Genomic DNA, 72,089 nt, shown 5'->3' on the forward strand with positions numbered 1-72,089 from the left:
TTCAGGTATTTTCTGGCTGAAATTGAGGGACCTGAGCAAAAATCTAATTCAGAGGCTAAAAAAGGACTGCAGATGTTGTTGGATTCTGACCTCCCTGCACTCAAAGTGGATTTTCTGGAGCTATAGAAGCCCAATTGGCGCGCTCTGAATTGCGTTGGAAAGTAGACATCCTGGGCTTTCCAGCAATATATAATAGTTCATACTTTGCCCGAGATTTGATGGCCCAAACCGGCGTTCCAAGTCAGCTTAAGAATTCTGGCGTCAAAACGCCAAAACTGGCACAAAAGCTGGAGTTAAACGCCCAAACTAGCACAAAAGCTGGCGTTTAACTCCAAGAAAAGTCTCTACACATGGAAGCTTCAATGCTCAGCCCAAGCACACACTAAGTGGGCCCGGAAGAAGATTTCTGCATTAATTACTTATTTCTATAAACCCTAGGCTACTAGTTCTCTATAAATAGGACCTTTTACTATTGTATTTTCATCTTTGATAAGTCTTATGCTATCTTAGACGCTTTTGGAGGCTGGCCTTGCGGCCATGCCTAGACCTTGTTCTTATGTATTTTCAACGGTGGAGTTTCTACACACCATAGATTAAGGTGTGGAGCTCTGCTGTTCTTCATGAATTAATGCAAAGTACTATTGTTTTTCTATTCAACTCAAGTCTATTTCTTCTCCAAGATATTCATTCGCACCCAAGAACATGATGAATGTGATGATTATGTGACACTCATCACCATTCTCACCTATGAACGCGTGCCTGACAACCACTTCCATTCTACATGCAAACAAGCTTGAATGTGTATCTCTTGGGTTTCTAATCTAAGATTAGAACCTTCGTGGTATAGGCTAGAATTATTGGCGGCCATTCCTGAGATCCGGAACGTCTAAACCTTGTCTGTGGTATTCTGAGTAGGATCTGGGAAGGGATGACTGTAACGATCTTCAAACTCGCGAGTGTTGGGCGTGTGACAGACGCAAAAGGATCAATGGATCCTATTCCAACATGATCGAGAACCGACAGATGATTAGCCGTGCGGTGAGAGCGCGCGTAGAACATTTTCACTGAGAGGATGGGAAGTAGCCATTGACAACGGTGATGCCCAACATAAAGCTTGCCATGGAAAGGAGTATGAATGATTGGAAGAAGGCAATAGGAAAGCAGAGGTTCAGGAGGAACAAAGCATCTTCATACGCTTATCTGAAATTCCTACCAATGAATTACATAAGTATCTCTATCTCTATCTTTATTTTATGTTTTATTTATCTTTAATTATCAATCCTCCATAACCATTTGAATCTGCCTGACTGAGATTTACAAGATGACCATAGCTTGCTTCAAGCCGACAGTCTCCGTGGGATCGACCCTTACTCATGTAAGGTATTACTTGGACGACCCAGTGCACTTGCTGGTTAGTTGTGCGGAATTGTGACAATGTGTGATTCACGTTTGAGAGCTCCAAGTCTTTGGCACCATTGTTGATGATCACAATTTTGTGCACCAAGTTTTTGGCGTCGTTGCCGGGGATTGTTCGAGTTTGGACAACTGACGGTTCATCTTGTTGCTTAGATTAGGTACTTTTCTTTTTATTTTTCAGAATTTTTAAGAATGAATTCTAGAGTTTCAAGGTGATATTCTTATCATCACAAAAGCTGATTGATTCTCATCAATTTAGCTGTTGAATGTAATGTTCTGCTGAAGCTTGGCTAACCGTGTCTAATATTTTTAGACTGAAGCTTTAGACTAACATTGCATGATTCCTGGAATTCTTATTAAAAGTTTTGAATCTCTTTATTCTCTTTTCCATATGATTTTCAAAAAATCGCAAAAAATTTTATAAAACCATAAAAATCAAAAATATTTTATGTTTCTTGTTTGAGTCTAGTATCAATTTTTAAGTATGGTGTCAATTGCATGACTTTCTTCTTCTTGCATTTTTCGAATATATGCATATTGTTCTTCATTGATCTTCAAGTTGTTCTTAATGATTTCATTGCTCTGATCTTTAAATTCTCTTGTTTTGTGTGTTTTATTGTTTCTCATATGCATTCTCAATTTGTTAGTGTCTCTTATATGAAAATTTTTAAGTTGGTGTCCTGCATGCATTGTTTGTTTGATTTGAGTTTCCTAAGATTAGTTGTATTTTTATTGTTTCTCATCATTGAAAAATTCAAAAAAAATTTCAAAACTATGTCTTTTCAAGTCAATAATACAGAGAATTGAAGATTCAGAACATTCAGCAGAGGAATCAAACAGAAAAAGCTAGGCGTTCAAAACGCCCAATGAAGAAGGAAAACTGGCGTTTAAACGCCAGCCAGGGTACCTGGCTGGGCGTTTAACGCCCAAAAAGGTAGGATTTTGGGCGTTAAACGCCAGAATGGATGCCATTCTGGGCGTTTAACGCTAGAAGGACACTAGAGGGAAGATTTTGTTTTTAATTAAAATCTTTTTCAAATTTTCATAATTTTTCAAAATCAAATCTTTTTCAAATCATATCTTTTCAATCATATCTCTTCAAAATCAATTTCTTTCCATTTTTTTATTATTTTCAAAAATCTTTGCTACTATTAATGATTTACTTCAAAATTTTCAAGTTGTTACTTGCCTATTAAGAAAGGATCAAATTTTAAATTTTAAGAATCATATCTTTTAATTTCTTGATAGTCAAGTAATCAACTTTAATTTTAAAACTTTCTCTTTTTAATTTGATTTTCAACCATATCTTCTCAATCATATCTTTTCAATCACATCTTTTTCAAAATTAACTCTCAATCATATCTTTTTGATTTCTAATTTCAAAATTTTTTTCAAAAATTACTTAATTTCTTTCCCAATCTTAATTTTCGAAAATCTCAATCAAATTTTCAAATTTCTTTTTTATTATTTCAAAATCTTTTTAATTTATTTTCGAAAATTCTTCCCCCTTCTCACATCTTTCTATTTAAGGGACTAACACTCCTCCTTAAGGTGCAATTTGAACTCTATCCCTCTTGATAAGTTCGAATTCTCTTCTATCTACCTCCTCCTTCTATTCTTCATTTCCTCTGACACCTCAAGGAATCTCTATACTGTGACATAGAGGATTTCCTACTTTCTTGTTCTCTTCTCTTTCATATGAGCAGGAGCAAAGATAAAGGCATACTTGTTCAAGCTGATCCTGAACCTGAAAGGACCTTGAAGAGAAAGCTAAGAGAAGCTAAAGCACAATTCTCTCTAGAGGGCCTAACAGAGCTCTTCAAAGAAGAAGAAATAATAGCAGCTGAAAACAACAATGCCAACAATGCAAGGAAGGTGCTTGGTGACTTTACAGCACCTACTCCCGACTTCTATGGGAGAAGCATCTCAATCCCTGCCATTGGAGTAAACAACTTTGAGCTTAAGCCTCAATTAGTTTCTCTAATGCAACAGAATTGCAAGTTTCATGGACTTCCATTGGAAGATTCTCATCAGTTCTTAGTTGAATTCTTGTAAATCTGTGATACTATCAAGACCAATGGGGTTGACCCTGAAGTTTACAGACTTATGCTCTTCCCTTTTGCTGTAAGAGACAGAGCTAGGACATGGTTGGACTCACAACCTAAGGAAAGCCTGAACTCTTGGGAAAAGCTAGTTAATGCCTTCTTGGCAAAGTTCTTTCCACCTCAAAAATTGAGCAAGCTTAGAGTGAAAGTCTAAACCTTCAGACAGAAGGAAGGTGAATCCCTCTATGAAGCTTGGGAAAGATACAAGCAATTGTTCAGAAGGTGTCCTTCCGACATGCTTTCAGAATGGAGTATCATAGGTATATTCTATGGTGGTCTGTCTGAACTATCCAAGATGTCCCTGGATAGCTCTGCTGGAGGATCTCTTCATCTGAAGAAGATGCCTGCAAAAGCTCAGGAACTCATTGAAATGGTTGTAAATAACCAATTCATGTACACTTCTGAAAGGAATCCTGTGAATAGTGGGACAACTCAAAAGAAATGAGTTCTTGAGATTGATACTCTGAATGCCATATTGGCTCAGAATAAGATATTGACTCAACAAGTCAATATGATTTCTCAGAGTCTGTCTGGAATGCAAGCAGCAACATGCAGTACTAAGGAAGCTTCCTCTGAAGAAGAAGCTTATGATCCTAAGAACCCAGCAATGGAAGAGGTGAATTACATAGGAGAATCCTATGAAAACACCTATAATCCTTCATGGAGAAATCATCCAAATCTCTCATGGAAGGATCAACAGAGACTTCAACAAGGTTTCAACAACAATAATGGTGGAAGAAACAGGTTTAGCAATAGCAAGCCTTTTCCATCATCTTCTCAGCAACAGACAGAGAATTCTAGGCAGAGCCACTCTGACTTAGCAACCATTGGCTCTGATCTAATCAAAACCACTCAAAGTTTCATGACTGAAACAAGGTCCTCCATTAGAAATTTGGAGGCACAAGTGGATCAGCTGAGTAAGAAAATTACTGAACTCCCTCCTAGTACTCTCCCAAGCAATACAGAAGAGAATCCAAAAAGAGAGTGCAAGGCCATAACCACAACCCACACGGCCGAACCTGGAGAGGAGGAAGAGGCAGTGATCTCCACTAAGGAAGACCTCAATGGACGTCCACTGGCCTCCATGGAGTCCCCTGATGAGGAACCATGGGAATCTGAGGCTCACACAGAGACCATAGAGATTCCATTGAATTTACTTCTGCCATTCATGAGCTCTGATGAGTATTCTTCTGAAGAGGATGAAGATGTTACTGAAGAGAAAGTTGCTAAGTACCTTGGAGCAATCATGAAGCTTAATGCCAAGTTATTTGGTAATGAGACTTGGGAGGATGAACCTCCATAGCTCATCAAAGAACTGGATGACTCGACTAGGCAGAAATTACCTCTGAAGAGACAAGATCCTGGAAAGTTCTCAATACCTTGTACCATAGGCACCATGACCTTTGAGAAGGCTTTGTGTGACCTAGGGTCAAGTATAAACCTCATGCCTCTCTCTGTAATGGAAAAGCTAGGGATCATTGAGGTACAAGCTGCAAGAATCTCACTGGAGATGACAGACAATTCAAAGAAACAGGCTTATGGACTTGTAGAGGATGTCTTGATAAAGGTTGAAGGCCACTACATCCCTACTGACTTTATAATCCTAGAGACTGGGAAGTGTATGGATTAATCCATCATCCTTGGCAGACCCTTTCTAGCCACAGCAAAAGCTGTGATTGATGTTGATAGAGGAGAATTGATCATACAAGTGAATGAAGACTCCCTTGTGTTTAAAGCTCAAGGATATCCCTCTGTAACCATGGAGAGGAAGCATGAAGAGCTTCTCTCAATACAGAGTCAAACAGAGCCCCCACAATCAAACTCTAAGTTTGGTGTTGGGAGGCCACAACCAAACTTTAAGTTTGGTGTTGAACCCCCACATTCAAACTCTAAGTTTGGTGTTGGGAGGTTCCAACATTGCTCTGAACTTTTGTGAGGCTCCATGAGAGCCCACTGTCAAGCTATTGACACTAAAGAAGCTCCTGTTGGGAGGCAACCCAATTTTTACTTATCTATGTTAAATTTCTATTTTCTTTTGTTATTTTATGTTTTCTATAGGTTGATGATCATGTGAAGTCACAAAAACAATTGAAAAAGCAAAAACAGAATGAAAAACAGAATTAAAAACAGAACATCCTGGAGGAGAAACTTACTGGCGTTTAAACGCCAGTAAGGGTAGCAAAATGGGCATTAAACGCCCAGTCTGGCACCATTCTGGGCGTTTAACACCAGAAATGGGCACCAGACTGGCGTTTAACGCCAGGAATGGGCAAGAAGCTGGCGTTAAACGCCAGAAATGGGCAGCAGCCTGGCGTTTAACGCCAAGATTGGCAGAAAGGGGCATTTTTGCACGCCACTTGGTGCAGGGATGAGATATCCTTGACACCTCAGGATCTGTGAACCCCACAGGATCCCCACCTACCCCACCTTTCTCTCTCTTCTTCACCCATTCACCAATCACCTCAATACCTCTTCCCCAAAAACTCCTTACCTATCAAATCCCACCATTCTCTTCACCACTCACATCCATCCTTCATAAAACCCCACCTACCTCACCATTCAAATTCAAACCACTTTCCCACCCAAACCCACCCATAATGGCCAAACCATACCCCCCTCTCCACTCCTATATAAACCCATCTTCACTCCTTCATTTTTACACAACATACACACTACTTCTCCCCCTTGGCCGAAACACTAAGCCCCCTCCATCTCCTCTATTTCTTCTTCTTCTAATCTCTTCTTTATTCTTTTGCTCAAGGATGAGCAAACCTTCTAAGTTTGGTGTGGTAAAAGCGTTACTTTTTGTTTTTTCATAACCATTTATGGCACCTAAAGCCGGAGAAACCTCTAGAAAGAGAAAAGGGAAGGCAAAAGCTTCCACCTCTGAGTCATGGGAGATGGAGAGATTCATCTCAAGGGTGCACCAAGACCACTTCTATGAAGTTGGCCAAGAAGAAGGTGATCCCCGAGGTCCCTTTCAAACTCAAAAAGGGTGAATATCCGGAGATCCGACATGAGATTCGAAGAAGAGGTTGGAAAGTTCTCACCAACCCCATTCAACAAGTCGGAATCTTAATGGTTCAAGAGTTCTATGCCAATGCATGGATCACCAAGAGCCATGATCAAAGTGTGAACCTGGACCCAAAGAATTGGCTTACAATGGTTTGGGGGAAATGCTTAGATTTTAGTCCGGAGAATGTAAGGTTGGCATTCAACTTGCCCATGATGCAAGGAGATGCACACCCCTACACTAGAAGGGTCAACTTTGATCAATGGTTGGACCAAGTCCTCATAGACATCTGTGAAGAGAGCGCTCAATGGAAGAGAGATTCAAGAGGGAAGCCGGTTCAACTAAGAAGGCATGACCTCAAGCCCGTGGCTAGGGGATGGTTGGAGTTCATCCAACGCTCAATCATTCCCACTAGCAACCGGTCTGAAGTTACTATAGACCGGGCTATCATGATCCATAGCATCATGATTAGGGAGGAAGTAGAAGTTCATGAAGTTATATCCCAAGAACTCTACAAGGTGGCGGACAAGTCCTCTACTTTGGCAAGGTTAGCCTTCCCTCATCTCATTTGTCACCTCTGCAATTCAGCTGGAATTGACATAGAGGAAGACATCCTCATTGATGAGGATAAGCCCATTACTAAGAAAAGGATGGAGCAAACAAGAGATCCCACTCATGGACATGAGGAAATTCCTCACCATGAAATCCCTGAGATGCCTCAAGGGATGTATTTTCCTCCACAAAACTATTGGGAGCAAATCAACTCCTCCTTAGGAGAATTAAGTTCCAACATGGGACAACTAAGGGTGGAGCACCAAGAACATTCTATCCTCCTTCATGAAATTAGAGAAGACCAAAGAGTCATGAGAGAGGAGCAACAAAGGCAAGGAAGAGACATTGAGGAGCTCAAGCACTCCATTAGATCTTCAAGAGGAAGAACAAGCCGCCATCACTAAGGTGGACCCGTTCTTTAATCTCCTTGTTCTTTATTTTCTGTTTTTCGAATTATTATGTTTTATGTTTATTTATATTTGTGTCTTTATTACATGATCACTAGTGTCTAAGTGTCTATGCCTTAAAGCTATGAAAATGAATCCATCACCTTTCTTAAATGAAAAATGTTTTTAATTGAAAAAGAAAAAGAAGTGCATGAATTTCAAATTTTAAAACAGTTTAGTTATTTTGATGTGGTGGCAATACTATTGTTTTTCTGAATGAATGCTTGAACAGTGCATATTTTTTATATTATTGATTCATGAATGTTAAAATTGTTGGCTCTTGAAAGAATGATGGAAAAGGAGAAATATTATTTGATAATCTGAAAAATCATAAAATTGATTCTTGAAGCAAGAAAAAGCAGTGAAAAGCTTGCAGAAAAAAATACATATATGCGAAAAAAAAGAAGAAAAAAAGAGGGAAGAAGAGAAAAAGAAAGAAAAGCAAGTAGAAAAAGCCAATACCCCTTTAAACCAAAAGGCAAGGGTGATAAAAAGGATCCAAGGCTTTGAGCATCAGTGGATAGGAGGGCCCACAGTAATAAAATCCTGGCCTAAGCGGCTAAACCAAGCTGTCCCTAACCATGTGCTTGTGGCGTGAAGGTGTCAAGTGAAAATTTGAGACTGGGCAGTTAAAGTCGTGGTCCAAAGCAAAAAGAGTGTGCTTAAGAGCTCTGGACACCTCTAATTGGGGACTCTAGCAAAGCTGAGTCACAATTTGAAAAGGTTCACCCAGTTATGTGTCTGTGGCATTTATGTATCCGGTGGTAATACTGGAAAACAAAATGCTTAGGGTCACGACCAAGACTCATAAAGTAGCTGTGTTCAAGAATCAACATACTTAACTAGGAGAATCAATAACACTATCTGGATTCTGATTTCCTATAGAAGCCAATCATTCTGAACATCAAAGGATAAAGTGAGATGCCAAAACTGTTCAGAGGCAAAAAGCTAAAAGCCCCGCTCATCTAATTAATACTGATCTTCATAGATGTTTTTGGAATTCATTGTATATTCTCTTCTTTTTATCCTATTTGATTTTTAGTTGCTTGGGGACAAGCAACAATTTAAGTTTGGTGTTGTGATGAGCGGATAATTTATACGCTTTTTGGCATTATTTTTAGTATATTTTGGTTAGTTTTTATTAGTTTTTAAATAAAAATCACATTTCTGGACTTTACTATGAGTTTGTGTGTTTTTCTGTGATTTCAGGTATTTTCTGGCTGAAATTGAGGGACCTGAGCAAAAATCTGATTCAGAGGCTGAAAAAGGACTGCAGATGCTATTGGATTCTGACCTCCCTGCACTCGAAGTGGATTTTCTGGAGCTATAGAAGCCCAATTGGCGCGCTCTGAATTGCGTTGGAAAGTAGACATCCTGGGCTTTCCAGAAATATATAATAGTCCATACTTTGCCCGAGATTTGATGGCCCAAACCGGCGTTCCAAGTCAGCTTAAGAATTCTGGCGTCAAAACGCCAGAACTGGCACAAAAGCTGGAGTTAAACGCCCAAACTAGCACAAAAGCTGGCGTTTAACTCCAAGAAAAGTCTCTACACATGGAAGCTTCAATGCTCAGCCCAAGCACACACCAAGTGGGCCCGGAAGAAGATTTCTGCATTAATTACTTATTTCTATAAACCCTAGGCTACTAGTTCTCTATAAATAGGACCTTTTACTATTGTATTTTCATCTTTGATAAGTCTTATGCTATCTTAGACGCTTTTGGAGGCTGGCCTCACGGCCATGCCTAGACCTTGTTCTTATGTATTTTCAACGGTGGAGTTTCTACACACCATAGATTAAGGTGTGGAGCTCTGCTGTTCTTCATGAATTAATGCAAAGTACTATTGTTTTTCTATTCAACTCAAGTCTATTTCTTCTCCAAGTATTCATTCGCACCCAAGAACATGATGAATGTGATGATTATGTGACACTCATCACCATTCTCACCTATGAACGCGTGCCTGACAACCACTTCCGTTCTACATGCAAACAAGCTTGAATGTGTATCTCTTGGGTTTCTAATCTAAGATTAGAACATCCGTGGTATAGGCTAGAATTATTGGCGGCCATTCCTGAGATCTGGAACGTCTAAACCTTGTCTGTGGTATTCTGAGTAGGATCTGGGAAGGGATGACTGTGACGAGCTTCAAACTCGCGAGTGTTGGGCGTGTGACAGACGCAAAAGGATCAATGGATCCTATTCCAACATGATCGAGAACCAACAGATGATTAGCCGTGCGGTGACATCGTGCGTAGAATATTTTCATTGAGAGGACGGGAAGTAGCCATTGACAACGGTGATGCCCAAGATAAAGCTTGCCATGGAAAGGAGTATGAATGATTGGAAGAAGGCAATAGGAAAGCAGAGGTTCAGGAGGAACAAAGCATCTTCATACGCTTATCTGAAATTCCTACCAATGAATTACATAAGTATCTCTATCTCTATCTTTATTTTATGTTTTATTTATCTTTAATTATCAATCCTCCATAACCATTTGAATCTGCCTGACTGAGATTTACAAGATGACAATAGCTTGCTTCAAGCCGACAGTCTCCGTGGGATCGACCCTTACTCACGTAAGGTATTACTTGGACGACCCAGTGCACTTGCTGGTTAGTTGTACGGAATTGTGACAAAGTGTGATTCACGTTTGAAAGTGCCAAGTCTTTGGCGCCATTGTTGATGATCACAATTTTGTGGACCAGTGTCCAATTGTGGCCTCTTGGATGCCACATTGTTGCTTCAATGTGGCCTCTAGGGAGTGGCATTGGAGGCGCCAAAATAGGGGAAGAATGGCATTGGAGATGCCACATTGTTGCATAATTTTGGCCTCCAGGGAGTGGCGTTGGAGACGCCAATTGGGTGAAGAAGGATGGTGTCTAAAACGCCACATTGAAGGTTCCTGGGAGTTGAATTGTTGTGGCGTTGGAGGCTCCAAGGGAATGGTGTCTAAGGCACCACAAATGAAGCTTCTTGGAGGTGCAACCATTGGCGTTGGAGGAGTTAAAAGAAGTGAAGTTGGAGATGCCAAGATGGTGCTTCCTAAAGGTGTATTCACATGGCGTGTAAGACGCCAATAATGTGGAGTCTGAGACACCATTCTTGTCTCACTTGTAACTTGCACCATTTGATTTGTTTATCCTAAAAAAATGGCTTCGCAAAACTCTATTCTTGATCCTCTAAAATGTTACTCTAAAAGTGTTGCTTGAGTGATTCTTCTATTAGTGTTTTTATTGCTTTTTTTCTATCATTTCTTACAAAAGTTATTAACTCAAAGCAATCAAAGTAGTATTAAAATTAAACACTAAAATACTTCATAATTGAGTATAATTAATTGACTTTCTATATAAAATAACATAGAAAAATAACTCATGATGCACGTGCATCACAACACCAAACTTAAACTTTGCTTGTCATCATGTAAATCAACTTTAAGGATTCAATCTTGACAACCCAGGGTGTGAAGATTAGCAATTCTTAATGTTCTTGGTTGGCGGTTTCACTATGCATGTATCAATCACAAAAGAATTCTAACTATTAAAGTTTCTATCTTGATTACTTTATGAAATCATTTCTAATATTTCCACCTTAAAGCAAATTCATTGCCTTTCTCTTTTCTTTCTTTATCTTAGCTTATTGGGTGCTTTACACCATGAGTTTAACTTTGACTCTAAATGTTTTATTTTTAAGTTGTACCACTTGATACATAAGAACCACAAGCATGTGATTAGAGGACTCTTTGATCCTTATATTTGTTTCTTTCTTTTCTTTCTAGTCATTGATACTCAGAGCCTTGAGCTTGAAGGAGTGCTTTACACTTTTGAGCCTAGCCTTAACTTTAAGTGTTTTGTTTTGAAGTTTTTCTTGATACATAAACACCACAAGTACTTGACTAATGGTTAGTCATTGGTACTTAGAGCCTTCAGCTTCTCTTTCTCTCCCCCTTCTTACTTAATCATTGATTGATGACTTTTGCTTCTTCAAGGTTCTAAACTATTTGTAAAGATTTCATAAAGCTCCTCTAGACTGAAACCTCAAACAACTAGGTTCAAATGTGTTGAGCTAAATAGTTATTTTAGCCTTCCAATACTCATATGATCATGGTAGTTTCTTCTTTATTTAATTCCTATTTGATTTCATTTATGTTCTTGATTCCTACTTGCAAGTTTCAATATAGTGGCACTGGCTATAATTGTTCTCTGATTATATTTGTCTTATACCGTTTGATGCTGATAATTGATTCTATTTTGAGATTGAGTTTTGATAGTGATTTGATTTAATTTAGGTCGGAGGCCATAATTCGATTTGATTATATGTTGAGTCGGAGGCCGTATTGGATTATGTTATAGGATATTAATTGAGTTTTGAAATTCTTATACTAAAGAAGTGAACTTTGAATTTTAGATAATTAATTGTTAATGATTTCAATAGATTCATGAGATGAGCGATAATCACTGTAGCTAAGATCAATTCTTTATTTTATACCTATCTTCTTATGACAATTCTTAAAAATCCTCTACTGAGAACTTGCGAGGACGATATTCTCACCCCATACAGATTTTTCTTTTTAGGACGGACGAAGAGTTTAAGTAGTTCTTTCTGTGCATCTGATTGTTGTATATTATTATATATACATATTGTAATTTTTTCTTGCCTTTATTATTATATCCTTGTTAGAGGGATAGGAGTACTATAAGTACATAATGGTAAAGGGGCACTCTTATGGACAAACGAAAAAAAATAAATTTAAGGTGAAATCAAAATAATATAATTCTAAAAATAATATATATGTTCATAATATTTGTAAGTTACTTGTATACGAAATTTGATATGTTTATATATACATATATATGAGGATTATGATTGATTTTGGTTATATATGCATGTTTGATTAAAATAAAAAAGTATTTCCGACTTTTCAAAGAAAACAATGATATGGTTTTGAGTTAAAAGCTTCTATCTTATTGTTAAATATGTGAGAGTTGTCATAACATTCCTTGCTATCAGAATGCCGCAACTGGAAGCGTGACATTCTGATAGTAAAGATGTTACCTCTATGCCTTTTTTTATCATTCTCCTTAAGTCTTTTACTCTCTTACGTCTTCTCTTCTCTTTCTACCTCTCTAAATTTCATCTTATGATTTTTTTTACTCATTATCATCTTTCATAGAGTTGAATTTTAACCCCAAATACTTCTTTGCATTCGGCCATCAAATATACATGAGACATATTCATCAAACATTCATATAAAGCATATATCTCACTTATTAGTGGGCAATTCATCACTCAACCATTATCACAAGCAAGCATAGGCATCAAAACATTAAAGAGTGATGGGAGCATAATTTCTAGATATATAATTATATAACTATTCCTAACTATTACCTCTCTTTCAATTTACTTCTTGAACTTCTTAATCACTAAGGATTCTCTAGAGAAAAGCAAAATATCAATTAATAAACTCCTAGGCCTTATGGCCAAAATTTCAAGGGAGAAGGAGGAGTAGTTTTTCACATTCTTAAACTTGAGTTGGTGGTGTCTTATATGTTCTCCTTGTGGCCTCTAGTAATGGCTTGCTAAAAAAGGAAAGGAAACAATATAAATCCTTATGAATGGTTCATAAAAACCAAGTTATATTATGAAGAGAGAAAGTAAGGAACTCTCTTCACTTACCTTGATGATTTTGGGGTGAAAAATAAAGAGGAGAGTAAGGGGAGTGATCTTGGCTTCTTGATTTCTTAAGAAATGATAGAATAGTCTAGGAATGACAAAGAAAATTGTATGAACAAGACTTTGATGATCTCTTTTTCTCTCTTCTTGGCTTCGGCCTCTCTCTTTTTCTTTTCTCTATTTTTTTTTCTCTTTTTCACTTAGTAACTGGTATTTAGTAATGATAAAAAGTGAGAATTTTGGTGAAAAAAGGAGCCTTATACATGTCGGAAGGCTTGGAGAGAAAAGGGTGTAATTTACTTTTTACTCTCTTTCTTAGTGATGATCTTATCTAGTTAATTATCTTACTTGGTGTCCAAGGTAAAAATTAAATGGTGAGAAAAATTAGAGAGAGAGAAAGATATAGCTAGTTATGGAAGAGAAGTGAGGAGGGTGAAAATGTGATATTTAGGAGATGTATCATATGTGTCAAAATTCATGTTTATCTTTACATTAATTTACCACATGGTAAATTAGTGAGTGATGAAAATTCACTAATAAGGGAGCATGAATGTAAATGTGTGGCTAAGGTTACTCCTTAGTAATTAATTACTAAGGTAATAATTTCTTAGCCACTTATTTAGTTATTTTTACTATATTTAGTAAAAATGGATATGTATACCGGTGTATGCATTGCTGGTATCATATTTTATCTCTGTTCTAAAATATTTCTAGAATATTTTGGAAAGGATAAATGGGTAAAAAAATACCCGTAAAAATATTTTCCTGGTTAAATTTTATTCTAGTAATCACCATTATTAATTACTAGCATTAAATACTATGATAGCATTTATTATCACTATTATTTATTATTTAATCTATTTTTTATCTGGGCTAATCTCGTAAAATCGAGGTGAACCGTGATTCTTAGATTTTGCAAATTTCAATCACAGAATACTCAAAAATAATTTTTTCTGCAAAACCAAGTTCTTACATAGTGGTAGTGGTCTAATAGAAAGTAGAGGTTGGAGGTGAATCAGAGTCATCTAATGAGAAAGATAGAATTGATGATAATGATACTGCTGATGATAGAGATCATGAGGATAATTTTGGTTTCGAAGTTGAAGATAAAAATGATGGTACAACTTCAAATATTTGGGACTTCAATGACCTACTAAATTAAGATAATAATGGACAAGTTACTGGTCATGATGCTGACGCTGGTGAAAAAATTGAAGTTGGAGAAATTTTCGAGGGTTAGAATTTAAGTGGCGTTAGAATTCAAGTCACTTACTCAACTTAAGGATGCTGTTAAAGATCATACATTGTTAGTTTGTAAAGAATGATAAAGTGAGGCATAGAATAGTTTGCAAAAAAAAAATAACAGTGTAAGTGGATGGCATTTGCATCCAAGGTTGGTGATTTTAATTGCTTTAGGCTAAAAATTTTGAAAGGAAAGTACATTTGTGAAAGAAACTGCAACACTAGGCTTACATCAAGCAGTTGGATCTCAATAAAGATTGTCACCAACATTAATAAGGGAGAGAAGATGAAGCTTGCAACCATTATTCAAATCATTTAAGACAAATACATGGTTGATATTTTGGTTATAAAGATTTATTGGGCAAGGAGGAAGACAAAGAAAGAAATACATAGGAAGGAAATTTTGTAATATGACAAGTTGAGAGATTATGAGAAATATTCTAGGATAGTACTCAATTTATAGTTGATAGGTATTCAATTACTCACCAGCCAATGTTTATGAGGATGTACATGTGCCTTAATGTTGTGAAGAAAGATTGCTTGGCTGGTTATAACCTATTAGAAGGGTAGAAGGTTGCCACTTGAAAGGTGATCATGGTCAACAACAACTAATTGATGTTGGGAGAGATCTGAATAATAATTATTTTCCAATTGTTGTTGTTGCAGCAGAGGTCAAGACCAAAGACAGCACCAGTTGATTTCTTGATTTTCTTTTGGATGACAATGATGGCGTCATTAGAAGAAAGTCAATCAATAAAAGGTGAGTATAAACTCCTTACTTGTAATGTTTAATTTTTCATTGGTTTATGTTATGTATTATGTAATGAAATATCCTTTAATTATTGCAGGGTTTGGTGCAAGTTTTTTAGGTGATGATGCCAGAGAGTATAGATTATGTTTGAGGTACTTATATGACAATTGAAAGAAGGCATATGGAGGTAGATCAGTTTTGAGGGACCTGATTCTATCAATTGCTAAAGCTACCTAAATGGATGAATGGAAAAGAAGGATGAACCAACTGAAGAAAACTTAGAAAGAATGCTATGATAAGTTGGTTGCCTTAGATCCAAAATTCTAATGCCTTTAGAGTTAGAGTTACTTTTTTATAGTGTATATTGTTGATCAATTGTGTAAGATTTATTGTAAATGTTGTGACTTTGTCACCAATATTTTGGTATTGGTATGACCACTAATTTATTCTTTTGTTATGTGATTGGACCACTTTTAATAGTCTCACGTTGGTGAAATTTTATTTTATGGTTATTTAAATGTATGGCACATTATAATGCATATAGCCATTTATTTTGTGTAAATTGCGAAGACATGGTTTTATTTTAATTATTATTTTTTTATTTTTTCTAAAGTGTGTTAAAGTTACGTTTTATTATTTTAGTCATCCGTGAACTTTGAAGAAAATATATTGAAAGCAATTACATCAAACAAAACAAAATTAATAGCAATTGGATTAAAATTAAATAATTTATTTGTCCTCTTACATTCAGATAACACCCTACACAGAAAAAATAGTCGTAAGTCATTCTACAGCACACTATAATTACTAAGAATACAAAGCACATAAACAACATATATTGCATCTTGCAATTTTTTTTCATATTGCTTGCCAATCTCTCAAGTTACTCTTTGTAACAACCCTGATTTTCGAGTACATGAGATCTTTTCTGAAAATACGGATTTCTCCGGAAGATCAGTAAAGGGAACACCTCTGCTATATCATCAAGTATCTCAATCCTCATTATCATTATGTCATCCTTAAGCTAGAACCTCCTTTGAGGCAAGCTCAATAATGCAATCGCAAAGAACCTAGTTTTTGAACCGTATCGGTTGGCAGTTTTGATTCTGATTTTCGTAAATAGTCTCTGTTTGACGAACAGGACTCGATTCATGAGAGGAGAGAGATAATAGTATAATATTATCATTATATTAGTATTAGAAAATGCTTGAATGATATTATAAGGTTACCTGGTCTATTTTTGTTAAAAACAGAAAATCGGTTTAACCGGGTTTACGGTTTACTGGTGCAGCTTAGCACCAGCACTCTCTGATGAATTTAGCAATGCTAAGGCCTCATTATACATGTTATATTCTCATAATAAATATGTTACTAGTGTCATTTATGCTAGTAGCTCAGAAAATAATTTTTAGAGATGTTTTTACGAGTGTTCCGGTACACCTAGTTTTAGTAGTTGTACACCAGAGATATTTTAATATTATTTTAATCCACCTCCAAGCCAACCAATCACAACTCACCTTACACCCCCAAGACCTCCAAGGCTGTCTCATTTCATCATTTTGGCCGAAAATAACAAGAGAGAAAAGAGAGAAACTTTCATGAACACTTAATCTTCAAAGCTTGATTTCTTCTGAACTAAAACTCAAATCAAAACTCCGATTTCACCAAAATGATCCTCTCTTCTTCCTCTACATAACCATGTAACTTATCAAGGATGAAAATAAGGTGAGATGGCTGTCTCCCTCCCATTTTAATTCGGTTTTCAAGGAAAACCATGCAAAACATGTGTTTTCTTGATGTTCTTCCTTAGGAATCATGCTTAACTTGACTTGAGGGCCAAGAAACGTGAATTTCCAGCAAGTCTAAGGTGAGATATCTCTTCCTAACATACTGAGTGAGATTTGGTCAGTTGAGAGTTTTTGGATTTAAAGTTGTTCTTGATGTGATTTAGGAGGAAAAAGTGCTTAAGGACCACCTGAAAGTTTAACCGAATTAGGAGCAGCAAAACCAGGTAGGGATTGACAAATTTAATCTTGATTGATTGTGTTTGAGTTGTGTGATTATGATATGGTTTGGCTGTGCTTGAAATTGATTGTTTGTATGAGTAATTCTTGTTGAAATTTTGGTGAAAATTTGATGAAATTTGATGAAATTCAAGCTATGAATGTGTGTTCTTATGGCTGCTGGAAAACGAAACCCTAGAGCTTAAATTGAGGTTCAATTTTTGTTAAAATCATGTAGAAAAGATGGGGTTTTAGTGGCTGCTAATTTATTATGAATTATAGTAAAAATCGGTTGCTGAAAAGACTGAGAAACGGGTAAAAACAAAGAAAGAATCTGAAGAATTTATGAAGAACACGAAGAACACTTTGAGTGTGATGAAGAACAATGAAGAACAGGCCTTAGATCTTAGAAAGAGAAAGGAAGTAAATATTTTGGTGTTTGAGGGGTTATTTTGTAATTTCTAAAAGTTAGGGCGGTTAAAGTAGAAATATTAAAAGTTACGGGTGGTAAAAAGTAAATTTTTAAAGGTTAAAAGTTAAAAAGGGGTAATTTTCGAAAAATTAATGATAAAATAATAAATAATAATAAAATATTAAATAATAATATTTAATTAAAAATAATATTTTAATAAAAATAATAAAATAATACGGAAAAGGCAGTTTTCTGTAAAAGCTTTAGAAAGACAACTTTAAGCGCAGAATCTCATAATTACCTTCATAAAACACTTAGGGAGTGGTAAGAACATATTAGTGAGGCAAAGATAAATGAAAGATAAAAAGTTAAAGAAAAGATAAAAAAAACCAAAGAAAAGTCTGTAAAGTTTTAATGACAGAAAAACAGACAAAGACTAATGAACGAACTAGGGCAACATAGTTAGTCCTGGAATTGCGAATAGGGTTAGGTATTATATGAAAAGTTAAACTGTTTCAGTATAGACTTAATGAACCTATACTTGGGACAGACTAACTATTCATACCGAAATTTACATAAGCTTTAAATACATACGTTAAACAGAGAAATCAGAACAGAGTAAAGAAACACAGAGAACAGAGTAACCAGAGCAGAATAAAGGGATACAGAGAAAAGAGTAACCAGAGCAAAGTAAAAAGACAAAGAGAAAAGAGTAATGTGATAAAGAGAAATGGTTTGAGTTACGATGTTGTAAAAGTAAAAGCTGTAAAGTTTGTATAGCATGATTGAACAGAGAAAGAAAGAGGTACTGCATAAGAATGTGAAAGTGATGATGATAATGAGAATGATTATGTGATGATCTGCTGCGTGAAGGCAGTCAGATAGATGGTGGTACGACCACTGAGAGTGCTTTCCTGGGATACTTAGCTATAATGCTATTCTGTAAGTCAGAGGACTCTTACAGAGGTATCGAGAACACACGACTAGCATATACTCCTGTAAGTCAAAGGACTCTTACAGTGAGAGTGTGTGTATGCTCTTGTAAGTCAAAGGACTCTTACAGAGAGTGTGTTGGGCAGATATAAGTTAACTAGCTCCGCCATGCAAGTCAAAGGACTCTTGCAGTGGTTTGCCTCACAAGTCAAAGGACTCTTGCGAGAGACATTGCCAACAGGAAAGCCTTACCTGGTCAGAGGACTCCGGGTAACGTCGGAAGCGGGTATGTAACCGACAAATGAGCTCATTACCTGCACTAGGGCTAGACATGCATCATACTTGGTTGCGCATTTCCTTTGTTATGTTTGTGGTATGAATGTGTGCTTTCCTTGTTTGTATTCCATTCTCTGTGCTTGTGATATTTTCTTGTATTCTTCTGTTTGTGTTCTGCTATCTGTTTTCTCTATCTTCTCTACTTATCTGTGTTTTCTAATTACTGCTTCCTTGTATTCTTCTAATAGTCTGCTAAACAACATAGAATTAATGAACGTAACTAATAACCCCGGCCCTACTAAGAACTCCCCAGTTCTTACCCCTTCTCTCTCCCTTCCCCCTTCAGATGGAAGTAAGAGTACCTTACCATAGTTCGCTGATGACCGTTCGCAAGAAGAGGATTCTGCTCTAGATAGTCTTCTGAGTCTAGGGTGAATATCGTTCTCTGATTATATGTATATACTGTGAGACCAGCCAACGTCTGCACCCCGTTCGTATGCGCACTTTAACCTAAATCCGGTATACGAGATTCCTATTGTGTGGCTACTTCATGAGGTACCAGAGAGACGTCCTGTGGAAAAGTCTGATCGTGCAGAGGAGTAGCAGATGATGTTCTATCTTTTGATGACGTTCCACTTGACTTGAGTTTTGAAGATCTAGAACGTACTTTTCCTCGCTTTAGTAGTTTAGAGGGACTAGGTGAGTATAGAGTCTAGGCTAGCCTAGGTGCCAGCTTAGGGACCTCTTGAACAGGTCAGGACCTGGGATGTTGTATGTATATATATGTATATAGATATTATTTAGCTATATCTAGGGGTGTTCTAACTAACAGTCTATATGCTAATAAAGGCTGAATCACCGAATGTTGTCAACTACTTGTGATGTATTTTTGTGTGGTTGTTTATAACTATTTTATCTGTTATTACTTGTGAATTGATTATAAATGATTCTGTCTATTAATCCAAATATTTTCAAAAAAAAAATACACCACGCAAATTAACTACGCGTTTAACAACGAATCAGGCTCATATGATAAATAATAGATAATAATTAGGAAGACAAATTGGTAGCGCTCAGTTTCTGGTATGATCTAGACATATTGAAAATTGGGTCGTTACAATTTGGTATCAGAGCAGTTCGTTCCCAGTAGAGCCTGGGGAGTGGACTGACTATGCTTCATTGCATACTCTGTTGTGTGTCTCATGCGTATAGGATATCCCAGTGATATATGTTGCATGATTGTCTCTGTGTTTTCATTTTGGGAATGTTCACACTTGACTTGAAGTGTTAAGACTGATCACCTTAACAATGATTGTTTGGTGTGAACAAGACTACAATGGGTTCACGGAGACGAAGAGTACGGGAAGGAATTCCTAATGTTAACTACGGGAGGGAACAGGAAACGTTTATGGCTACCATGAACAACGTGGCTGAAGTAGTGCGTGAAGCTCCTGTAGCAGCGGCTAGGGCTGTTGAACGTCTCGGAGTGAGAAATGGGAACGAGAATGAATACGGAGAAGATAATAGGAATGATGAGAATAACTTAGGGCATCCTGAAAGACCTATGACCCTTGCGACATTTCTGAAGGTTAATCCGCTTAAGTTCAAGGGTACACTCGTTGCGACTGACACTGATAATTGGTTTTGAGGTATTGAACGATCACTGAAAGCGCAACATGTTCCGGAAGGACAACACGTGGAGTTTGCTACTTATATGCTCGAGGGAGAAGTTGAGTACTGGTAGCAGGGGATACAGCGACTGCTACAACAGAATGAAAATGACATTCCTTAGGATATCTTTAGGGACGAATTTTATAAAAAGTATTTTCTGGGAGCAGCACGAGATGCTAAGGAGATGGAGCTTATGCAGTTGAAACAAGGGGATATGACTATTGCTGAGTATGCCCGTAAGTTTGATGACTTGTGCCGTTTCTCCAAGATTTGTCAAGGGAACCCAGAAGACTTTGAGGAATGGAAGTGTTTAAAGTTTGAAGGAGGACTCCGAGAAGAACTGATGAATTCTGTTGTTTCGCTAGAGATATGAAATTTTGCTGAACTGGTGAATAAAAGTAAACTAGTGGAAGAATGTTCAAAGAAGGTGGCGATAGCTCGAGCAAGACGTAGGGAGGATTCACAAAGAGACTTTGTTCAAAATTTAGCCCCTCAAGGTCGCAACTTTAAAGCCATTGGTCAATTCCAGTGTTGGAATGGAAACCACCAAGATGTCAGCCTTTTAACTCGCAATAATGGTAGTGACAATAACCGTGACATTGAACAAGGACATGAGAGTCAACCTCACCAAGCTCAAAGTGGTGTAGTATGCCCAACTTGTGGAAAGCATCATGGTAGTAGGCTTTGCCGGTTCAGAACAGGTTTATGTTGCTACTGTAATAAGGAAGGACATCGGGCAAGAGACTGTCGAAAAAGAATGGTAGATGAGTCTGTTGGCAATACTATAAAGTTTGGATTTATCGCTCGAGGTAAAGTAAGGCAAGGCAATGGTAAACGAGCCCGTCAGGCTTACATAAACCCTACATGTAAGCAATGCAGAAAAAAGCATAGTAACAGGTCTTGCCAGTTTGGATCACCTAACTGCTATGCTTGTGGAGAACTTGGACATATTGCCAAGGATTGTCCGAAGGGATTTACTCAAAATTCAGTTAGAACCCAGCAACAAGGACGAGTGTTTGCCATCACTATTGAAGATGTTGTGCAATCGAACGCCCTCATTCAAGGTCAGGTTATGTCAAGAATCGATTTCTAACTGTACTGTATGATTCGGGTGCATCGCATTCTTTATTTCTCTAACTATTGCTCACGAGTTAGGATTATATTTCTTTAAATTGAATTTTTACTTGATTGTCCATACACCTGCATCCCAAAATGCTTTGACCAGTTTACTGTGCCTGCAAGTACCATTCGCTATTAGGAACAGGACTTTTATACGCGATCTAATCTGTTTACCTTTATGTGGTTTAGAAGTTATTTTAGGATTAGATTGGTTATCTAAGTATCATGCTTTCCTTGATTATTTTAAAAGAACTGCTGTTATTCCATCTGATAGTATATGTATTAAACCATTTCTGTCCCACACCTTATATCTGAATTCTGTAAGAGTTACCTTAGGTGGGAGTGATTGTGAAAGGTACGTTCTGTTAGCGGCTAGCTCGAATGATAGTGAATTAAGCTTAGAACGAATCTGAATGATGAAGGAATTTCCTGATATTTTCTTGGACGACATACCTGAGTTTCCTCCTCAGCGAGAGATAGAATTCAGCATTGATCTAGTACCTGGAGCCGGACCGATTTCCATAGTACTGTACTGGATGTCACCATTGCTTGCAGAGATGAAGAAGCTGTGAGATAGGATCGTAGTGGCCTATGGAGGTACAAGAAAAGAATTTGTGTGCCTAACTCTGGAGAATTGCGACAAAAGATTCTTGCTGAAGCTCACTAAAGTAGATTTTCTATGCATCCTGGAGTGACAAAGATGTATCGAGATTTGAAACAAATGTTCTGGTGGCCGGGCATTAAGAAAGAAGTAGCTGATTATGTCTCAAAATGTTTAACTTGCTAGAAGATGAAGGTGGAACATCAGAAGCTGTCAGGAACCCTGCAACCCTTAGAAATACCACAATGGAAATGGGAGTAGATTTCTATCGATTTCATCACGAGATTGTCAAGAACCTCAACAGGACGTAATGTCATTTGGGTGATTGTGGACAGGTTGCCAAAATCGGCATGCTTCCTTTCGATTCGAGTTGACTATACTTTAGAAAGGCTGGAACGAATATATATTCAAGAAATCGTACGACTACATGGGATACCTTCATAAATTGTCTCAGATCGAGTTTCGAGGTTTACTACTAGATTTTGGGGAGCTTTTCAGAAAGCATTGGGAACAGAATTGCATATGAGTACAGCATACCATCCTCAGACAGACGGACAATCAGAGCGGACAATCCAGACATTGGAAGACATTCTAAGATCTTGTGTGATGGATAACCAAGGCAGTTGGGATAGGTATTTGCCATTGGTCGAGTTCGTCTACAACAATAGTTTCCAATAAAGTATCGGGATGGCACCATATGAAGCTCTCTATGGAAGAAGATGTCGGACACCATTGTATTGGAATGATAATGGAGAAGCTAGTGTCCTAGGTTCAGACTTAGTGTAAGAAACTACTGAGAAGATAAAGGAGATTCGTCGGAAGATCCAGACAGCACAAAGCCGTCAAAAGAGCTATGCTGATAACTTAGAGTTTAGTGACGGAAACCGTGTCTTTCTAGAAGTAACCTCGATTACTGGAATAGGTAGAGCCCTTAAGACTAAAAAGCTTAACCCATGATACATAGAACCTTTCTAAATACTTAAAAGAGTCGGTCTAGTAGTTTATCAAATAGTCCTTCCTCCTTATTTATCAAACCTTCATGATGTTTTTCACGTCTCGCAACTTAAGAAATATATTCCCGACAACAGTCACATTTTACAACCAGAGACAGTACAGTTATGAAATGATTTGACATATCAAGCATCACCGGTTCAAATCGTAGAAAGAAGTGATAAGCAGCTAAAAGGCAAGACTGTTCGCTTAGTCAAAGTAGCATGGGAACTAAGAGGAGAGGAAGAGCACACTTGGGAACTGGAAGATAAGATGAAAGCTGATTACCCGCATTTATTCCTAGGTAACTGAAATTTTGAGGGCAAAATTTTCTTTTAGGAGGGTAGAATGTAACAACCCTGATTTTCGAGTACATGAGATCTTTTCTGAAAATACGGATTTCTCCGGAAGATCAGTAAAGGGAACACCTCTGCTATATCATCAAGTATCTCAATCCTCATTATTATTATGTCATCCTTAAGCTAGAACCTCCTTTGAGGCAAGCTCGATAATGCAATCGCAAAGAACCTAGTTTTTGAACCGTATCGGTTGGCAGTTTTGATTCTGATTTTCGTAAATAGTCTCTGTTTGATGAACCGGACTCGATTCATGAGAGGAGAGAGATAATAGTATAATATTATCATTATATTAGTATTAGAAAATACTTGAATGATATTATAAGGTTACCTGGTCTATTTTTGTTAAAAACAGAAAATCGGTTTAACCGGGTTTACGGTTTACTGGTGCAGCTTAGCACCAGCACTCTCTGATGAATTTAGCAATGCTAAGGCCTCATTATACATGTTATATTCTCATAATAAATATGTTACTAGTGTCATTTATGCTAGTAGCTCAGAAAATAATTTTTAGAGATGTTTTTACGAGTGTTCCGGTACACCTAGTTTTAGTAGTTGTACACCAGAGATATTTTAATATTATTTTAATCCACCTCCAAGCCAACCAATCACAACTCACCTTACACCCCCCAAGACCTCCAAGGCTGTCTCATTTCATCATTTTGGCCGAAAATAACAAGAGAGAAAAGAGAGAAACTTTCATGAACACTTAATCTTCAAAGCTTGATTTCTTCTGAACTAAAACTCAAATCAAAACTCCGATTTCACCAAAATGATCCTCTCTTCTTCCTCTACATAACCATGTACTTTATCAAGGATGGAAATAAGGTGAGATGGCTGTCTCCCTCCCATTTCAATTCGGTTTTCAAGGAAAACCATGCAAAACATGTGTTTTCTTGATGTTCTTCCTTAGGAATCATGCTTAACTTGACTTGAGGGCCAAGAAACGTGAATTTCCAGCAAGTCTAAGGTGAGATATCTCTTCCTAACATACTGAGTGAGATTTGGTCAGTTGAGAGTTTTTGGATTTAAAGTTGTTCTTGATGTGATTTAGGAGGAAAAAGTGCTTAAGGACCACCTGAAAGTTTAACCGAATTAGGAGCAGCAAAACCAGGTAGGGATTGACGAATTTAATCTTGATTGATTGTGTTTGAGTTGTGTGATTATGATATGGTTTGTCTGTGCTTGAAATTGATTGTTTGTATGAGTAATTCTTGTTGAAATTTTGGTGAAAATTTGATGAAATTTGATGAAATTCAAGCTATGAATGTGTGTTCTTATGGCTGCTGGAAAACGAAACCCTAGAGCTTAAATTGAGGTTCAATTTGTGTTAAAATCATGTAGAAAAGATGGGGTTTTAGTGGCTGCTAATTTATTATGAATTATAGTAAAAATCGGTTGCTGAAAAGACTGAGAAACGGGTAAAAACAAAGAAAGAATCTGAAGAATTTATGAAGAACACGAAGAACACTTTGAGTGTGATGAAGAACAATGAAGAACAGGCCTTAGATCTTAGAAAGAGAAAGGAAGTAAATATTTTGGTGTTTGAGGGGTTATTTTGTAATTTCTAAAAGTTAGGGCGGTTAAAGTAGAAATATTAAAAGTTACGGGTGGTAAAAAGTAAATTTTTAAAGGTTAAAAGTTAAAAAGGGGTAATTTAGAAAAATTAATGATAAAATAATAAATAATAATAAAATATTAAATAATAATATTTAATTAAAAATAATATTTTAATAAAAATAATAAAATAATACGGAAAAGGCAGTTTTCTGTAAAAGCTTTAGAAAGACAACTTTAAGCGCAGAATCTCATAATTACCTTCATAAAACACTTAGGGAGTGGTAAGAACATATTAGTGAGGCAAAGATAAATGAAAGATAAAAAGTTAAAGAAAAGATAAAAAAAACCAAAGAAAAGTCTGTAAAGTTTTAATGACAGAAAAACAGACAGAGACTAGTGAACGAACTAGGGCAACATAGTTAGTCCTGGAATTGCGAATAGGGTTAGGTATTATATGAAAAGTTAAACTGTTTCAGTATAGACTTAATGAACCTATACTTGGGACAGACTAACTATTCATACCAAAATTTACATAAGCTTTAAATACATACGTTAAACAGAGAAATCAGAACAGAGTAAAGAAACACAGAGAACAGAGTAACCAGAGCAGAATAAAAGGATACAGAGAAAAGAGTAACCAGAGCAAAGTAAAAAGACAAAGAGAAAAGAGTAATGTGATAAAGAGAAATGGTTTGAGTTACGATGTTGTAAAAGTAAAAGCTGTAAAGTTTGTATAGCATGATTGAACAGAGAAAGAAAGAGGTACTGCATAAGAATGTGAAAGTGATGATGATAATGAGAATGATTATGTGATTATCTGCTGCGTGAAGGCAGTCAGATAGATGGTGGTACGACCACTGAGAGTGCTTTCCTGGGATACTTAGCTATAATGCTATTCTGTAAGTCAGAGGACTCTTACAGAGGTATCGAGAACACACGACTAGCATATACTCCTGTAAGTTAAAGGACTCTTACAGTGAGAGTTTGTGTATGCTCTTGTAAGTCAAAGGACTCTTACAGAGAGTGTGTTGGGCAGATATAAGTTAACTAGCTCCGCCATGCAAGTCAAAGGACTCTTGCAGTGGTTTGCCTCACAAGTCAAAGGACTCTTGCGAGAGACATTGCCAACAGGAAAGCCTTACCTGGTCAAAGGACTCCGGGTAACGTCGGGAGCGGGTATGTAACCGACAAATGAGCTCATTACCTGCACTAGGGCTAGACATGCATCATACTTGGTTGCGCATTTCCTTTGTTATGTTTGTGGTATGAATGTATGCTTTCCTTGTTTGTATTCCATTCTCTGCGCTTGTGATATTTTCTTGTATTCTTCTGTTTGTGTTCTGCTATCTGTTTTCTCTATCTTCTCTACTTATCTGTGTTTTCTAATTACTGCTTCCTTGTATTCTTCTAATAGTCTGCTAAACAACATAGAATTAATGAACGTAACTAATAACCCCGGCCCTACTAAGAACTCCCCAGTTCTTACCCCTTCTCTCTCCCTTCCCCCTTCAGATGGAAGTAAGAGTACCTTACCATAGTTCGCTGATGACCGTTCGCAAGAAGAGGATTCTGCTCTAGATAGTCTTCTGAGTCTAGGGTGAATATCGTTCTCTGATTATATGTATATACTGTGAGACCAGCCAACGTCTGCACCCCGTTCGTATGCGCACTTTAACCTAAATCCGGTGTACGAGATTCCTATTGTGTGGCTACTTCATGAGGTACCAGAGAGACGTCCTGTGGAAAAGTCTGATCGTGCAGAGGAGTAGCAGATGATGTTCTATCTTTTGATGACGTTCCACTTGACTTGAGTTTCGAAGATCTAGAACGTACTTTCCCTCGCTTTAGTACTTTAGAGGGACTAGGTGAGTATATAGTCTAGGCTAGCCTAGGTGCCAGCTTAGGGACCTCTTGAACAGGTCAGGACCTGGGATGTTGTATGTATATATATGTATATAGATATTATTTAGCTATATCTAGGGGTGTTCTAACTAACAGTCTATATGCTAATAAAGGCTGAATCACCGAATGTTGTCAACTACTTGTGATGTATTTTTGTGTGGTTGTTTATAACTGTTTTATCTGTTATTACTTGTGAATTGATTATAAATGATTCTGTCTATTAATCCAAATGTTTTCAAAAAAAAAAATACACCACGCAAATTAACTACGCGTTTAACAACGAATCAGGCTCATATGATAAATAATAGATAATAATTAGGAAGACAAATTGGTAGCGCTCAGTTTCTGGTATGATCTAGACATATTGAAAATTGGGTCGTTACACTCTTGAACAACAATAAATTTAGTACACAGTCTACCCTTACAAGCATCTATTTGTCCAGTCTCTACATTCATTCTCTCTATCTCTACACTTAATCTCTCTATCTTCCTATCTTATGCCTTTAATTTGTTCATTTCAGCCTCCAACCAACCACTATCTTGTGTTCCCATAAGTCTAACATTTACAGTAGATATTCTTTGTCTTCTTATTGCACCCTCTTCATCAGCTCACTCAAAAAACTCACATCTTTTATTAGAAAAATAAATAGATTTTTTGTTTGAATTCTTTGACATTCCAAAAGTTCAAAAAATGAAAGTGTCCCCACAAAAGCAACAAATTCTCTTTTTTTTTTTTTTTTGCCTTTGATCATCTACTCTTTGAACCTTCATCATCATCAATCTACTCAAAGACGTTGCATTATGACATCCTCCCATAAGAAATATACTTCTAACCATGATTTGTCACAATTGAAGAAGAGAGCACAACAACTGCTTCACCATAGAAACATAGGTGTCTTCTTTCAATGAAGTTGGAGACCCTTGATATAAAACTTCCTAAAGGAAGAAGAAAAGAGGATCCTTGACTTAGATCCATATCACCTTATGTGTATCTCAGATAATGTATAAAAATAAGAAATGAGAAGGAGAGAAATGCTCAATTCATACGAACCCTATTATAAGTGGAGGGTATAGGTAAAAATTTACACTTCACTCCATATTTTTTAAACATTTAACTAACGTTAATAGAGATGTAATTAAAAAAATCTGATATGGTATATGGAGTCAATTAAAAAAAAAGTATAAAGACTTATTGAAAAATCGGCAAAATTATAGGAATCGGTAGAATAATCAAACTTTTATTTTTTATTGGTACAAAACGAGTTTAATTCTTTTGTAGATAATTTTATTCAAGTAATAAATCTAGGCGTCTAAGTATTTTTTAAGTCAAGTTTCCAACCAAGTCGTCGTGTGTTTTTTCTTCGTACGTACGTATGCGTTGTTACTGCTGCTACTTCTTCTTCTTCCTCTTCCTCCTCCTTTATTATCTTCATCTTCTGTGCACTTCTTTCTTCAATGATATTATCGTCATTGCCGCCATCGACGTTGTTATCATTGCTACCACTACCGCCTTCTTCTTCTCCTTCTTCTCTTATATATGTTTAGTAAAGATACTGAGCACATAAATTTTGATACATGGCACATGAATATTGGTGCACAGCAGAAAATTTTCGGTGCTATACCAAATAAATTTTTGTGCTATATGTAAAAAAAATTATGTTATATCTATAAATTTACATACTATCTGCAAAATTTTTGTGCTGTATATAAAAATTTTTGTGTTTGATAACAAAATTTCTGTACTTTGTAACAATATTTTTGTGCTCCTGATAAAATTTCTATACTGAAGATGCACAGAGACAAAGAACCACGTCATGGCCAAGCATGTTTTATTTTTATTAGGTTTGTTCTAACTTAATTGGATTTGATTACCAAAATTATTTGTATATATAGTATTATTGTTTATTTAAGTCTTCTTCTTTTCTAAGTAAAAGTAATTTATTTGGTAAAAATTGATAATAGATTTATTATTTATTTTAGTAGAGAATAATAGTTGAAATATTAATTATTTGAAGGAAATTTTGACTAACAATTAATATGAGTATAAAATCATATCATATTACCCAAAACAATTAATATAAAAAAAAAATATTTTCTCCCTGAAACAAAATATCAGTTTTTTATCCTTTATAAGCAAAATGAACTTTACCAATTCTCAGTATTCTGAGGTTAACTCAAATTCAAACAAATGATGTGGTTTAAGGGTGTTCTTGTTGTGTTTATTGTTTCTGTGGCCTTGTTTAAATGGGTAGCTTCTCTTAATTCTAGTAGCTTCCCTGCAGATTTTCTATTTGGTACAGCATCTGCAGCTCATCAGGTTTTGTTACGTTTCTCTGAACTATTTTCATCATTTATTACATATTTATTATCAAATATATCTTTGTGAAGAAGGATCTCATTCTACCTTCTTTTCCTGCTATGCACATTCGCTTTTTTTTTCCATTTTTTTTTTTGTTTCCTAAAAGATTGAAGGTGCAACGTATGAAGGTGGCAAGAGCCAAAGCAATTGGGACAATTTCACACATAAATACCCTGGTTAGTTGGTACTTGGTACCTTAACTTTTATTTTGTTAATTTTTTCCTCGGCAAGCGATTGCACTTAATCAAACAACAAAACTATTGGGTTTGCTTTATTGACGAAGAAGCGATTCCATTATAGATTTAAAATCTTGAGCTACCACGCACTGTAGTCTTCTGTTTTTAACTCAGCTACTAGTCCTTGTAAAACTATTTATATATTTTTTATTCTTTTGAAACATACTTTTCTAGTAGCACTCTTGGAGTTTTGGCCATCATGATTTTTTATTGTTATTATTTTCTGTGTCTACACATTTTTTTTTTCGGTTCAATTACATTAGATGTCATATTATTTGTGGGATTACATGTTATAAATAGTGATTGGAGATTAAATTTAATATTTATCACTCTCACATTTGGTTTCAATTTATTTTAAATTTTATACAAGGTAGCAAAATTAATTGATTTTTCATTATACTGAAATCGCCCCTCTAAAGTATAGTTAAAAAAACTGGACCAGTCTGATCAATTCGATGGAAAAATCAACGAATTAGACTCTAAGTTGGTCCAATTTAATTCCCTGGTTGCTTGTTTTTATCCATTAGCTATTATCGATTTTTTTTTTTAGGTTATTAATGGTTAAATTGATCCTTGAAAGATGGTTATTCTCCAAATTCATTTTTAAAAAAATTTATTGATCAAATTAGTCATTCAAATATTACGAATTAGTTATTTTTGTCATTTTGTCACTCAATTAATAATTTTTGTCAATAATTGATGATATATAACGTTAACTGATAGCATATATGACAGTTAGAATGTCTAATTTATATAAATATATTTATGAAAACTATTAATTTAATCCATTTTTTCAATTATATAAACTCTAATCCTAATATAATTTAATGACACTAAATTGATAAATTTTTATAAATATATTTATTTAATATCTAATTAAATATGTTAGGTATCATCTATGACGTGAGTTAATATTCCATGTCATTAATTGTTTACAAAAACTATTAATTGAGTGACTGAAGGATGAAAAAAATTAATTTATAATTTTTGAAAAATCAATTTAAATTTTTTTTAAAAATAAATTAAAAAATTATCTTTTAAGAATTAATTTAATTATTAATCCCTTTCTTAATTCTTATACACTACACAACTCTTTAATCACAACTTAGCTAATGCTGCAAATCGAACCTGATGTGACATCTTAGGAGGCAAATAGGTTTGCCATTAGTACACTACACAAGCTTCAGCCATTACAGGACTTGTTTAATTTCTTTTTTTGGGTGTTTATTGGGCTTGTTTAATTTTGTTTTTGGTGTCTATTGAGCTTGTTTAATTGATTCATTTTAAAAATATATATATTTTAAAAAATTCTACTATCATTTTTTAGATACTAAAAATTTGAAATGACAAATTTTATTTATCATTTTTAATCAGGCTAATAAACTCGAATCCGCGACCTCTTAGATGAATATGGTGAGACTAAGCCATTTAAATTATAACTCATTGGCCTCACAGTTATTTACACATATTTAAAAAATGTAATAAATACAAATTAATTAATAAATGATTAAAATCAGAAAATAATAATCAATCTAATATAAAAATTACTTGTTATGAAAAAAAATATATAATTATTAAATTATGACCGAATTAACCAGTCATCCAACGATTGAATCAATAATCTATTAAGTCAGCATCTTAACTAGATCTATTATTGATCCGATTCTCATAACTATACTTTAAAATAAGATTGATCTCATTTTATCAATTATTTCTGGTATAAGATGAATTTTAAAATTGTTTCTCTAAATAGAAACATCATATTTAAACTCCAAAAATACTCCCTTTGGAGTTGTTTAGCGCCTCCACCGTAATGATATGAATTTATCAATTAAATGATTTTATTTATTTGTTTATTTTTTTAATGAAAAATATACGAAGTATTATTTCAAAAAAGATCAAAGGCAGAGTTACAAATAAATCATATAGCCTATGATAGCATCCCCTTTAAAGCGCTAACCTCGTGATAGCCTCTTATGAAAAAAAAAAAAAAAAAAAAAAAAAAAAAAAAAAAAAAAGCCATGATAGCATCTTCATGTTCTGTCCCTGTATAAATAGGTTGCCACTGTTCTTTCCGCATTCTCCCCCTCTTGTTTCTACAATTTTTCTGACTTTTCTCTTGAAAAATCTTGTGCCAAGAAGTTGTGGTTGATGAACTCAAGCTTTAGAAAATTGCAACAACTTTTGCCAATAAGTACTTACAAATGAATTGAAATTATATATTGCCCAAATTGAATCAACTTGGTCACAGTGTTTAATCTCGGCTTGTGTACATATTAATTCATTGGCCAATAACAAATTTTTAAATGAAATTCTGATCTACCGCAACGCTAAAAGATACCCAAAAAACAACACATATAGCACACATTAAGTACAAAAGGAAAAGTTAAGAATCTTTGGATAATTTAATGGGTCCGATTCACTAATTTAAAGAAGAAAAATTCAAAATTCAAAATTTTCTACTGCTGAGTTCATTCTTACCATATAAATGATACCTATGTATGACATTTGCTTGTTGTTTAAGGTAAAATTTTCGACCACAGTAATGCAGATATTGCAACTGACTCATACCATCGCTACAAGGTATTTTGGTTCTCCTTGTTCGAATATAACTAAAATATATATCATCTTAAAAGTTATTTTCTCTTAGTGGTTGAGGTTTGATTTTCAACTAGATAAATTGATAATATTATTATCTTTCTTTTTAAAAAAAATCAGGAAGATGTTGGTTTGATGAAGGATATTGGATTTCAAGCCTACAGATTTTCAGTTTCCTGGTCAAGAATTTTGCCAAGTAAGAAATTCTCTAATCTTATTTACATTTATAATTGATTGGTTTAGTTACTACAGAACCAATACTTTTCAGCCAATAGATTGTGTAGGACCTAACTAATTATTAGATTTAGATACATTCAAATGTATCACACTCAATTTTCCCTTTCACCATCAGTTATAATTATGAAAAAAGAAAAATCATATAAGTCCTATATTCTTGCCTAAGAATCCTCCTAAATTATAAATTAACATCCAAAATTCAAACCACTCACGTTCATTGTCAAATTAAAATATATAAATACACAGGTAATTAAACGAAAAAATAAAATAAAATAAAACATGCATCATTGTCAAATTGAGTTTTGATTCTCAACCAACAGTGTCATTGGTCGATTCCAAATGAGTTTTGTCATTACTACATACAGTATCATCTTGATATATACAAAGTAATTAAACATTTTTAATTAAATTTTGACATCATTTATTTATGAGGAAATTTCACTCTCCTCCCCTGCGAGATGCTAAAATGACACTCCCCTTCCCTCTATTTTATAAATGTACATTCTCCTCCCTTTTAACTTTTAAAAAATCTCCTCTTTAATCAATTTTAGATTTTTTGTGTTAACTAATATTAACTGTATCCATTTTTTAAGAAAAAATAAATTATTTTTTGAAAAAATACCTATTAGCAAAAATTTTATTTTTTATCATTAAATTTTGCTTATCAAAATACCCTTTTAATAAATTATTATTTTTATTGATTAAATTGTATTTTTATTAAAATAATTTTAAAAAAATTAATAATTAAATTATTTTTTTTAAGATACCTACCCTTCAATAATTTTTTAATTATTAAATTGTGATTTTACCAAAATTTTTGTTAACAATTATTTTTATATTTTACTATTAATTTTTTGATATCAATATATATTATTTTAACATTAAATAAAAAATCTTACCACTGTTAATATATATAAAAATTAATATATATTGATATTGAAAAATAATCTTACTAAAATATTTTATTTAATATTAAAATAATATATATAGATATCGAAAAATTAATAGTAAAATATAAAAAAATTGTTAATGAAAATTTTGGTAAAATTATAATTTAATAATTAAAAAATTATTGAAGAGTATTTTAAAAAAAATTACATAATTATTAAATTTTTTAAAAAATATAATTTAATCAATAAAAAAATAATTTATTAAAGAATATTTTGGTAAGCAAAATTTAATGATAAAAAATAAAATTTTTACTAATGGGTATTTTTTAAAAAAATAATTTATTTTTTTTAGAAAATGGATAAAGTTAACACAAAAAGTTTAAAATGGATTAAAGAGGAGGTTTTTTAAGTCAGAAGGGACTAGGGAGGAGAATATACATTTATAAAATAGAAGAGAGGGGAGTGTCATTTTAGCATCTCGCATGGGATGATGGGAGAAAAGTGTAATTTTCTCTTTATTTATTAAGCACCTATTTAATTAGTTAAGTTCTACTTCTTCTTTATGGCATACTAATAATGTATTTTATCATTTATAGTAATTCTAACGACATTATATATACTTCTGATCATATCATGTTGAATTGAAATTTTTCCTTGATTCTTTCATAGCAGAAACTGCAACTAACTAAACTCATTTTTAGGTGGACACTTAAAGGATGGAGTTAACCAAGAAGGCATCACATATTACAACAATCTCATAAATGAACTTCTATCAAATGGTTAGTACTCTGTTTGAAGTCAACTCTCTGTCACTCAAAATGATAATACCGAACTTCAACATTATTGTATCTTATACTCAGGCCTACAACCTTTTATAACATTATTCCACTGGGAACTACCTCAGGCTCTTGAAGATGAATATGGTGGTTTTCTGAGCCCAAAAATTGTGTAAGCAATAGTAATTAATAACATATATAGTATCCTACCATCCCCTCTCTTCTTTCAGCATTTTTTTAATTTTAGATTTTATGAAGCAAAAAGAAAAAATAGTAAAAATAATAAAAAATTATTTTCTATTTTTATCTTCTGTTATTTTCTTTGTTTTCTTCAAAAACTTTTAAAAATAGAAAACAATGAAAATGAAAATAGAGAAAATGAAAACACAAACCAAAAGGGTTTTTATTTATGCAATTTCTGTATTTTCGTATTAAAAACAATATCAAATTGCAACCTTAACAAATTTGCAAAACTCAAACTGATCCTTTTTTTTTTACTATTAAATATTTTTACAGCGAAGATTTTGCAGATTTTGCAGAAGTATGCTTTAGAGAATTTGGTGACAGAGTTAAACATTGGATTACTTTGAATGAACCACTACCCGTTAGCCTGCAAGGTTATGCGCATGGTATGTTCCCACCTGCAAGATGTTCAAAGTGGATACGCCCAGATTGTGAAGCAGGTGATTCAAGTACAGAGCCCTATATAGTTTCACACTATCAACTCCTTGCTCATGCCGCCGCTGTCAATGTTTATAGGGACAAATTCCAGGTTAATTTACCTAATTATTATCAAACCTTCATATTAAGACAAAATCATGCATTTTGTTGTTAGCAAAAAAATAACTGACTGTGAATAAAAAAATAAATTCAATTATTTAACGAGAAATATTCGGAGATTAACATTTTTTTGTCAATATTAGTCAATGTTATGCACTAACAACATATTTTTTCGATAGTTAACAACGTATTTTATATGGTTAGGATTTAGGATTTAGAATTTAGTTTTTAATATTTAAAATTTAGCCAATACTGTTTTTTTTAGATATTACATATGAAAATATGTCGGTTGATTAAGTGTTGGTCAAAAATGATAAATTTTGTTGGTCGATTATTCTTTTCTTATATTTATCCATGAAAGTCATGTTGTTGATAGAATTGTATTGTCAGACATAAAATGGTTTACCTATGTCTATATAATGAATTAAACTTTTAGGAAAAATAGTTTATGAGTTAATATCAATTTTTTTATGAATAAAAATTTTGAATTTACTCCCTGTTGAATTTTAACACAACAAAAAGGATCTGATATACCAAACGAATTTTTGTTCATAATTTTGGTGGTTCATTGGTTGACAATCAATTATTTTGTAACAGAGTTCTCAAAAGGGTGAAATTGGGATAGCCTTAAGTGTTCCTTGGATTATGCCACTCTCACCATCAAAAGCTGATGTAGACGCAGTATCTCGTGTCCTTGCTTTCTTCGATGAGTGGTTTGTTCTTTTAGACTCATTACCAACTTTGGTTACTCTTGTTTTCTTCCATTAAGAAAAGGAGTTCAACTACTATATTTTTATAGTTATACTAAATTCCTAATTAAGTTCTTATAATTTAAATTTAAAATTTAAATCTATATACTAAATAATTATTAGATTACACTACCTATATTATACTATTTGGGTGCAATCTTTTTCAAGACCCAGTTTAACATGGGATGTTTGTGCGTTGCTCTGCCCTCTTAAATGATAATGACTTGATGAATAGTTTAATCTAAAAAAAAGATATGCATCTTTAGAACAGTGATTAAAACAATGATCAAGTCTGAAAATCCTCTCTTGTTGGGTTTGAATTTGGAAGGTACATGGGTCCATTGTACAATGGTGAATATCCTGCTGTAATGGTTGAGAAACTTGGAGATCGTTTGCCAAAGTTTTCTAAGAGGGAATCCGCAATGATTAAAGGGTCCTTCGATTTCTTAGGATTAAACTATTACACTGCAACCTATGTGGGTGATATTCCTTGCCAGCGTGAAAATCTAACTTTTTTGGCAGACTTTTGCGCATTGTTCAGTGGTAATCAAGCTTATATCTGTTTGTTGCTTCATGCTATTCCCGTTTAATTTGCATTTTACTTGCAATTGATCTATTTTGTTGCTTCAGCTACGCGAGATGGAATTCCCATTGGTCCCCAGGTACCTTAATTACATATACAGATTACAGTTAATATTCTTTAAATTATTCAAATTCTTTTATGAGAACCTTCATATATTTGCATTAGTATCAAATGACATCATTAGTCTCATTTTAAGTAAAATTGTACATTTTATATTTGTTTGTCAGGATTAACTTTTAGCGGTTTGGCAGTTGAACTATAAGTGCCTATATCATGCATGCTCAAATTTGTTATCTTAATTTTGATTTATACAAAAGTATATCAAATAAATTTGGACTCATATGAAATTTTATAGATATGATTTACAATACACAAAGTCATAAGCTTCTAATACAACTAAAAGGTTACTAAAGTTTCTAACATGCATTTGTTAAAATTTAAAGTGGCCTGTCCAAGCTAGTTTCAAGCTTGGCATGAATAATTGTAGAAGTTTCCAAGCTCCATCTGTGATGCATTCCCGTCTTTTTTCATATTTTCTTAAAAGAATGGAGCAAAATAATCAGGGACAAAAGTATAAAAGTTTGTGTCTCATATTGTATCTTAGGCTATGTTTGGTACTGAGAACAAGATAAGATAAAATACTAAAAATAAAACGTAAAGAACAGCGACACAAAAATTAGTATTTTTGTATTTTGTTTGGAGATAAACTAGAACAAATTATAAAAGTTTAATTTATTTTCATTTTTTTCATTCAAAAAATTTGAAAAGAAAAAATATAATAATAAAAAATTAATAAAAATAATGAAAGAAAAAATAAAAAATAAGTTATCTTTTATTAGTGGTTTTTGTGTCTTTCCTGTCAAGATGAATATAAAATACACTAATTTAGTGTCTCTGAACACACTATCTTTGTCTATAAAATACACTGAAAACATATATTTTATGTGTATTTATGTATTTCTTTGTCCATCAAAATTTTGCGTCAATTTCAACAAATAAAATGTATTTCTTTGTCCATCAAAAGATCTATTTTGGTTTTTTAAAAGGGTAAATTTGCCCAATATGCCGAAAGACTAGGTGTGACTTCAAACCAACCCAAGTGTAAACTAACCTTGATTTTCTGTTGATAAAAATGTTAAATGTTTATGTGGCGCGTGTCAGACATATCTTTTAAAAGTTATTTTTGTAGTGGAATTGAGAAGTTAATAATGTTACAGACTGCCACAGATTGGTTGTACTCCTATCCTCAAGGAATACTAGACCTATTAGAGTACACCCAAGAGAAGTATGGTGATCCAATCATTTACATAACAGAAAATGGTATGCTGCTTACTTATGTTTATCATCATTTTTCTTAAGAGTTGAGTTTATACCAAGTTATAATGCAATTATTTTGCTTCAATTCAATAAATCGTGTTCTTGAAATAATTGCAGGAATTAATGAGCCGAATGATGGTACAAAGGCTCTAGATGACAACTTTAGGATAGACTTTATTGTTCAGCACCTTTCATATATTGAAAAGGCCATAAGGTATGTTTTCATTTGCAACAAGAGAGCATGTTCATGATGATAAAGGCAAGTAACAAAAGTAATAAAAGTTGTCACAAAGATACTCCTTGTCTTTGATAATATGTGTGTCATTTGTATTTTTAAGATTTTAAAATATTTGACCAATGTACAACATTTAGGTAGTATTAACTTTTTCTCCTCAAATTTTTTTCTTAATAATAATATAATTAAAAGAAAGAAGTTCTTTTTTCTTTTTTTTTTTTATCTCACATTGATAATGGAGTCTATTGACATAATTTTCATTTTCAGGATTTTTTTCTTGTCCTTTTTTTTTAGAAGCATATTATATAAAACGAAAGGAACATCTTTTTTAACGATAAATTTTTAATCATAACAAAACCAGATTTCTTATAATGACATCGTGAAACTTGTTCATTATGTTAACCTCTTTGGAAGTCAATATTTACTGACCTAACACTTGAAATTTGGAATAATTTGATGTAGGAATGGCATCAAGGTGAAAGGATACTTTGTATGGTCATTATTGGATAATTTCGAGTGGTCTTATGGTTACACTGTTCGGTGGGGAATTATTCATGTAGATTTCAAGAATGATTTAAAAAGGTATTATAAACAATCAGCTTTGTGGTTCAAAAGGTTTCTTCATCAATGAATATTTGTAACTTGACCAAAGTTATGGAAAATAAATATTAGTCACTTTCACTATTTATCTATTGTTCTTCTATATATATTTTGTCTTTTCTCGACTAAATTAGCTTTTGCACTTAGGTATGTAATAAGAAAAAGCAGAGAAGCTTGAGAGATGTGGAAATAAAATTGATTGTGTTATTTTTTTTCATTATTCACTCTGAGTGTATAGAATTTATACATAAATTCTATGAAAAATCTTTTAAATTCATCATAAGATTTCTATGCTAATAGAATAGTAGTGACTAGTGAAAACTAATTTATTCTAGAAGGTGAGAGGAAGATTACTTATTGAAAATGATGATGATGGAGGTGTATTTGATTGAGATGGAAGGATAGTGGTCTGAGTAGATGATGTAGGATTGGAATGGAAACAATTTTTTTAAAGGAATTGATAATTATTATTTTTATAAAGGGTAAATTTGTATTTAACCCTTTATATTAGGCGAAAGTCCCGTATGTTGTAAGTGTAAGGAGTGATGAAGTTAGTCTCACATCAAAAAAAGCAAGAAAGAGTGAGAAATTTATAAGATGAGAGACTCATTAATTTATTACCTTAAGGTTTTGAGTTGGATGTGGTGTCTTTTCATCTTATGTTATCTCACATGATTCCTCTCCGAAATCTTCCCGGTGGTCAAGAGCTCCCCACGGTTGGCCCATCCCAACAAGTGATATGGAGAAGTGTTGAAATTGGTCACACATCAAAAAAAGCAAAGCAATGTGATGTATTCTCATCTTATGTTATCTCCCTTAATTACTCCTCAAAATTCCTAATATTTGTAGTTATTTGTACTTGAAACTTCACTTTACCCTCGTTGGTGTTGAGTTTCCATATTTGTATCTCAAAAAAATGAACGAACAATAATTGGAGCAGATTTATATCTTTTCCCCCCTCAATTTTCTTTTGTTCTTGTAGTTGTTGGAAAAAAAAAAATTTGAAATTTTTAATTTGTTCATCTTATTTTAGGTTGAAAATTTGTACAGGAAAACCAAAGATGTGAAATATCTCAAAATGATCCATTTAAGTGAATCCAACATATGGACTCTTAGGTTTTTGCAAATTATAAGAGGCTTTTGTTTTTCTTTTCTCGTCTTTTAGGTTTTGAAATTGATTTCACGTTTTTTTTTCCTCAAACTTTTCCCAAGTTGAAAAATGAATTACTTTTCTTCTTTATAGGCAATGAAAACTCGTTAAAATGGTTTTTTCTTACTCTTCATAAGCTGTAAATGCAAGCTTTATGGATTGAAAAGAAAGAATAAGTTTTTCATAAGCTACTAATTAAATACATATAAAAAATTATTTTTCAAAATAAAGAATTAAGTTATTAAAAGAAAAAAATTATTATTTAAAATCATAGAATTCATTATAAAATTGTTTATTATATCACCATAAGTGATCTCAAAAATTATTTTAATCTACCAATAAAAAACCACTTAAACTAAGATGCTAACATATTCTATTGTAAACAAATCCAAAGACTTGATAATAAGAATGTATAGTTAATGTATTCTAGGAAAAATATTTATGCACGATTCAATCCTTTTTCGTACACTTTTGTCGATTTTAGTTGTATAATGTATTTTCTTTTCTAGTAAAATTAGGTTATTCAAGTCAATCAATTCTCTTTTCTCAACTCAAGTTCAGAATACAAATAAAGTGGGGTCTCAAAGTGATAATGGGCCTGATGAGGAATCAAATAATTCGAATGAGAAAAATAAGAATTAGGCCAAGTGAAAGAGAAGGAAGAGATAGAGTGAGAAAACCCCCTAAATAATACAAAAGATTATTTGTTACTAAAATAAATCCCTAAATTTATAAACCGAAGTATTGGAACCTCGGGTCGTTCTCCTTAGGAATTGCGATAAAGTGTCTTATTATTGGTTATGAGATATGTTTTGGAGTTTTTGGGATAAGAGACATGAAATGTAAATGGCAATGAAATAAACAAATAGCTATAAAGGTCTTGGCAAGGTTTGGTGGTCAAGGATCTCTATCCCTATCACTAACCACAACATGAGAATTGGTAAGAATCAATCCCATTAAGTCATTCTCTAACTAGTAGTAAAGAAAAGTCAAATGAGCTATATCAATCCAAGTCCATAAGTCCTAGTTCTCCACCAATTCAATTAGTGAGATCTAGAGTTAATGGCTCCCAATCATCAATCACTTGGACATTAGTAACTCAAGAGTTCCTAAGTTACCTTCCCAAGCCAAGAGTACTAAAATTCTACTCTAACATCCTTCCAAGTATTTTATCAAACACTTGGAAGGTATAAAAGGAAAGTATAGTAAAATTGCAAGAAAAGTAAATGTACACTACTCAATTGCAAGGAATTAAACAACAACAAATCAAATGAACAATAAAGGAACATGAATCATAAATTGCATTAAAGGAAAAGGGAAGAACAAAAGTGCATCAACATAAAAGTAAAGAATTACAAGAATTAAATGCAAAGCTAGAAAGAGGAAATGTAGAAGAAGAAGAAATTGCAAAGAAAAAGTAAATCAAAGTATGAAATTAACCTAGATCTAAGAAATTCTAATCTAGATCTAACCTACTCCTAATTCTAGAGAGAAGTGAGAGCTTCTCTCTCTAAAACTAATTTTCCCTCCAAAACTAATCTAAACTAAACTAATGATGACTAGGTGTGTAATGTCTATCATCCCTCTTCAATTCTTGGGTTAAATAGCATCAGAAATGAGTTGGATTGGGCCCACAAGGCTTCTAAAATCGCTGGCCACGAGTTGCACTTAAGTGAGTCACGTGCAACATCGACGCGTGCGCGTACAGTGCACGTGCGCGCTCTTAAACGCGATGCAACTATAACAAATCTTATATCATTTCGAAGCCTCGAATGTTAGCTTTCCAACGCAACTAGAACCGCATCATTTGGACCTCTGTAGCTCAAGTTATGGTCAATTAAGTGCAAAGAGGTCGGCTTAACAGCTTTTGTGATTCCTTCATTTCTTCATGAGTTCTCCATTTCTACATGATTTTCCTTCATCCCCTCAATCCAATCCTTGCCTCCTAAATCTGAAATCACTTAACAAACATATCAAGCACCTAATGGAATTAAGGTGAATTAAATTTAGCTATTTTAAGAATTAAAAACATGTTTTCACTTTTAAGCACAATTAAAGGAGAATAACAAAAACCATGCTATTTCATTGGATAAATGTAGGAGAAGACGATAAAATTCTCTAAATTCAACACAAGATAAACCTTCCAAATGGGGTTTATCAACCTTCCAAGCCCAGCACCTTAAAAGGAAAGCGTCCCGCCACTGAGGAACGTGATCCTGAACCTTCTCGACCTAAGCTTAGGTCTGTTTCCACTCGTCCTCAGAGAGGTAAACCTCGTATCCCTCTTAAATCTGTTAGGGAACCCTCCATTGATCCTTTTGCACACAAATCACACTTCATGACCTCTCACTCAAACTACAATCCTCACCGTTTTTGATCTGCCATTAATAATGATTTCTATGAAGGTGTTATTGCTCACTATACCTTATGTCACACCTTTTTAGTTGATTTACCAAATCTGAAAAAGAAAGGTTTTGAGTTTGTTGAAAATATTGTATTTCTGGACTAGAACCATATTTTGAAAATCAAAAACCTAGTTTACCCAGTTTTAGTCAAGGAATTTTATGCAAACATGACTTATCATGATGGCAGTGTTCATTCCTATGTAAAAGACCGTGACATAGTTCTGAATAATGAAACCATTAGTGATTCGCTGAAATACACTAATATTGGTGCATGTACCTATACATCTGGTAAGTGGGATGAAGGAGTAGGTCTCTCTTACAATGATGCTCTGGCCTATGTATGTGAACTCATTTCGTTGATTGATGGCATTACTCCTACTCACATAGCCCCGGATTACACTCGTGCTCAGTTACATCGCATAGTGAACCATATCATCCTTCCTCAGAGTGGCTCATATCAAAGAGTGTCTTACACTGATACTCTAGTTTTGTATGTTATTCTCACAAAAACAAAAATCTCTTTTGCATATTTGATGGTAAGGTATATGTTTGATTGTGTTAGAAGTGAGAAGAAGGATAAAGCTCTTCCTTATGGCATGTTCTTAACCTGTATTTTTGAACATTTTGGTGTTGACTTGTTAAATAAGTCATATGAAAATATACACTCATATCTAAAAGGAGGTGGTTCAATGAAACAACAGAAAAAGGGACGCACTCATTCTGAAAGGGTGGTTCTTAATGATGATGATAATGACTATGAACCAGAAGAATCTTCTCCTCCTTCTACCACGGGTACTTCAGTCTCCACTAGACACAAATCTATTTTATATGGTGTTGTTAAAGATATGGTGCAAGAGTTTGTCTCTCAATCAAACCATCTGATTACTATGAATAAGGAGCAAAGGAAACTAGCCACCAAGCATGAGAACTTCCTCAGAAAATCCAAAGATAGAGTGGCAGTTTTCTTGAAATTTATTAATAATTTCCAAGAGGATGATAATGCTGCCACTGATTCTGTTTGATTATATATTAATATTTTTGCATATGTGAAAATTTCAAATTATTGAATGAATATAAAAATTCTATTTCGAATATTTCAAAATTTTGTTATATATATATATATATATATATATATATATATATATATATATATATATATATTAGAACTATTCTGATAGAATACAATATAAAAAAGAGATATTAGATAGAGAGATTTTGGGGATCTAAAATTGGAAATTCAATTTTTGTTAGTTGTATATTAACACAAATAGAATGTTAATTTTGAGAATATTAATTCTAGTTTCTAATTAAAAAAATGCTGATTTTGAAGAGGATGGTTCGGATGCCTGAAATTATCTCATGTTGCTGCAGCCTTCTGTTCACTTTTGTCTCATAAACACTGTTATTGTTTACTTGTGAACTACTCTATATTTTGTTTTGGATGACTGTAAACTATTAAACCACTGCTCCTTTTAATTTCAGTTATTTAGATGTTTGAACTTTAAATTGACACTTTGTTACAGGTTTTAACATATTCTAAGTTAGATGTTTTTTGTTTTTCTTCCCTTGATGACAAAAGGGATAGTAGTAGAAAGTAGAAAGCATGTAATTGCTGCATGTCAGTTGCTCTCTGATTTGGTTGCTGCTCTGTTTTTTTTTTTTTGTGCATGATAACTGCTCTATTTTGGATTTAATTAATTTTATCATTCTCTTGATAATATATTTTGTTCAGTTTCTGCCATATTTTGTTTGGTATTGGACTGGATTTTAGTTGACGGTGATGTACAATCCCTTAGTTAAGTTGAATTGTGTGTAGTGCATAATTGTTCTCTCTATAAGAATATGCAAAAAGAAAAGAAGAGAAGAGCACCAATTAAGGGAGAGAAACTCTTGAAAAAGAAAGGGGGAGCAACACAAAAGCAAGTAACATCACTCAAAGGGAAGTTCTCTAATTTTATTTGAATTCAATTCCTTTGATCAATGTTATAATTATGTTTGTCATCAAGGGAGAGATTTTTGAGTTAAGAAATTAATTAACTTAATTGATGATGGCAAACATTATTTTATCCGGATAAACACCCAATTAGTTTTGATTGTGTTTGATTAGTGTTGTAGGCCAAAGAAATAATGATGCAACAGCCCAATAGGATCGAAACTCAAACCAGTAACTAGGTGGACTCTAAAATATAAAGCCAAAAGTAATTGAGCAAAGAAATCACTTGGGTTGAATAGAAAGAAAACAACCCAAGCTCGAGTTGCTCACCCAAGTTGATCCCCCCAAATCCGTACACTCCAAAGCCAACGTTCACTTTTCCTTCGGTCAGACTCAGAGAAAGGAGAGAGATTGCTTCGTTCCTTGCTCATTTCATCAAAGAAGAAAGATAGAGAAAGATTAAGCTAAAAGGCAGAGGTCTAATCACCCAAATCAAACTATTTCAAGCTAAGTCAGAAGCTAAAGGTGATTTATTTCCATTTGCATGCAATTTACTTTCTTCACTCCTTCTCCAACACTCTGCTACTCCAATTTGTGATAAATGGAGAAAGTGATTTCTGATAATCACTGTTGTGAATCAAAGGTTAAAATTGTTTCTTGTGGACAAAGTTGTAGCTGAAGGATTCATATCTGGATTTATTATTGAACAACTTTTTCACTGCTTACCTGAGGTTTTCGATCAAGCAAAAAGGCTCAGATTCAAAATTTCTAATTTAGGGATTAATTGAAAATAGTGAAATGGTAAGTTGGTGTAGCACACAGCTCGAGGAGTTGACTTGGAAGAGAGCAACTCAGCAACATGGAAGGAGATACAAAAGAAAAATCTTCATCTTTCTGGAGACAATGAGAAAGAACCAGAATCTGAGTTTCATAGAGGGCTTCTTGAGAAAGTTTAACGTTTTGGACAGTGCGTTCTAGAGAAAGAAGCATTCCGCCAAAATGAAGAACTCGATTAGTGTTAGCTCAATCCGGTTCAACTTATAGTAACAGAGGCTGTTGAAACATCAATCTCTTTTATGTTTTACAGATTGTAATTTCATTTTTAATGTAGATCTTTCTGTAATTTCTTGAGTGGTAAAAGGCTGAGAGAGAGAGAGCTCAAGAAAAAGCCAAAAAGTAACAAAAGGTTGAGTGACAAAATGGTTTTAGAATTTTTTTTTTCAGATTTTGGATGTTTCTTTTTCATTGTAAGTGGGGGAGCAACGGAAGTGACGGCAATGCTAAAACTAGGCATTGCGAGGTGATGGTGACCACGTGTGGTAGGACATATTATGGAGAGTGGCAACTTTCGTAAAATTAGGATAATAGCCTAATAAAAAGGTAAAATATAAAAAGTGAAATTAGAATTAGGGTATAAGTAATTACATTGGAATTTTTTTTGTATTTATTGAGGTGCAGCTCAATACAATATTTTTTACTGTTGGCTATATTTCTGTTGGTTACTTAGTGGAATTAATTTTTTAATTGATAATTTTTAAATTTCAGTTTATTAAATCAGGATTAACAGTTAAAAAAAATCTTTTAAACTGAATCTTAAATTAAGAAATAGCTGTTACGGACCAAAAAAAAAAAAAAGAATCTGTGTAATTAATGTGTTTTTATTTTATTTTAGAAAATAATGTATTTTTTTAATATATTGTAGGAAAAAATCCTAAGTTTGACTAGTAATTAATGTGAGTATTAAATCATACGATGTTGCCCAAAATATCAACTGAATGAGGAGAGAGGAAAAAATATTTTCCCCCCAAAACAAAATATCAGTTTTTATGCTTTATATGCAAAATGAACTTTACCAATTCTCAGTATTCTGAGGTTAACTCAAATTCAAACAAATGATGTGGTTTAAGGGTGTTCTTGTTGTGTTTATTGTTTCTGTCACCTTATTTAAATGGGTAGCTTCTCTTAATTCTAGTAGCTTCCCTGCAGATTTTCTATTTGGTACAGCATCTGCAGCTCATCAGGTTTTGTTTCTGTGAACTATTTTCTTCATTTATTACATATTTATTATAATATATATCTTTGTGAAGAAGGATCTTATTCTGCCTTCTTTTCCTGCTATGCACATTCGCTTTTTTCTCTTCTTGTGTTGTTCCCCAAAAGATTGAAGGTGCAGCGCATGAAGGTGGCAAGGGCCAAAGCAATTGGGATAATTTCACATATAAATACTCTGGTTAGTTCGTACTTGGCCCCTTCACTTTTATTTTGTTAATTTTTTCCTTGGCAACCAATTGGGCTTAATCAACACAACGAAAGTATTGGGTTTGCTTTATTGAAGAAGATACGCTTCAATTATAGATTTAAAATCTGGGCAACCATCATAATCTTCTATTTTAAAATCAACTGCTAAGTCTTTGTAAAGTATTTCTATATTTTTTTATTTTTTAAAACACTTTTCTAGTAGCACTCTTTTTGCCATCAATTTTTTTTTATTATTTTCTGGTTTCACTTTAATTTTATTTTGAGTCTCATAAAATAGTATAATAACATTTATAAAACTACCTCATAAAAAGTAATTTGAGTCTAAATTTAAGATTTATTACTTTAGTGTTTGGTTTCAATTTTTTTTTTAATTTTATACAAAGTGAAAAATTAATTAGTTTTTTTATTAAAGTGAAATCATGTATCTAAAATGAGATTCAATTCATTTCATCAATAATCTCTAATTTAAATAAATTTTAAAATTATTTCACTTCATGAACACTGCATATTTAAAATTTTAAAAACACTCTCCTTCGAGTTGTTTTTAAGGCTGTGTTGGTTTTCATAATACAAAGGTCAACTACATAAAATTAGTATTTTGTATTTTATTTAGGGATAAACTGAATAAAAAATAGAATAAATAATTAAAAATTTAATTTATTTTTATTTTTTATACAAAATTTAGAATAAAAAATAACATGATAAAAAAATATAATTTTAAAATTTAATAATGATAATAAAAAAATAAAAAAATAAATTATGTCTTTATTTAAAATTTTTGTTTTTTTTTAGAAAAAATACAAAATATATTAATTTATTATTTTAAAATACAATATTTCTATTTATATCTCACTTGTTAAATATAATTTTATAACTCTGGATTCGTATTTTAATGTCCTGTCCAAACAATGGCATCCTAAGTGTTTTAGCGCCTTCCTCTGCAATGACATGAATTTCAATTAAGTGACTCTAAGAAAAAGCAAAATAGAAGACAATGAATTATTTTATTTATTTATTCATTTATTAATGAAAAATATATAAAATGTATATTATTTCAAAGAGTATAGAGTTACAAATCATATATGAGAGTAGCCTATGATAGTATTCCTTTTGAAGCGCTAAACCGCTACCCATGATAAATTGATAGGATAAAGTAAAAAGTATATTTTTTGTTTTTAAAGTATATTTTTTATTTTTAATGTTTGTAATTTTTCTAAAAAATATATTAATATTTAATTTTATTTTTAATATTTTTGATTAATTTAATTTAATTTTTAATTTTTTATTTATATCAAAATTATTTATAAAAATTTTTAATTTTATCTTTAGATAATTTTAATACAAATAAAAAACATTAAAAATAAAATTAAATATAATTAAACATTCGAAATATTTCTAAATAAAACACAAATATTAAAAACAAAAAACATACTTTATCTTCAGTTAGTAACATCTTCATGTTCTTTCTATATAAATAAGTTGGGTCAGTTGGTAACATCTTCATATTCTTTCTATATAAATAAGTTGGGTGAACCTTTTAAGAAATTTTTTTGGTGGTTTTTTTAAAAAATATAAAAATAATTTTATATTTAAATATTTTATATAAAAATATATTTTTGTCTATTAATTATATTTAGATATAATAATATAATAGTATTTATTTATTTATTATGTTAAAAATAATTTTTTTAAAATAAAAAATCTTTTAAAAAAATATAAACCGTAATTTTTAAAAAGTTATTTTTTATTTTTTTAATATTTTTATTTTTATTACTATAATTTGCCAAACACGCTAAAAATATTAAAAAATTCTTTTTCATTGTATAAATATTTTTTTAAGAACTTAATGGCACTTAAACAAGTTCAAAAATGAGTTTATAGTCAAATTAGTTCATGAAAGATAAGACATTTTTTAAATTCATCTTAAAAGATATTTTTAATCAAATTGGTCTTTACAAAAATTATGAATTAATCATATTTGTCCTTCAATGACTCTATTAACAATTTTCGTCAACAATTGATGATATGAAACATCAAGTGACAACATACATAATACTTGATATATCTAATTGGACGATAACTATACATATTTATCAAAATCTATTAATTTAGACCTTTTTTCCTAATATGACATAACGACTAAATTGATAGATTTTCATAAGCATATTTAGTCAACATCTAATTGGACATATTAGATATCATGTATGTTATCAATTAATATTCTATGTCATTAATCGTTGACAAAAATTAATTGAGTCATTGAAGGATAAATATGATTAATTCGTAATCTTTGAAAGATCAATTTTATTAAAAAATCTTTTAGGGACGAATTTGAAAAATGCCCTATCTTTTAGAGACTAATTTGACTATTAACTCGCTCAAAAATTGAATTAATTGAGAAGACAAAAAGTTTATAATTTAATGTTCTTAAATTCAAATCTTGGAAATAATATTTTTTTTCATGAAATATGTAAAATAAAGGATATTTTAGAAAAAAGTAATACTACATAATCAAAAATCACAAACAATAAATAAAAATATATATATATTTAATAATATTCTCACTTATAACAGAGTGTAAATTACTCTTTTTAATTAATTGACACAATTAAATTTTTTTTTATAAATATCTCTTTTTATTTAATTATACTAGAAATTAATTCAAATTTTATTAGAATCAAATCTTAAAATCTCTCTCTCATTATTAATTTATTACGTCCATAATTATACCATCTTTATTTCAAATAAAAGTCTTAAGTCCTCGTATCATTAACCATAAAAATTATTTTCAAATTACCACAATGCATTTTATAAAAAAAATTCAAAATCTCAAATTCGTTATTCTCAATTTATTAAAGATCAAAAAAATAAAAGAATTTTTAGTTTATGACTTGTAAAATAAAAAAATAATAAATCAATTTTTATTTGTGGATTATAAATGTATATGTTTGAAGTTATAGATATATATTATACATATAAAATATTAGATGTTAAATTAAAAATATTTTAATAACTTTTACTTTACCACTCATATTTTTATATATAAATTATATATTATAAAATAGAAAATAGAAATGAAATATAGGAGAAAATTTATGAAACAAATTATTAAATGTAATTATTAATTAATCAGATTAAAATTATATATAAATATCAATTAAAAGTATTAAAATAATTTAAAATTAACATCTATTAACATATATATGAGATAATCGAAAAATATATATTTTGAAATTAAATAATATTAATTATAGATATTATATGTATAAAAATATAGATTTTATAAATATAAAATAATAAATGTTATTTGTATAAAATTTTAGATATTAAATTAAAAATATTTTAACTACTTACACTACATGGAACAAGAAAAGAAAAGAACTAAAGAAAAAGGATTAAAAAAATTACATTAATAGTAGATAATATCTTCGCCATATGATTGGCAAAACAATTTGAATATTGTTAATATACTTTCTATTATTACTACTAATGTAATTAATGTATAACTTATTTAATTATTATTTGTTAGAATAAAAATGAGAAGAGTGAAAAAAAAAAAAGAAGAACATTAAATATGTGTATTGTAGTTAAAGAAATTAATAAAATAAAATTTTAACCATTTTTAACTAATTATTTTTGTCCAACCCGTTTGGGTAGGGTAGGTTACTCGATCCTGCGGGTAGGTTAGAGATCGATTCGGGTATGTATTTTATAAAAATTAGGTATATAGTGAAGGAAGTGAAAGTTAAACTTATAACCTCTCTCATGTAATAATTTACAATAGGTGAACAACTACTAAATTAGTTAATTAATTTAGTAATTTAGAGTATTTGTATATTTATAATAATATGTATGTTTGTAATTTTATGTTAGATTTCTTTAAAATTTTATTATTTTTAATTTTAATTTGAATTTAGTCTTTTATTTTTTATTTTATTAATATGTATGAAATTTGAAATGATTGAATTTTATATTTGCTTTGAAAAAATTTGATATTTTTACGGGTAGGATAAAGTAAGGTAGAGCTTAGAACTTTAGGGTGAGGATAAGGTTAGGGTTGAGAGATTCTCAATCTACGAGTAGAATAGAATTTTAATAAAATTTCAACCCACCAATAGCATTAGGGTAATATTCCATTATATTTAGTATAAATAATTAGATATACACAGTTAAATGTTTCAACTTTATTAGCTCTTATATAGAGCACAAATAATTGAATAAGTACAAAAGGGAACGACAGTTAAGAATCTTTGGGGTTTGGATCATTTAATGGATCCGATTCACTAATTTAAAGAAAAAAAATTCAAAATTTTTCTACTGTTGAGTGCTGAGTTCATTCCTACCATATGTATGACATTTGCTTGTTGTTTAAGGTAAAATTGTGGACCGCAGTACTGCAGATATTGCAACTGACTCATACCATCGCTACAAGGTATTTTGATTCACCATCTTGAAAATTCTTTTCTCTTAGTGGTGAGGTTTGATTTCAACTAGATAAATTGACAATTTTATTATCTTTCTTTTAAAAAAAATCAGGAAGATGTTGGTTTGATGAAGGATATTGGATTTCAAGCCTACAGATTTTCAGTTTCCTGGTCAAGAATTTTGCCAAGTAAGAAATTCTCTAATCTTATTTACATTTATAATTGTGGTTCATATAAAAAGTTATTCTTAGAATATTTGATTTCATGTTTCGGTTTAGAATGAAATGTTCTTACATAATATCTATTTTCTATAACCTCAACTCTTATTTGACACCTAACTAAACTTTTTCTTTTACGTAGTACGTATAGAAAACCAATTAGAAACTTTAATCTCTAGAAACATAATTAAAAGTTGAGTTCTGCCCGTACATACATACATAGTTATTTTTAGGGTTTGAATCTGTGACTTTAAGATCATATGGAAAAAAAAACCATTTCTCCAAGACTTTTTTTCAAGGTATATATATAATTATATACAGTAATTAAACCTTTTTAATTTAATCTTAAAATCATTATTTATTAAGCACTTATTTAATTTGTTACGTTTTATTTCTTTACTTCATATTACTAATCTATTTTACCATTTAGTGTAATTCTAATGAAATTATATATACTTCTGATCACTTTATGTTCATTGAAATAATTTTACGTTGATTCTTGCATAGCACAAACTGCAACTAACTAAACTCATGTTTAGGTGGAAAATTGAAGGATGGAGTTAACCAAGAAGGCATCACATATTACAACAACCTCATAAATGAACTTCTATCAAATGGTTAGTACTCTGTTTAAAGTCAACTCTTAGTGTCACTCAAAATGATGATACCGAACTTGAAACATTATTGTATCTTATACTCAGACCTACAGCCCTTTATAACATTATTCCACTGGGAATTACCTCAAGCTCTTGAAGATGAATATGGTGGTTTTCTCAGCCCAAAAATTGTGTAAGCAATAGTAATTAATAACATAGTATCCTACCATCCCCTCTCTTCTTTCTATGCATTTGGATCTTGTTCTAAAATAGTGGACGAAGATTTTCTGTTTTTACTTTTACAAAGTATAGAAAATAGAAAATATAATGTGTTTGATTTGTATTTTTATTTTTAGTGTTTTTTTTTTGTTTTTAGAATTTTGTGAAAAAAAAGGAAAAACAGTAAAAGTAATAAAATCTTATTTTCTATTTTTATCTCCTATTTTCTTTGTTTTTTTCACAGAACTCTAAAAAATAAAAATAAAACATTGAAAATGAAAACACAGACTAACATAAAAAAAAATTATTTCTGCAATTTCTATATTTTTGTATTAAAAACAACATCCAATTGCAACCTTAACAAATTTGGAAAACTCAAGCTGACACTTTTTTTTACTATTAAATATTTTTATAGCGAAGATTTTGCAGATTTTGTAGAAGTATGCTTTAGAGAATTTGGTGACAGGGTTAAACATTGGATTACTTTGAATGAGCCACTACCCGTTAGCCTTCAAGGTTATGCATACGGTATGTTCCCACCTGCAAGATGTTCAAAGTGGATACGCCCAGATTGTGAAGCAGGTGATTCAAGTACAGAGCCCTATATAGTTTCACACTATCAACTCCTCGCTCATGCGGCTGCTGTGAATGTCTATAGGGACAAATTCCAGGTTATTACCTAACTATTATCAAACCTTCATATTAAAACAAAATCATGCATTTTGTTGTTCTCAAAGAAATAATCGACAGTGAATAAAATAATAAATTCAAATATTTACATATGAGAAATGTTGAGGGCTAACACTATTTATGGATATTAGCCAATACTTTCGGGTAGCATTGTATTTTTATACTTTTAGAATTTAGGATTTTAGAGTTTAGAATAATGTAGTACATTAGGATTGAGCTAACACCATATTCTTTGGATATTACATATAAAAATATGTTTGTTGGTCGAGTACTGATAAAAAATGCTAAATTTTGTTAGTCATATAGTATTACTTTTTACATATATTTATTTATGAAAGTCATATTGTTGACAGAATATTAACTATAAAACTATTTATATATCTCTACCGAATGAGTAAGTTTTTAGAAAAAATAGTTTATGACTTAGGAGAGGAAAGTATACGCATAGCTTGGCTTCCTCTCGATCTCTTCTTGCTTGTTCTTACACGCCCGGGAAGAATGGCTAGTCAGTCTGAAATGTGCCTTCCTTGAAGAGGCAAAAGAGCAAGCATCCTCTCATTCTAAAGACTTTAATACAGCGGAGGCAAATGCCTTATCATCAACTACAGGTGAGGCCGAAAGCCTGATCTTCTATTCCCTCTCTGATCTGGGATGAAGATCCTCCACAGTCGAAGTTGGACCTGACATCAAAATTATTTGTGATAAAGATTTAAAATTTACCCTTTGTTCAATTTTAACAAAACAAAAAGGACCTGATATATACCAAACGGATATTTGTTCATGGGTTATTCTTTTAGTAACGATTTTTCGTTCATAATTTTGGTGCGTCATTGGTTGACAATCAATTGTTTTCTAACAGATTTCTCAAAAGGGTCAAATTGGGATAGCCTTATGTTTTCCTTGGATTATGCCACTCTCACCATCAAAAGCTGATGTAGATGCAGCATCTCGTGCCTTTGCTTTTTTGGATGAATGGTTTGTTCTTGTAGACTCATTACCAATTTTGGATACCCTTTTTTCTTCCATTAGAAAAAGAGCATAATTACTATATGTCTCTATAGATTTACTAAACTTTTGATTAAGTTCTTATAATTTAAATTTAAAATTTATAGTTAAATTCATATCATAAATAAAAAAATTTAATTAATTCTATACTAAAAATTGTCAATTAAAAAAAATATAATATCCACTTTTTTATTGAAAAGATAAAGATTTAATTAAAAAGTTTTAATATAAAAAATTACGGTTTTGTTAGTTAGACAATGACTTTTGTAAATAATGTGAACAATGGGCTCTAGAATTGACCTAATAAAATAAAAAAACCACTTCACCCAAAATTACCTCCTAAACTTTAACATTAGAATAACTATTTGCACATCTAGTGAATTGAACATCCAGTCATGGTTAACTGTGCATGAATAAATCGAATCAAAAGAAGTAACTATCCAATTAAAAATAAGGTTTAATTATTCTGTTGGTCCCTATAGTTTCGCGAAATTTTCAATTAGGTCCCTATACTTTTTTTTCCTTTTAATTGGGTCCCTGCACTAATTTTTTTTCCAATTGAGTTCCTACACTTTTTTTTCTTTTATTTGAGTCCCTACACCAATTTTTTTTTGTTTAGTTGGATCCCTATACAATTAAACCAATTACTACTAAGAAAGACCTAATTGAAAAAAAAATTTGGTGCAGGAACCCAATTAAAAGAAAAAAAAATATAGGGACCTAATTGAAAATTTTGCAAAACTATAGGAACCAATAGAGTAATCAAACCTAAAAATAATGAACACCTACATATCCATTATTCACATTGTTTAGTATTCTAATTGTTTACCTATATTTTTCCAAAAAATTATTTATAAATTTTTAAAATATGAGATCCTAATGAAATTTTGAGTTGTTTCTGTGTGACCTTAAAATCACGAGTTCAAATCATAAAATCAATCACTGATATAATTATTAGATTACACTACTTGTATTACACTATTTGAGTGCAATCTTTCTCAAGATGCTGTTTAACACGGGATGGTTGCGCATTGAGCTGCCTCTTAAATGATAAGAACTTAATGCATGTGCATCTTTAGAACAGTGATTGAAACAATCATCAAGTCTGAAAATCCTCTCTTGTTGAAAGGTACATGGGCCCATTGTACAATGGTGAATATCCTGCTGTAATGGTTGAGAAACTTGGAGATCGTTTGCCAAAGTTTTCTAGAAGGGAATCCGCCATGATCAAAGGGTCCTTCGATTTCTTAGGATTAAACTATTACACTGCAACCTATGTGGGCAATATTCCTTGCCAGCGTGAAAATCTAACCTTTTTGGCAGACATTTGCGCATTGTTCAGTGGTAATCCATATGTTTCTAATCAAGCTTATATCTGTTTGTTGCTTTCATGCTATTCCCATTTAATTTGGCTTTTACTTACAATTGATCTATTTTGTTGCTTCAGCTACTCGAGATGGGATTCCCATTGGTCCCCAGGTACCTTAATAATATTATTTAAATTCTTCAAATTCTTTTATGAGAACCTTCATATATTTGTATTTGTATCAAATGACATCATCAGTCTCATTTTAAGTAAAATTATACATTTTATTTTTGTTTGTAAGGATTAACTTTTAGCGGTTTGGCGATTGAACTATAAGTGCCTATATCATGCTCAAATTTATCACCTTTAATTTTGATTTATAAAAAAGTATATCAAATAAATTTGGACAGATATGAACTATAAGCTTCTAATCCAACGTGAATTTTGTAAAATTATTACACTAAAAGGTTACTGAAATTCCTAACATGCATTCGTTAAAATTTAAAGCGGCGTGTCCATGCTAGTTTCAAGCTTGGCATGAATTGTAGAAGTTTCCAAGTTCCATCTGTGATGCATTCCCGTCTTTTCATATTTTCTTAAAAAATGGAGCAAAATAACCAGGGACAAAGGTGTAAAAGTCTGTGTCTCATGGATTGTATTTTAGTGTGACAGCTTAGAAGAGATATACTGAAAACATGTGTTTTTATGTATTTATGTATTTCTTTGTCCATCAAAATTTTGTGTCAATTTCAACAAATAAACAGTAAATATGTACTATCATATCCATATTTCTGGTAGACATAGGTACTAACCAAACTCTACCAAAATTACCACTGAATTATGTCACTAACAAAATATCTATTTTGGTTTTTCAAAAATGTAAATTTACCCAATAATATTCCGAAAGACTGGGTGTGACGTCAAACCAACCTAATGTTAACTAGCCTTGATTTTCTATTGATGAAAATTTTAAATGTTTATGTAGCGCGTGTCAGACATATCTTTTAAAAGTAATTTTTGTTACTTAAAAATTTTATTTGTAGTGGAATTGAGAAGTTAATAATGTTGCAGACTGCCACAGATTGGTTGTATACTTATCCTCAAGGAATACTAGACCTATTAGAGTATACCCAGGAGAAGTATGGTGATCCAATCATTTACATAACAGAAAATGGTATGCTGCTTAGTTATGTTTATCATCATTTTTCTTAAGATTTGAGTTTATACCAAGTTATAATGCAATTATTTTGCTTCAATTCAATAAATCGTGTTCTTGAAATAATTGCAGGAATTAATGAGCCGAATGATGGTACAAAGGCTCTAGATGACAACTTTAGGATAGACTTTATTGTTCAGCATCTTTCATATATTGAAAAGGCCATAAGGTAAGTTTTCATTTGCCACAAGAGAACATGTTCATGATGATAAAGGCAAGTAACAAAAGTAATAAAAGTTGTCACAAAGATACTCCTTGTCTTTGATAATATGTGTGTCATTTGTATTTTTAAGATTTTAAAATATTTGACTAATGTATAACATTTAGGTAGTATTAAATTTTTCTCCTCAATATTTTTTCTTAATAATAATATAATTAAAAGAAAGAAATTAAATTTAGTATTAGTTTGGGGGGTTCATGATAATGGAGTCTATTTACATAATTTTCTACCATTTTCAGGATTTTTTTCTTGTCCTTTTTTTTAGAAACATATTATATAAAACGAAAGGAAGATCTCTTTTAATGATAAATTTTTAACCATAACAAAACCAAATTTCATATAGTGTGACATTGTGAAACTTGTTCATCATGTTAACCTCTTTGGAACTCAATATTTACTGATCTAACACTTGAAATTTGGCATTTGATGTAGGAATGGTATCAAGGTGAAAGGATACTTTGTATGGTCATTATTGGATAATTTCGAGTGGTCTTATGGTTACACTGTTAGGTGGGGAATTGTTCATGTAGATTTCAAGAATAATTTAAAAAGATATTGCAAACAATCAGCTTTGTGGTTCAAAAGGTTTCTTCATCAATGAACATTTGTAACTTGAACAAAGTTATGGAAAATAAATATTAGTCGCACTTTCACTATTTACTTATTGTTCTATATATATTTTGTCTTTTCTTGATTAAAGTAGCTTTTGCACTCAGGTATGTAATAAGAAAAAGCAGATAAGCTTGAGCGATATGGAAATAAAATTGGTTGTGTTTTTTTTTTCCATTATTCACTGTATGAGTGTATAGAATTTATACATAAGTTCCTACATTTGTCGCCCAGGCATGCACACCTGGTTTATTTGATACCTAGCTATACCTGGATTGTAGTTGAAAGGTGTGTGTAAATGGTGAGTGTGTGTATAACAAAAAAAAATTAACTAATTCTAGAAGGTAAGAGAAGAATGTACACATAAGAGAGGAAGAAAATATAGTGCAGTATAAGGAGTGTTATTTAGCATATTGAATTATGGTGTTGGGCTGATCTGATTTGTTATTATCTCTCGGCTAGAGCTTAGTTTTGTAAAATTTTTACTTTTCAAAGGTAACTTATAAAAGTTAACTTTTAAAAGATGACTTTTTAAAAGTTGTAGTATTTATGTTTGGTAAATCAAATAAAAAATAGCTTTTAATAAATACAAACAACATTAATTGCATTTGGTAAAATAGTTTTTAAAATCTAAAAATACCATAATAGACATAAATGTAAGCATTAAATTTGAAAATTAGTTAATATATGACGTTATATTAAACTTTTAAATTTTGAAAAGTACAAGCCAACTTTGAAAAGCTCTATCTTAGGTATTTTTAAAAGTATTCCGGTCTTTTAAAAACTGCAAGCACAAGCACATGGTCTTTTTTTATTTACCAAACAAAAAATGAGAAACTTGAACTTTTAAAAAATACAAACATCTCTTTGAAAAGCTTTACCAAACTAAGCATAAGTGTGACTGATGTTTTAATATGCTCCTGCAAGACGATAGAAGATGTCTAAAATCTCCAATTTGAATAAATTAAGCGCTGTGGGGACAACCAACAATGCAGAAGAATTTATTAGTCAATAAGTACAAGATAAATATATTCAAGAGAAAGATAAATTGAGTATTAATGACAAATTAAAATATTAAATACTTTGTAATATATAGAAGGAAATTTAAATTTTGGAAATATAAACTTACAAACAAAGACAATGTACTTCTTTTTTTTATGGACTTAATTATAAGTGAATTTTAAACATTTAAACCATGTATTTAATATTTTTCGTATCACATGTATAAAATAAATAAAAGCTTAAGTACGAGTCATTTCGCATTAAAAATTTTTTAAGAACTTGAACAAGTTTTCAAGAATTTATAAGGAGCTCGTTTTTCACGCCACTTTAAAAATATAAATAACAAGAAATACAAGGAGTTTAAAGATTATTAAAATGTATAAGCATGATATATTTTAATTCGGTATAATTTCTTTATCTACGTTCAATTCTTCCCACCAAGGTGCGAAAATTTTTATTATATCACTAAATTTAGAATGTATTTGACAGACTACTACAAATTAGAGCATTTGTGATACACCTCGCGATATATGGTCACCACTCACCACTTCTAAGCCACTCCACTTAGTATATGGATCGATCCTCTAAGGCAAAAAAGAACAAAATTAAATTTCAAACTATGGTGTTTGGTGCATGTTTGGATTGGAGTCCACTCTTCATAATCCATTATAAATAGATTAGGATCATCACGCGGCACGACCCATACTCTCCCTCAATCATGAATTTTTGAAATCATAAGTTAAAAATTATTCTATTTCGAACCATATTTTAATTTGAGAGATGAATTTGATTTGTTCTTGACAAGTAAAAACTAATATCCTACTACTAAATCTTACTTGTTGGACTTCTTATCATATCACCTTCGTTACATGCAGGATTGATTACTTGATGAACTTGTTCTTGAATTTGATGCATGAATCTTCATGCAAATATTCATGTTTACGCACTGTAAAATGATAAAAATATTTTATGTCAAATCTTTGTCAAAATTTAATATCTATCAAAATCACTCATCAAATTCGATGTTATATCATAGAATATATGTCGTGTATTTATTTTTTTATTTACCATGCAATGAATAAATAGATTAGGTTAAAATCACGTAAAATATATAAATTTATTACTTTTCAAAATACTAGTGTTCATACCTTAACTCAGTAAATAAAGTCAGACTCAATAAAACAAAAAGGTCCACTAAGAAGGGTGGCCTCCACGACATGCCCGACCTCTTTAAAGAGGCCGGACACCGATAAAGGAGCTTAGCTCTACCTATCCAAAAATAAGTAACTGCCTCCTCAAATTTCGCTCACAATCTCAATCTTCACTAAAAAATAGATCCCAACAAACTCTCAAGATAAAAGAAACAGTTATCCATCAGAAAAGATGGAACTACTCTAACAAAGGTGGTTATCAACTCTACTATAAATACACTGACACTCCTCAGGTATGACCAATGTTATAATCTACTAAAAACCTTCCTAAAGCCCTTGTTAACTTAAGTATCGGAATCTCTTGCAAGTACCACCCCCACCTCCTTACGAGAAACTCGGATCTGTAGCACCTCGACATCAACAAGTCGGATGCTGCCACGCAAAGGGATCTGAACCTCATGTTCAGGCCCAAATCAACGTTTCAGGTAACCCTCAGAATATTGGCGCCATTGCCGGGGACCTGAGACTCAACCCCTAATTATGGCAGACCACCAATATGAAGACGGCCATACAGCCTCTGAATCCGAACCTGAGGCCCAACCAGAGGGTCATGCCATTATAATCTCTCCATCACAACAAACGCATATTCCTCATGAAGGGGAAACATCGAAAAATCTCCAGTCAAAGAGGATTCGGAGATCCACTACCCCAAAGACGGGGAATCTCCTCAAACGGTGGAGATACTAGGCCTAGTTCATGGTCAAAGAGAACGGCTAGAACAACCGGAGCACGAGGCTGAGTAACAACGGGAAGCAAAGTGGGAATTGTAGAGAGAAGTAAGACGACGAAGGGAGCTAGAAGAAAAACTCTTGAAGTTAGAGGCCGACCTTTGAAACCGAAGTAACCGAACAGATCGAGAAAAAATCTCCCTAGGTGGGGAAGATCTATTCATAAAAGAGATCAGGCGGGTTAAAGTTCCAAGAAATTTCAAAACTCTCAACATGGATCTATATGATGGGACGACTGATCCAAGATATCATCTCAGTTATTTCAAAAGCTAGATATACCTGGTTGACGCATTTGACACCACCCGTTGTAAAGCCTTCCCGACCACTTTGATTGTAAGAACTGGCTTAACTACTTTAATAAAATAATAATTTTAATTGCCCAGAATAGGTTCGAAAATATAGAGATGATATTTTAAAATTAAAAAGGTAAAATTTGAATTCAATGAATTTTTCTGAGTGGAAAAATGTATCTTTTGCGAAAAATTTTTGTTAAAATGCATACCGATGCCTAAGCCGGCAGTACCGGCACTAGTCTATCTGGTACTACGTATTTTAGAAAATAAGATTTTAAAAATTGAATTTATTATTTTGAAAGGACAAAAATAATTTAGAATTGAAAATCGGGCACTAATCTTAAAGGTTTTGGCCCAAAGTGGGCCAAACGGACCTAAAATGGTAACAGGTTAGACCGAGCCCAGGTTGGGCCCAAACCCAACATATATAAATCCCTTTTAATGAGCATTCAGCTCATTCTTGCCCTAATTTGAAGAGAGGGGCGCTGTTGGTAGTGAAGGGAGAAGAGAAGAGAAGTTACCATTCATCTTCTCCTTCATTTGGCCATAACTTGAGCTACGGAGCTCCGATTGACGAGCTGTTTGCGGTCACGTGAAGCTCTCACCAAGCTCTTCAATTATATTTAAACAAAGTAGTAAGCAACTCGAATCCCAAGCTCCAATTTTCTGTTCTTTGACAAATTCGAGTTGTGGCTTTGTTAGAATGAGATTTTCATGATTTTGTTTGTTTAGGGGTGATCAAGTATTAGAATATTGTTGGATTTTGCTCCTAATATCGTTGGATAAGTTAAGGTCTCACTAAATCCTTGTGTTTAGTTATTTTTGTGAACCCTAGATTTGATGTTGGTATATGGTATGATGTTATATTGAGTTTGGTGTTTGATAGAGTTGGTCGAGGCTTTTGGATCGAGCTTGGTGGCTTTGTTTTGGTGCTTGGTGCATTTTGGGAATCGGCCAAGGTATGGTTTCGGTTTTCTTTATGTAATATGTCATATTTCTGGACACTTAGGCTAGTTGACCTTAAGATAGGATTGATTGATGGTTGTGTATGATTAATTATATGTGAAATTATGTTTGATGATGAAGAGGATGCCATGAAGTGTTAGAATGTGTGATATATGAAATATGATGAATATATGATAAATATTGATGTTGAATATGATTTTGATGGGTGGTGGTTGATATTGATGATGATATTGGGTTTTGGATATTGTGGTTGGTGTTAATATTGAATGGTGGTGAATGAGGTTGAGATATTGATTTATGGATTGTGAATTTTTGTTGAATTATGGTGGAAAGAGTAAGTGAAATGGGTGTTGAGTTGATTGAAGTGTAATAGAATGGTAAAGTATAGTGTGTGGTAGTGTTTTATGATGTTTGGGTATGTTTTGGTTTGGTTTGGTTGTGAATTTTGGAAGTTTGAGAACCTAGCAAATTTTTTGTAAACACCAATTTTTGGTGAACTTTGACGAATTATAACTTGAGCCTCTGTTTTTTAAATTGGTTGAAATTTGTCTTAAATTAAAGTTCAGTTAAAGATCTTTAAATTAGTATAAATTTGTCCTTGTGCTTTCATGTTCCTTGTCACGAATTTGGATCATGCCATTCACATTTAAACACGCACATCTTGTACGTAGTGTGACAAAAATACTCAAATTGAATTATATTGTAAAACACACCAAACCAATCAGAATTACAACCGTCTGAAGCCCACGAATCCAAACTCCGGTGTTATCTATTTTCTTTCCAATCGACCACTATAAATAATGGAACCAATATCCATTAACATTGTATATCGGATAGCTTGTACCCTTATTCATTGGGCCCCAACTAAGTGCAACTAGTTCCTAATCTGTTATCTCAATTAGATGCACACTACGTATTCTCTAAACCAATGTAAAAAATTGTTTAATAAGGTATCAAAATTTGTCTCTTGGAATAGCCTATATGATAGAATAGGATAAAAAAGTTTTGATTAGATTAAGAAGTTAGTATCTACTGATTGCAATATTTACAAAGACTTAAAAAACTCAACATGCAGTAGGGTGAAATCTGATCATAGTTAAGCAATATATGTAGATGTGCGGTATTAATTTCCTTCTGCTCTAACTAGTAGTCACTGCCCGCACCAATTGCAGCTCCTTCTGGAGCAAAGATTGAATATGTTTTCCACTTGATGAGGATTTTTCCCTCTCATTTTTCTTTTCAACCCTTGTTCTACATGGCTCAACATAAGCTGAAAATAGAGTGAACAAAATGCAAATGTTTCCTTAGCTAGGAATGCTTCACAGATGGTGCCCTCAATCTGAGCTTTGTTCTTCACGGTACGCTTGAATGAACCAATCATCCTCTTAAATGGCTACATCCACCTAAATTGGACCTCCCCATATAGTATTACTTCATACAGTAGGTGGATTGCTAAGTGTTCCAAACATAAGAAAAAAGATGGAGGAAATATCCTCTTTAGCTTACAAAGTATGATGGAAATATTTTTGTCCATTACTATGAGATCATTAATACTAAGTTTTGTAGTACATAACTCCTTAAAGAACTCACTTATTTCTATAAGGAGTTTCCAGTTATTGGTTGGAAGTTCTCAAAATGTGACAGGAAGCAAAAACTCCATGAAGACATGACAATCATGACTATTCAACCCAACAAGCTTACCCTATGAGACATTTGTACACCTGCTCAAGTTAGAGGTTTAACCATTAGGAAACCTCAATCCTCTAATCTACTTACAAATATTTTGTCTCTGACATCCCTTTGTTAGAGCAAACACCGCCTTTGTGTACCCCATCGCCCATTCTCAAATCTCTTTAAGTTTAGATCTGGCCGCCTACAAATGTCTACCAAGTCTAACCTAGCTTTATCGTTATTCTTTGTTTGTTCATTGTCCATTACTGTGTGCATGATATTATCAAACACATTTTTTAATGTGCATCACATCAAGACAATGTCGAACTAAGTTGTCTTTTCAAGAAGACAACTCCCAAAATATACTTTGTTTTGTCCAATTATGCCCCTTGCCATATCCCGGAGGTCTCAAACCTGCCCTGTTATCGACGATCCTTGGGATTCTACTTTCCAAAATTTCCTAATACCTAACCTCACGGATACCTCTTCTTGTTTAATTGTATTTCTTTTAAACGAGTCCTTGTTGCGCCGAAAAGGATGATGTATGTCGAGGAATCTTTAATGGCAATCAAATCACGAATTCTTAGCGCCATTAGTCAACCAAAATGCCTTTGTATCCTCTATACAAAAGGGACATGCCATTCTTCTCTGAGTGGACAAACCTGACAACATCCCGTATGCAGAAAAGTCGTTAATGGTCCACATCAACTTAGCATGCAATTGAAAGTTTGTCTTTGTCGAAATATCGTACATTTCTATTTCATGGATCCACAACTCCTTTAACTCATCCACCAAGGACTGCAAGAAGATATCTATTTTGGTCTTTGGATTGCTGGGATCAGGTATGATGCAAGTTAGGAACATGTATGTGTCCTTTATGCACATTTTGGGACTCAGGTTATAAGGTGTCACCACTACAAGCCAACAAGAGTACGTGTTACCATGTGACAGGTGCGTCATGATTCTATCATCTCTTTTGTTGTTACTATGCCAGGTCATGTGAGGGCTCGAACTCATCGATGCATACAATCATTTTAGCTTAGGGATTAAGGACAAGTAGTGCATCCGTTTTCATTGGAACTTTCTTTTACCGCCGTTTACCAATCTATTCTCTCTCGGCTTGAAACCTTAGTGACCCACAAAATCTACATTTATTTAGGTATTTATCCCTCTTGTAATACAACATACAACCATTCAAACAACAATCAATTTTCACCAAATTTTGACCTAATTTCGAAACTAAATTCTTTGCTTCGTAGTGGCTCAAGGGGATGCCAATGGTCCCGATAGGTATCAATTCGTTGCAAAGGGTGGCCCACTTATCAAAATAATTTTGGGCATGATTTGACTCTGACATAATACTCATCATTCTAACATATGCAGATAACTTTGAATGAATGCACCCCTCGAACAAAGGTTTCGCGGCAGATTCTAACAGATGACAAAATCTCTTTGCCTCCGGGTTAGGTTCATGTTCAACCTCTTCCAACTCCATAACACCTATTGCATCAAACACCATCTCATTATATCTATCTTGGTTAACCTCCCAATTAATTTCTTCCATGTTTAGTTCTCTCACCACCCGAACTCTCGTTGATCGACCATCAGACCTATTCAAATTCAAGGTAGACCGGTTAATTCCCTGCTTGTCCACTTCTCCGTGTTCTGTCCACATCCAATATCCATTCTTGAACCTATTACGGTAGAGGTGAAGCATTATATCTGAAAGCCCTAACCACTTAGCAGCCGATACTTATGACATGGACATCTAGATATCCCTTTAGACTTAAATGGTTTCATGCTGAAGACACATGCGCAACAAACGCATCAACCCCCTCAAAGAATTCAGGTTTTAAACCCACCCCCATCCACCATTATTCCTATCATACATCCATAAACGATGACTTGAAATCATATTGCAACACACACCCTAGAATTCAACCAATAACACAACTTGTTAACATTTTTAGAAAATTCGGCATAGTGTACCCTATAATTAGAATCTTCCGTCAAATACAATTATTTTCTGACAAATAAAACATGTTTTAAATAATTTAAACGATAAATTGGCATAACTTCTCCTTAATTCAGAGACATTCATCAAATAAATATAATAGTTTTCACAGAGAAAACAACTGCAGGCATAAATTATAATATACACACATTCAATAAAATATCAAATCCTAACTGTTTTAGTGCATAATCTCTTATAACTCCATAATTTTCTAGCAAACAAGGGTTTCAAGAAGCCGCCATTACACGACCTTCTCCCACTTCTATCCTAAAACTCTATCCTAGGAAAAATAAGTCCAACATAAAATTTAAAAAATTTATTATATTCAAAGATAGAAAACTAACCTAAAAAGGACAACTTATTAAATCACAAGCTAAAACTAATTTAAAAATAAATTTGAAAGAATAAGTAAAGCTTATTATTCTAATTAATTAAAACTTAATTCTAATTTCACCAAACTAACAACAGAAATTACAAAAATAAGCGACATAAGTTTAATGCAATTGAAAGAAACTCATTCATCACCAAACTAAACTAAAATCTTCCAACAATTCAAGCACTATTAATCTCACCGTACTTAACCTACCCTAACATTATTTAATTTTTACTTATGTTAAATAAACACAATAATCCTAATCATACAATTCATTAAACAAATTTAACCTATAATTTAACAAAAATCCTAATAAAATTCTAAACTCAAAATAATTTAAAAAAAATAAAACAACCATGCCAACAATAAATCTGATGATAGTGGCTATAGGGTCTCTTTAACGTGGTGGTGACAGCGGTGACAGTGGTGGCAACGTGAATAGCAACTGTGGCAGAGGATGTGTCGGGGATAGCAGTAGCAGAATCGACAACGACATGAAGCGGTGGCGACAACGGGTGCTCCAAGCGATGGCGGCGACGACGACGACGACGTGCTCCCAGCAGTCACAACAGTGACAACTTCGACAACAAAGGAGAGAGAAGATGAGACAAGAGAGAGAGAGAGAGAGAGGGGGAGAAAAGAGAGAGACAGTGTTCGCAGAAGTAAGGGGAAGAATTTTGTGTTTGAATTTTACCCCAATTTTACCGTTAATCTGCCGTTAAATTACCAAAATGACGCGTTTCACTAAACGTTGATACTGCAGAATATACCGACGAAAAATCCGATGGTAAAATTGGTACGGGTGAGTTATGTTTTTGCACCAATAATTACCATCGACGTTAGCAACGGAAAAGCTATTCCAACAATAATCTTTTCTGGCGACAAATTTCTCCTTCTTTCCATCAAAAGCTGTTCCAAATTCTGATGGTACTCGGCACTTTTTTTGTAGTGTGTGCTTTATCACATGTGATGAGTTTGGAAAACTCCAAATTAAATTGATGATGATCAAACATTATTAACATAATTAATTGCAAAATTATTAATTTGATTTTAATTCATATGTGTTAATTAAATATTTTTGCTGTGCAGATTTTACTATTGGGCCAAAAAATAGCAAGCCTAAGATGTTGAAAGAGAATCAGCCTTGGTTATAAAAATATTAAATGTTGTGGCTGAATTGTTATTACTCTTGTTGGGCCAAATTTAATTATTAGCCCAAAATCAACTTTGAAGAAAAGATCCACTAGCTTGGTCCGAAATCAAAAAAAAGGAAATGGGGCACAATATTTTTCTTTACTCATTTAACATGATGAAATCCATTTTCTTTAATGCTGCATGCTTCAACGGATCACACTTATACTTTTGGTGGAATTCAAATTTTTATTAAGTGAAGTTAATGCAGACTTTGGAACCATGAGAGAGAAACAGCAATTGATTTGATTGCTATCATTAGTACTACACGCTACCTAAAGCAAAAAGGGAAGTAAATTAATTCATTTTGATTTTTTCATTCAAATCCATTAAAAGTTTTCTCTCTTCTCTCTCTTCTCTCTCATAACTCTCGGTCACTTCACAGAGAAGAAGATGGAAGCTTTTGCAAGATATCAGAGTGAAGAAGAAGAAGCTAGAAGCAAGCCAGGAGCCATTGTGATGATGGCATCAAGAAAAAGAAAATCTGAAGTATGTTGTGGCTAAGATCTTTACTACAAAAGGCAAGATGTGGTGAAGTAATCTTAAGCTCCTCATACCCTAAAATGGAAGAAGATCATTTCGGTCAGAGGAAGAAGATCCTTGGAGGGATGGCTTATCTCAGCTTTTGATCAACCACCACAGGAGGTAGCTACTGTAGCTACGTGGAGGATGAGACAGAAGTTAGAGCAGAAGAAGCTGTCATCATCAAGAACTCATCAAGGGCTAGGAATTTTTCTTGGAGTGCAAGTCAAGATGGAAGGCCCGAATTGATTGAGCTTGGTGCAAAGGGAAGACACAGAGGTAATTGTATGTTGGTTATAGCATTCGGTTTCCTCTCCTCTCCCTCTGGCCGAACCGGTTTTGCATGAAGAAGAAGAAGTTGGCTCGGTTAAGAGCTTCAACCTTGGAGGCTTCCCCTTCTATAAATAAGGGTGAACAGCCAGGGCTTGAGGCAAGGAGTGATAGTGCAAGGCACAGAGTTCTCAAAGCTACCTAAGCTAACAGAAGTTCTTCTCCTTCAATGTTCTTCATTTTGTAATTTTTCTGTTTAATTTTGTCTGTCTTGAGTCTCGTGGAAAAAGGCAAACAGTGAGGTTTGTAAGAAAAAGCCATAGAGCGGAAAAAGGAAGAGAGTGCAAAATTAAAAGAAAAAGCCATAGATGTCCTTAAAGGTCATTTGTACATCTGTGTTGTGTTTCATGATTCTGTGGGAATCCCTTGCAAGTTGGGTTAGCACTTAGCAGTTGAAACCTTGGCAGTGACCAAGTCAAGTTCAGGATTGGGGATTAGATTCTGGACTTGTCCCGGATAGGAAGGGTAGTTCCTAGGGAGAATTGGTGTATGTAATCATGATGATTATAGTGAAATTCCATCATTGTTGTGATGGAGACTGGATGTATGCTGTATTACACTTAGCAGCTGAACCAGAATACATCTTGGTGTGATTTTCTCTCTCTTCTACTCCATTTCTGTTCTCTGCTGTGTAGGAGATAAAAATGAAAAATATCTCCTGTCTGGTTACGAGACAAAAAGAAAAAGTCTCTTGACTAGGCACGAGACAAAAATAAGAAATATCTCCTCAAGTGTTCTGAAAGGACAGCAAGTGTTATTAAGCGAAAAAGGGGCTAAGATTCAACCCCCCCTTCTCTTAGCCACTGATAAACCATCAATTGGTATCAGAGCTTGCTCTCAAAGAGATCAAGCTTTGCAGCTTGGAGAAAATATTCACATGGCAGAAAACAGTAGCTCAAACTTGGTGTCTTACAATCTGACAGAAGTACAGTCAAGCAATAGACCTCCTCTCTTCAATGGGAAGAACTATACCTATTGGAAGGAGAGAATGAAGATTTTTGTGCAAGCAGTAGATTACAAACTATGGAAGATCATCCTGGAGGGTCCTCAATATCCAACCACCACAAGTGCTGAAGGAGTAGTCTCCCTTAAACCAGAAGCCAGTTGGACCGAAGAAGACAGATAGAAGGTGGAGCTTAATGTCAAGGCTATCAACTTGCTCAACTGTGTAATCAGCTTCGAGAAATACCGACGGGTATCATGATGCACAATGGCAAAGGAAATCTGGGACAAACTTCAAGTCACTCATGAAGGAACCACCATAGTAAAGAAGACCAGGATAGACATGTTGAACAGAGAATATAAAATGTTCTCAATGATGGAAGGAGAATCAATAGATGAAATGTTTGAAAGATTCAACATCATCATTGTTGACTTGGATGCTATGGGAATAAAGAGTCTTGAGATGTCTCACAAAAGAGTGGGAAACAAAAGCATTAATAATATCTGAGAGTAGTGGTCTTGATTCCATGACATATGACGATTTGAGAGGAAACTTACTTACATTTGAAAATACATATTTGAAAAAAGATACAAAAAAGAAAGGAATAGCTTTCACATCTGTTACTAACCCCCTGGATGATGAATCCAATGATTATTCTTCTGAAAATAAATTTGTTTTGTTTGCCAAAAAATTCAGAAAAATGGTGAAACTCAAGGAAAGAAGCAAAGGAGGCAGTTCTAGCAAACAAAAGAAAGATTTCAGCAAAGTGATCTACTACAACTGCAAAGAGACTGGCCATTTCAAATCTGACTGTCCTAAGTTGAAAAAGGAAGAGAAGGCAAAGAAGGGAAGGAAGAAAGGACTGATGGCTTCTTGGGAGGACTTGGAAAACGACTCAGAGGATGATGAAGAATCAGAAACCAAGTCCCAACCATGTCTCATGGCAGATCACGTTGAACAGGTAGTCTCTCATAATCCTGACACTGAAGATCTTCATCTTATGATAGAACACCTTTTTGAAAAAATTAGATGCTTCTTGCTTGATAACCAAGATCTTGAACAACAAATCACCATTCTTAAAGCTGAAAATGGTTTCCTCAAAGATAAATTAAGGGAGGCTAAAACTGCTGTTGAACTTGTTGAAGAAAACAAGCAGTTAAAAGCTCAACTTAAAAGCTGTGAAAGTAATCATTCTGTGGTGGCATATGTAAACTGTTTTAAAGAAAATGAAGAGTTGCTTAAAGAGGTCAAAAGGCTTAAAGAAGACTTTGCCAAGTTCACTCAAAGTTCTGAAAATCTAAATCAAATCTTGGCTAGTCAAAAACCTCTTTATGATAAAGCTGGCTTGGGTTTTCACAAAGCTTTCAAATCTGTTGAAAACTTTTCTTTTGAAAACATGGCTTCATCTTCTAATGATACAAGGTTTCAAAACCCAACAAGCTTTAACAAAATAGCAACTCCAAGATTTTGTAGACTATGCAACCGGAATGGTCACTTTCCCATTCAATGTTTCTTTGGTGAAAGAATGATTGGTAACAAAGTTTGTAAAATTATTTTTGACTACAATGGATTGGGACAAAGAAGATGGTTTAACGTGAAAGGATCCAAGAAGATTTGGATACCTAAGGTCACTTGAGCTTATTTTGTAGGTGTGCCTAGCATCCAAGCGAAAGGACAACATGTAGTACATGGATAGTGGATGCTCTAGGCATATGACCAAAAAGGCAACCTTCTTCATTATGCTTGATGAGTATGATGGAGGGTTTGTCACTTTCGGTGATGATGGTAAAGGAAAAATAGTGGCCGTTGAAAAAGTTGGTAAAAGCTTCTCATCTTCTATAAATGATGTTCTTCTTGTTGATGGTTTGAAACACAATTTACTAAATATAAGCCAATTATGTGATCTTGGATATGAAGTTATTTTTAGAAAATTGGTGTGCTTAGTTATTTGTGAAAAATCTGGGAATATTTTGTTTGAAGCTAAGAGATGTAATAATGTGTATGGATTGACTCTTGAAGATTTAAAAGATCAAAATGTAACATGCTTTACCTCTCTTGAATCTGAAAAATGGCTATGGCATAAGAAATTGGGTCATGCAAGCATGTACCAAATTTCTAAGCTTGTTAAGAAAAACTTGGTAAGAGGAATTCCAAACATTAAATTTGATAAAGATATTACTTGTGATGCTTGTCAATTAGGCAAACAAGTAAAAACCTCTTTTAAACCAATAGATGGAATTTCTACCAAGAGGCCATTAGAAATGTTGCACATTGATCTTTTTGGTCCCACAAGAACTCAAAGCTTAGGAGCTAAACACTATGGCTTAGTAGTGGTAGATGATTACTTTAGATTCGGTTGGGTACTTTTCCTTGCTCATAAGAATGATGCTTTCCATTCTTTTTCAACCATTTGTAAAAGAATTCAAAATGAAAAATATTTAAAAATTGCTCACTTGAGAAGTGATCATGGAAAAGAATTTGAAAATCAGGATTTTGAAAAATTTTGTGATGATTTTGGAATTGCACATAACTTTTCATGCCTTAGAACTCCTCAACAAAATGGGGTAGTTGAAAGAAAGAATAGAAGCTTTCAAGAAATGACTAGGCCTATGCTTTGTGAAAATGATGTTCCAAAATTTTTGTGGGCTGAAGCTGTAAATACAACTTGTTATATTTTGAATAGAACAATCATTAGGAAAGGTTTAAAGAAAACACCCTATGAGCTATGGAAATGAACCCCACCAAATCTTAAGTATTTCCATATTTTTGGATGTAAATGCTTTGTACTTAATAATAAAGAGAATCTTGGTAAATTTGATCCAAAATCCTATGAAGAAATGTTTGTTGGATACTCTACCACTAGCAAAGCATATAAAATTTATCTCAAAGATCATAGGACCATAGAAGAATCCATACACGTTTCTTTTTGTGATACTAATGCAATTCCCAGTGCTCCTTTAGATGATGATACAGGTAGTGAAGCAGAAACAAGCCATCAACCAAGTAGAGAAGGTCCCAATGCTGTCCCAAGTGAAGAATCTCTCCATCTAATTTTGTCTCATCAGGATAGAGGAGATATTTCTGTTTTGTCTCCTGAGCCAGTAAGAGAATCTGGAACAGAACCGCCTGCTGAGGCTCATCAAAGCTCATCTTTACTCCGAAAACCAAGAGAATGGAAGTCTATGAGGAGTTATCCACATGATTTTATCATAGGTGATCCTTCCCAAGGAGTAACAACAAGATCCTCAACCAAAAAGCAAACCAAACGAAACAATTTTGCTTTCTTGTCTCAAATGGAGCCTAACAATGTGAAGCAAGCTCTTGAAAATCCTTCTTGGGTCAAAGCCATGCAAGAAGAGCTAGCTCAATTTGACAAGAATGAGGTTTGGACACTAGTACCTCATCCGGATGGTAAGTAGGTAACGGGTACTAAGTGGGTTTTCAAAAATAAATTAGGTGAGGATGGAGAGGTTGTTCGTAACAAGGTTAGATTAGTGGCCCAAGGTTACGATCAAGAAGAGGGTATTGATTTTGATGAGTCCTTTGCTCCGGTAGCAAGAATGGAAGCAATTAGATTGCTTCTTGCCTATACTGCCCATAAAGATTTTAAAATGTTCCAAATGGATGTCAAATGTGCTTTCCTTAATGGCTTTATAGATAGAGAAGTGTTTGTGGCACAACCCCCCAGTTTTGAAGATAAAGAATTTCCTAATCATGTTTTCAAACTTTTAAAGGCTCTTTATGGCCTTAGGCAAGCTCCAAGAGCTTGGTATGAAAGGCTTAGTGCCTTCTTATTGGAAAATCACTTCCAAAGGGGTACTACTGACACTACTTTATTTATTAAAGTATCTAATGATGACATTCTTCTGGTTCAAGTTTATGTGGATGATATAGTGTTTGGATCGGCCAATGAATCCTTGTGTGAAGAGTTTGGAAAACTCATGACTAGTGAGTTTGAAATGAGTTTAATGGGAGAATTAACTTTCTTCCTTGGTCTCCAAATCAAACAAACTCCTAGTGGCACTTTTATTCACCAAGAAAAGTATGCTAAAGAATTAATCAAGAAATTTGGCCTAGAAAACTCCAAACCTATGGGAACACCAATGCATCCAAACACTAAGCTTGATAAAGATGATGATGGCAAAGATGTGGATGAAACCCGGTATAGAGGAATGATAGGTTCACTCATGTATCTTACCTCCTTTAGACCGGACA

At 33.1% G+C, this 72,089-nt stretch overlaps 2 protein-coding genes and 1 non-coding gene across 3 annotated transcripts; 2 read left to right on the forward strand and 1 right to left on the reverse strand.

Annotated features, from left to right (window-relative positions):
• Positions 1-3,654: 3,654 nt before the first annotated feature.
• On the reverse strand, positions 3,655-3,762 carry LOC112773963 (small nucleolar RNA R71). The gene has a single exon (XR_003188481.1). It is a non-coding gene; the product is annotated as a small nucleolar RNA R71 (small nucleolar RNA).
• Positions 3,763-29,127: 25,365 nt separating this feature from the next.
• Positions 29,128-38,600, forward strand: LOC112772453 (beta-glucosidase 12). Its single transcript, XM_025817399.3, has 13 exons — positions 29,128-29,337; positions 29,486-29,555; positions 32,140-32,198; positions 32,334-32,409; positions 34,042-34,119; positions 34,201-34,288; positions 34,633-34,888; positions 35,494-35,609; positions 35,974-36,188; positions 36,276-36,307; positions 37,446-37,548; positions 37,663-37,759; positions 38,243-38,600. The coding sequence occupies exons 1-13, from the start codon at positions 29,209-29,211 to the stop codon at positions 38,409-38,411; spliced, it is 1,488 nt and encodes a 495-aa protein (XP_025673184.1). The 5' UTR covers positions 29,128-29,208; the 3' UTR covers positions 38,412-38,600.
• Positions 38,601-45,627: 7,027 nt separating this feature from the next.
• Positions 45,628-56,677, forward strand: LOC112772452 (beta-glucosidase 12). Its single transcript, XM_025817398.3, has 13 exons — positions 45,628-45,889; positions 46,029-46,098; positions 50,501-50,559; positions 50,664-50,739; positions 51,309-51,386; positions 51,471-51,558; positions 52,000-52,255; positions 53,134-53,249; positions 54,409-54,623; positions 54,727-54,758; positions 55,657-55,759; positions 55,874-55,970; positions 56,454-56,677. The coding sequence occupies exons 1-13, from the start codon at positions 45,761-45,763 to the stop codon at positions 56,620-56,622; spliced, it is 1,488 nt and encodes a 495-aa protein (XP_025673183.1). The 5' UTR covers positions 45,628-45,760; the 3' UTR covers positions 56,623-56,677.
• Positions 56,678-72,089: the final 15,412 nt, after the last annotated feature.

Source organism: Arachis hypogaea, chromosome 18 (assembly GCF_003086295.3).
Source record: "Arachis hypogaea cultivar Tifrunner chromosome 18, arahy.Tifrunner.gnm2.J5K5, whole genome shotgun sequence".
Taxonomy (NCBI): domain Eukaryota; kingdom Viridiplantae; phylum Streptophyta; class Magnoliopsida; order Fabales; family Fabaceae; genus Arachis; species Arachis hypogaea.

Coding starts and splice junctions, on each gene's coding strand:
- LOC112772452 (XM_025817398.3), top strand. CDS start 45,761: ATGATGTGGTTTAAGGGTGTTCTTGTTGTGTTTATTGTTTCTGTCACC. Junction 51,559..51,999: donor TTTCTCAGCCCAAAAATTGT/GTAAGCAATAGT, acceptor ATATTTTTATAG/CGAAGATTTTGCAGATTTTG. Junction 54,624..54,726: donor CATTTGCGCATTGTTCAGTG/GTAATCCATATG, acceptor TTGTTGCTTCAG/CTACTCGAGATGGGATTCCC.
- LOC112772453 (XM_025817399.3), top strand. CDS start 29,209: ATGATGTGGTTTAAGGGTGTTCTTGTTGTGTTTATTGTTTCTGTGGCC. Junction 34,289..34,632: donor TTTCTGAGCCCAAAAATTGT/GTAAGCAATAGT, acceptor ATATTTTTACAG/CGAAGATTTTGCAGATTTTG. Junction 37,549..37,662: donor CATTTACATAACAGAAAATG/GTATGCTGCTTA, acceptor AAATAATTGCAG/GAATTAATGAGCCGAATGAT.